Source organism: Quercus robur, chromosome 3 (genome assembly GCF_932294415.1).
Source record: "Quercus robur chromosome 3, dhQueRobu3.1, whole genome shotgun sequence".
Taxonomy (NCBI): domain Eukaryota; kingdom Viridiplantae; phylum Streptophyta; class Magnoliopsida; order Fagales; family Fagaceae; genus Quercus; species Quercus robur.
The window spans coordinates 38285007-38357095 of NC_065536.1; the positions used below are offsets into that span (position 1 = coordinate 38285007).

The 72089-nt window shown below is 35.4% G+C and overlaps 2 protein-coding genes across 8 annotated transcripts in view; both read right to left on the bottom strand.

Annotated features, from left to right (window-relative positions):
- The window catches only part of LOC126717965 (uncharacterized), a 5166-nt gene extending 1829 nt beyond the window's left edge, over positions 1-3337 (bottom strand). The window contains exons 1-3 of one of the 4 annotated variants that reach the window (XM_050419970.1): positions 3187-3333; positions 1174-1264; positions 105-723 (exon numbers count right to left, since the gene is read on the bottom strand). In XM_050419970.1, coding sequence (XP_050275927.1) covers positions 105-433 — 329 coding nt within the window. In that variant the 5' untranslated portion in view covers positions 434-723; positions 1174-1264; positions 3187-3333. Of the gene's footprint in view, positions 1-104; positions 1265-3186 lie in introns of all 4 variants that reach the window. The other 3 variants (XM_050419971.1, XM_050419968.1, XM_050419969.1) reach the window with 3 other exon arrangements.
- Positions 3338-14436: 11099 nt separating this feature from the next.
- Positions 14437-47887, bottom strand: LOC126717966 (myosin-1). 4 transcript variants are annotated; one of them, XM_050419975.1, is made up of 24 exons: positions 47541-47887; positions 46442-46838; positions 44613-44714; positions 44391-44534; positions 44132-44282; positions 43979-44006; positions 41365-41530; positions 41162-41225; positions 41026-41039; positions 40862-40946; positions 39730-39833; positions 39486-39624; positions 34903-35021; positions 33137-33289; positions 32957-33046; positions 25200-25277; positions 23274-23432; positions 22724-22930; positions 22188-22393; positions 21897-22032; positions 17797-17926; positions 17552-17698; positions 16313-16380; positions 14437-15471 (listed from the first exon to the last, which is right to left on the bottom strand). In XM_050419975.1, exons 2-24 carry the CDS (start codon positions 46805-46807, stop codon positions 14818-14820), a joined length of 3510 nt encoding a protein of 1169 aa, XP_050275932.1. In that variant the 5' UTR covers positions 46808-46838; positions 47541-47887; the 3' UTR covers positions 14437-14817. The 4 variants fall into 4 exon arrangements, with proteins under 4 accessions (XP_050275932.1, XP_050275931.1, XP_050275930.1 ...); XM_050419974.1 differs by having other exon boundaries at positions 46442-46844; XM_050419973.1 differs by having other exon boundaries at positions 46442-46872.
- Between the last annotated feature and the right edge of the window lie 24202 nt (positions 47888-72089).

The following is a 72089-nucleotide window of genomic DNA, read 5'->3' on the forward strand; positions in this document are numbered from 1 at the left end:
CTGTTTGCAAGATCAATCCAAACAAAAAAACAATTCTACTGAGAGCAGACAGAAAATAAGAAAAGAGCATAAGGGTGGGTGTATTCAAAAGAGAGTGAACTCACGTTAACCATCCAGTGTTGCTAAAGGTATGAAAAACCAGGTTCTTTCCATGCTCCTCTTCTAACCAATCAGCCAAATGGTTCACAAGCAAATCTATATGCTCTTCAGCTTTTCCACCAACCTGGTAACTGAGAATCTCAGCCATTGGGAAAGTAAAGGTAATGGCATGAAACCCCCTGGAAGTATACAACTCTGCATATGTATTAAGATGTTTTTGCTTTGCTCCCAACCATCCAAGCAAAACCACCACTGTCCTAGACTTTGCGGATGAACAATCAGAAGTACCCGAAACATCAATTGCATTCGGCTCTGGTAAATGCCATCTATACATAACCTCAGAAGAAGAAGGCGAGGAGGTAGTTATACAAGCAGTTGGCTTTGGAGGCTTAGCCAACTCTGCAGGATGAAACAAATTGAGAAGAGCCGGAGAAGAATACAACAAAGAGGGAACAAAATTGCGGCCCGAATCAGGAACCGGTGGGAAGTTAATGTTGGGAAGAGGTACTCGAATTCTGGCTACAAAAGAAAAGTTGGCAAGCTTAGAAACGGAGAAATGAGAAATCCATGATGGCTTGGGTTGTTGTTGCTGTAAGGAATTGGAAGTTGAGGAGCTGACGAAATCTGATGTAGAAGAAGAAGAAGAAGAAGAAGTATCAGAGGATCTGTGAAGGGGCAGTTTATCAGCAGAAACAAAAGCTACAGCAACTGTGGTAGCCGCAGCTAAAGGGCGTTGAAGGATTCCTGAGAAGGAACCCATATTGGAAATAAAGCTCAAAATCTCTCATAACAATAAATATATAAATATAAGCAAGCAAATTGAGGATTAAAATAAAAATGGGAATGAACAAACTAAAAGAGACGTTGAGTGCAAGAGAAAGAAGAACAAAAATATATAGGAAAGCAGATTGAGTGAGTATATTCGATAGAAAAGAAGAAGAATATAGGATAGAGGTGGGGAATATTCGTTAACCTGTGAGCGTGTTCAACAACAACAAAAAAATAAAAATAATAATCAGGCTGCCAACCGTTGTCGACAGCCCGATTCTCACTGTATATTAACTATGCACACACCTACCGACCAAAGAGAATAATCAAATTTGTACTACTTCCCATTTCAACAACAAGAACCTTCCTCTTCCCCTTCCTCTTCCTCTTCCTCTTCCTGCAACCAACAAAGTTATTTTTACCATCAAATTAAATAAAGATAAAAGATTAATTTTCTTCATAATAAAACATTGATGAATTAAAGGGGGAAAAAACATGTGCCAAAACTTCATCTTCTTAACGGTGGCTAGCCTAGGGCAATTCCATAAAATGTTTTTAAAAAATAGTTGTTAGTTGTTAAATGCATGCATTGGTTTTCCTTTTTGTATTATTTAAATGGGTTTTACTAAGTAAATATTAAAAATTTATTTTAAGAAATTTTTACAAAAAAACGAAAGAAAAATAACAATAACTAACTGATTTGCCAGCTTTTTCAATTTTTTATAAAAAAATTTCTAAAATGTATGCCTTAATTAAAGAGAAAAGAAAATGGGCAACAGTAGGAGGAGGTGAGATGAATAAGAAAGTAATAGGAATGGGTCTTTCTCTTTCTTTTCTCTTTTTAAGTTAAAAATTTTAATTTAAGGTGGGTTTGGATCCACGTTTGTGTTTTGCTTTTGCGTTTTGCATTTTTTTTTTTCTATTTTTTCTACACGCATTTCAGGGGACAAGTGCAACAGTAGAGTACTATTCAGTATTGTTTGGCCGTGTTTTTTTACATTTCTGTCAATAAGTAGACCCGTGCACTGTTTATAGACCCACAAATTTCATTTTTTATCAATTTTTTCATTAAAAATGGGTCTCACAGCATTATTCACATTTAAAAATTATTTTGTTACAGTATTTTCAGTTTTCAGTTTTCAGTTTTCAATTTCAGCAAAATAAATTCTATCCAAACACACCCTTAGACTAATATAAAGTATATACTGTGGGGATGAGTCATTTTCAAAGTGTCAGCGTAGAGATTGAGTGAATCGAGTTCTGCCTCCGATGATTTAGGAATAAGAGACCCACCCACGTACACTTACTACTCCAACTCCAACTCCAACTCCAACTCAAACTAAACAAAAGAAAATGTATAACTTTTTATTATTATTATTGTTCCATTTTTAAAAATAAACATCATTAATTTACTAATATTCTTAATTTCACTCTTATCTTATTTTTAAAATTATTTAAAAAAACTAATAAATATTTAAAAAATCAATTTAATTAGAATACCTTCTTAGTTGACAACTCTTATAAAAAATAAAAAGTTAGTAAATTTATTTAAAGATAATTTTGTAAACTTGTAGATAAAATAATAAACGATATTCCTTTAAAATATTTAACTTTTTAACAAATAATTCAGCAAAAAAAAAAAAAAAAACTTTTTAACAAATAAATTAAGACAGAAAAAGTATATTATGTTTCAGTAATACCAACTCAGTATCTATTTTGCTATTTCTTACGTTTCAAAAAATCACATCAAACTACTCCAATAAATGATTAATTTATCTTCCCAATAATATAGAAGATTGTAATTAATTTATTGTAATAGTTTGATATAATTTTTTGAAACAGATGTCTTTCATTTATTAGGAAGAAAACAAATAAACTGATGTTTAACAAAAACAAAAGTTTAGATATGGCCGGGAATATGGGATTCCCAATTCCGCTAACGTTACGTTATCAAGAAGAGTCAATGAACCAAACCCGCTAATTACAGTTGTGACCGAGGTGGTTGAATGGAAAATCGAGTCAAACCCAAAACTCACCAAAATTTGTAATGAAAAGCCAAAACCCAATTCACAATTTCCGCTATTCTCTATCTCTCAAACCATTTTGTTGTTATTTCAAAAATACCAACTAGATCCGCAGCAGAAAATTAGGGAAACCCTAAAATTTGTATCATTCAAAATTATGTAGAATAGAATGGAATTGGATAAACTCGGCCAGATAAAGAAAATTAAAATTTATAATAAGAATATATATGAAATCCTTTGATAATGGAGAATAACACAAAAAGAGAGAGAGAGAGGGAGGAAAAAAAAAACCAACCTGTGATAGAAAGAGGAAAGGGTCTTCTTCTTCTTCTCCTTCTTCTTATTGTTTGGTTTGATTTGGACAAAGAATGAATGAAGAATTAGAGGAGGAGCAATGTAAATGTATTATTATATATAAATATATCGGAGATGGAATTTTTTATTTTATTGTGTTTGCTTTCCTAAATGGTATATAAAAATAAATAAATAAATAAAAGTGGTGTGGTGTGGTGTGGTATGTTTTTTTCACGGTCTGCGGTTGCGGATGGCGTGTCCTGTGTACCACCGAAAATCAAATTTTAAAAATAACTCTTCACCTTCCTTCTTTTCCCACTGCCTTTACTCGTTTTCCTGCCTTTTCTTTTTTCTTTTTTTTTTTAACTTTAAAAAAAATATATTACCTCTATTTTTTCATTATTTACTTCTTCGAGGTAGGAGTAGGAATACTATTGAAACCAAATAAGAATATAAATACCAAACCATGATTTTATTTTTGGGAACCAATACAAGAATTAATGTATCAACAAGGCAAGCATGTGTGGTCACCATACAAGCCAAAAGAATTGAAGTTGTACTCTCTGTTCTTTATAGATCTGTTATAATATATTATTGTTTACTCTCTCTTTTATGAGAGAGAAGAATTAGGAATTAGGGTCTATTTAGATACAACTGAAAACTGAAAAATACTGTAGTAAAATAATTTTTAAATATGTGAATAGTAACCCATTTTTAATAATAAAAAAAAAATTACTGAAAAGTGAGGTTTGTGGATCCGTGACTGAAAAGTTGTTGAAAAGTCGATTAAAAGATGTTGGAAAAATTGCTAGATGTGTACTGTTTACACCTTTCTAGTCAACAATCACGGCACAAAAAAAACAAAAAAAAAACAGGTGAAACGCATTTTGCATCCAGACGTGGACACAAAACGCAGTACTCTTAGATGACACTCTTTATCTCAATTGGCAGTTCAAGGCTTCAAAATGATTAACACCATGTGGAATTGACAATTTGATATCCCAGATCCCCTTGCACGTGAGGAGCCTCTAATCATTAGTCTTGTGCTTAATTTTGTAAAATGTAACACATGTTTTAATTTATTAGAGTACGATTTGTTGGCTACCAGATAGTTTGACATTGCATATTGAACTCGTCCTCACTACTAATTCTCCCTTTTCTCTCAATTTCTGAAGGAGGTTGTGAATGTAATCACCTTTAACCATTCCAAACCCAAATTCCCAAGTCCTATAGCATATTGTAATGTGCTATGTAAGTATATAACCAAAATCCTTGCTAATAGACTCAAGAGGCTACTTGAATGAAGTAAATAGTTCAAATCAGACTGCCATGGTTAAGACTTAAGAGCAGAAACATATTTGTAAACATCCTACTTGCTCACGAGTTGGTGAAGGGCTATCGTGGAAATAGATGGAAGAGTAGGTCTATCAAAGTTGATTTGAAGAAGGCCTAGGATTCCATCGAATGATTCTTGGTCCGTAGAGTATTTCTAGGGAGGGAAAGGTATTAGACATGTGGATCCTCTTTCCCTATCTTTTTGTTCTAGCAATGGAGGCTTTCACAAAAATAATGAGGTTTAGAGTTGAAGAATCCCATAATTTTAATTTCCATTCCAATTGAGCAGATCAAAGAATCACCCATTTTGAGTTTAATTTGCAGACCACCTTTTATTATTTGAAGCTACTAGTGATGCCCTGAAGGAATTTAAGGGTCGTTCAACTAACTCTTGATCTCCAATTTCAAATTCTTTCTATTTTATAATTCAAAGCAAAAAAACCTCCCCATCATGTACTTGGGAGTTGGGATTACCTCCTAAACTTAGCTCAAAGGACTACACCCCTCCGACTGAGAAGATCATTACAAGACCAAGAAAATTGTGCTTCTCAAGCAAGCATCTCCTAATCCATAGCATCCAGATGTATTGGTCTAGTGTGCTTATCCTCTTTAAGAAAGCCGTCAAAACTATTGAACAAAGATTCAACCCTTTCTTTCTTCTTCTTTTTTGGTAAGGGTGTAACGACCCAAGGAAAAACGCTAGCCTAGTCACATCTGCGCTATACCTCAAAAGGACTAATCACAATTGAGGCTCCTTGTAGTTGTTAATAAAACTCAGATCTACCCAGTAAATACCCGATGTGGGACTCATCACACATCCACACACATGTAACATGAACATGACTTTAGATGCATGACAACTTGCTGATCTTACATAACTCAGTAAACAAGATTAATTTAAACATAATTCAAAACTCCAAATAAACAATGCTATTGATAAATCTCTTACAATAACTAAAATCCACAAATTTAGAATAATCTCCAAAATACTGTGAAATCTAAAGCGGAATAAAAAATTAAATAATAATTTTTTAAGACTTCAAGTATTATTGACTTTGCCTAAACTCCCACGCTCTACCTTGCACCTTATGAAGCAATCCAAAGGTTCTGTTCCCCAACTAAACTTTAATCTGAAAATTGTAATTGATGGGGTGAGCCACACATCCAGTAAGTAATTATACAGAATACACAACGGGATAGAGTCAAGCAAAGCACGAGTATTTTGCTTTTTCACAAACTCATTCAATGATATCAAAAATAATTATTCCACAAGCATATAATAAATCACTTAATACATATGTAATCACATCTTAAAATCATTTGAAATCACATACATAAAATTGATCAAAGCACAGTGTCACATATACACATCACATATTCTCACATACAATCCTATGAACAGATTTACACATATATCTGATGTATCTGATCAATTCCAAAAACACTTATTTTGAGTCACATATCACAAAGCAAAGTTTATACAAAATATAGTTATTTACTTGGTATTAACAATTCCTTTTCAAATACAGAGGCATATCAAATATCACAATATCGAATAGAGCATAAATCAAAGGATGCTTGACTCTCTTGGGGAACGAATAGAAACTGGAGAGTTTATATAAATATATTACAATTCTTGAGTAAATATAAAATTTCAATTTGCTAAAGGAAACGTCTTAAATACCATTTGAAAAATAAGAATATGACTTTGAAATCACTTGGTTTTACAAATTTATAGAACAAGAATCTTTTTAGAAAACTTACATTGAAACTCAATTATTTTTGAAAAATAGTTTAGTTTAGAAATCATCTTTTAAATGAGATTTGGACATTCAAAACGTTATTTAAAATTCAAAGTATCTCTTTAAAACATTGTCTAAAAGTCGAAGTTTCTCTTTCAATGATTTAAAAATAATATACTTTCGATAAACTTTACGTAAGGATACAGGGAGAGACACTACCCCACAAAATGGGCCCTAACGAGGACGTTAGGGATTTAGGTAACGACCCAAGGAAAAGCGCTAGTCACATCTATGCTATACCTCAAAAAGACTAGTCACAATTAAAGCTCTTTGTAGTTGTTAATAAAGCTCAGTTCAACCCAGTAAATACCCAATGTGGAATTCATCACACACCCACACACATCACACAATCAATCATATTGAGGCATTACAAAGGGTCTAATGATGGTGTAGGGGAAATTTAAAAGTTTCTTAGGATCAAGTGTGCATTCCAAAGAAGAAAGGGGGTGTTAAGACTTAAAATGGTGGAATATTGGAATAGGGCAGTGGTCACTCAAACTGGCTCCTTGTGGGTAGCATAAGGTGTTGTTGAAGGGTAGGTGCTTTTTAAATACTGAAACTTTTGAGGGAAGTGGCTAGGCAATTCTTAAAATCATGACGCTGGTGATGGAAAGAAAATCTTTTTTGTGTTTAGACAGATGGCGTCCAGTTGAATTTTAGTTGAACTTATGGATATAGAATAGTCTACATAGCAACAAGTTCTCTTGAAGCAAAGTTGGACAGTCACTATGTTGAAGAATAAGATGTGGTGTTACAAGCCAGCAAACTGAGTTTGGTGTAGATAAAATATAATAAATAAGGATAGTGTTGTCTAGTCAGAATCTTCTTCAGGTATATTCCACCGAGGAAAGAATTTAAAGCAAGAAAGAAGGGGGTGCCTTGGTGGAAACTGATCTGGTTTCCAATTGTAATCCCTAGCATAGATTTGTCATTTATTGGCTGGCTTTCTTTGAAGAATAGATTAGCAACAAGAGCAAGGATGTTGCAGTGGGGTTCACAGGGAATTGTGCATGCTCTTTTCTGTATAATAGTTACACAGAGCTGGAGTCATTTGCTCTTTGAGTTCTTTTGTACAAAAATAATTTGAAAGAATATTATGGGGCTTTGCTTGGAGAATGATATTCCCTCCAAATGGGATGATATTTCATGTTGGGACACCAGAAATTTTAAAGGGAAAAGCGACCCTCCCATTGCCAGGTGGCATGGTGGACAATAATTTTTTATTTATGGATCCAACGTAATTGTAGATTCAATGGATGAGAATTCAAGATAGAAGAGCAAATTGTTAAAGAGTATTAACAGAGATGTCAAATCCAAGATGGAAGCTAAGGGCATATATTTGGTACGCAATAATAGATCCTGTAATCAAATAATTGTTTGTATAATAACTAATTGATTTTTTTTTTTTTTTTTTTGTATTTTCATTGCAAGAAATAGTTCTAAAATTGTTATAATAATTATTTCTTAGTAAGTATAACAACTTTTAAAATTTAATATATTTCCAAAATACAAACCTTCCATATGCATTATCCTTTACAAATTTTCCACAAGTGACAACTAATTTCAGAACCACATATAAGGGTATTCACCAAACCGCTTAAACTACATGACCGCACCCAAACCAACTAAAACCGCCCACAAAATGAAGTAACCGCACCGCACAACAAGTGGTATGAACCACACCGCGCGACGAGTAATAATAATACTCTCTCCGTCTCAATTTGTTTGTCCTGTTTGAAAAGTCAAACTTTTTAAGGGAACATCATTTATTATCTTGTTTGTCTTATAAAAATGTATAAGTTTACAAAACTATCATTAAATAAATTTATTAGCCACTTTTTAAAAAAGAGTTATTCTTAATGAGGCAACTAAAAAGATGCTCCAATTAGATTGATTTTTTAAAATATTTGTTAGTTTTCTTTTCAAATAGTTTTGAAAATAAAGTATGGGTGTAATAGGAACATTAGTAAATTAATGACTTTTATTTTTAGAAACAGAACAATATTTTAAAACATCCCAAAATGGAATAAAGGACAAACAAACTGGGACAGAGGGAATAGTAAATAATAATAATTTACTATGATTATTATTATTATTATTATTTTGTATATACTTTAGTTTACTATCAATTTATCATGGTTTTTTTTTTTTGTCTTGTATATATTTTAGTTACTTTTTTTTATTACATGGGTTATATATATGTGGGGCCCCATAATATATGGCCCTGGCCCATTTATTCATTAGGGCCCAAAGGCCCAAGCCGAGAAAGGTTATAGCCTAGGCTCGGTAATACAAGTACAGAATAGTTTTGGGACACAGCCGAGGATGATTCAATCCTCGGCATGTCCGAGGTCTCACTGGAGGGAAGGGCAAAAACGGTATAGGAGCAGCTTGGGAAAAATCTAAAATATCTAGGTCAATAGAGAAGGATACGTTGAAAAAAAAAATAACGACCAGGGAAAGCTGCCTTTACTGCCATTCAATACTCTGCACCTGACAGACCCATACTCTCCAGCTTTTACACCCACCCCCAACCACTCTGGATATAGGCTGATGGGACAAGTATCAGCCTTGGAAAAGTCGACCCTACACGTGGACGAAAGATAAGGAACACATGCTAGTATAAAAGAAAAAGTAAGCAATCCAGAGAGTGGCTGGGGAAAAATGGCCAAAAACCAGAGCCACCCAGCCCTCCTCCAGGAGAAAAACTCCTAGGGCGAACACTATTTATCCATGTATGAACACCACGAAAAACCACCGTCTGGTGACCAAGGCCTAGCCTTTCAAACCCACGCTCTACAAATGATATTGTTTGGACATTTTTACGTACGAACCCAACGATGCTACGGGTCGTTACAAATCGTGTCCTTACAATTGGCGCCGTCTGTGGGGAAGGCTTGTGTGTTGGCATAGACGGTAGGTCGAGACAGTTCCCTTGTTGTTTCTAACAGCCATTTGTAGTGTTTTGGCATAAAGTTCCACTAGGGGCTATGTTTCTTGACTAGGGGCTGCGCTTCGTAACGCCAGCTGCACAGATGGTTCTAGGGGCTTGGTTGAAGAGCTAATTCCCATAAAAACCAAGGTCTCATGCCATAGCCGAGGGGTTAATTCCCCCAACTACTTAAATATCAAGTTTTGGACAGAACCAAGGTATTGCATGGTCCTCGGACTCAAACCTATGGGAAAACCAACTACTTATCAATATCTATCAAGTTTTGGACAGAACCAAGGTATTGCATAGTCCTCAGACTCAAACCTATGGGGAAACCAACTACTTATCAATATCTATCAAGTTTTGGACAGAACCAAGGTATTGCATGGTCCTCGGACTCAAACCTATGGGGAAACCAACTACTTATCAATATCTATCAAGTTTTGGACAGAACCAAGGTATTGCATGGTCCTCGGACTCAAACCTATAGGGAAACCAACTACTTAAATATCAAGTTTTGGACAAAACCAAGGTATTGCATGGTCCTCGGACTCAAACCTATGGGGAAACCAACTACTTACATATCAAGTTTTGGACAGAATCAAGGTATTACATAGTCCTCGAACTCAAGCCTATGGAAAGGTCAGCTGCTTAAAAAGAATTCTAAGTTGCTCAATCCTCGGGTCAAGTACCAGAAGAGGTTAAAGCTATGAAGGTTATTAGGAAGATGGTGAAACGCCTTATTACTCAGCAACCTGTAGGGGCTGTTCATTTTTGGGTTATATGTCCTCGAATGATTACCTCCTATACCTCACCAAGCATTCAACTGTCATCTCGGCTATTTTGGGGTAAGTATTGTTTTCTCAGGTCGGCATTATTGTGCCAAACAACTCTATTAAGTTCATAATAATATGTTTTCCTTAGCAAGGGTTTCGACCCTAAGTGTCATTTGTTCAAGTTGGCATTATTGTGCCGAACGGCTCTCATAAGTTCATAATAGTATCTTTTATCTTGGTAAGGGATTTTGGCCCTAAGTATCGCTTTCTCAGGTCGGCATTATTGTGTCAAACAATGTTATTAAGTTCATTATAAACATTATTGTCTCAGTAAAGGTTTCTGCCCTAAGTGTCATTTATTTAAGTCGGCCTTATTATGCCAGATAGTTCCAATAAGCACAGAGCAAAATCTTTTTATTAAATGGGATTTCGGCCCCAAGCATTGTTCATAGTATAAAAATAAAAAATAAGAGAAATTACAGGATAGTACGTCTATTCACGGCATAACTATTTCGAAAGAAGAGATAGAATGTACGAAATCAAGAAATGACGACCTTTATTAATGTAAAGAGGTGTTACAGCGTACAATGAAGGGCTTAAACAAAGCCTATATAGAAAATGAGTTACAAGAACAATAAAATAAAATAAAAAAACAAATAGAAATCTTGTTAAGCTCGGCTCCCAAGTCTTTCCAAACTCTGCCCCAGTGGCACCCATATTGAGAGGAGGACCTTCCTTGGTGGGAGAGGAGAAGAAGAGGAAGAAGGAAAAGCACCAGGATGGATCTGGTGGTGGAAAGAAGAAGAAAGAGAGTCAAAAGGAGGCACCAGTGAAGGAAGAAAGGAAGAAGCAGGGATACTTTGTCCCTACGTCAATCCTGACTCCTAACACGTTGGTGCCATGTTAGCTATGCTCATAAGAGAGCGGCTGGTACTGATAATGGGTGATCCCAGCTCAGCCGCACCAAAATTTTGACGCGACGAGCCCCTGCTTCGGATTTTGACTGAAAGGAGGATGAGAGATATCTTGAGTTTCTCTCATCCCTGCCCTGATAGAACCATTTTGAGTTTCGCAAAAACGTAGCATTTCTGGGAAGGGTATGGTCTCTTCATTCCCACTCCTATCTTGGACTTATCACGATTCAAGGTGTGAGCGAGCGGATAAAGGAAACTCTGGAGGAGGCTAAGGATTTTTAGATTTCAGAAGGATTAAAAGGGTCTCTGAACAAGAGAAATAACCTCTCGTTTTTCTTCTTATATGAAGGGCAAAATGGAAGGTATTTAATCTACCCAGATTTCCAAGAAAATCAATAAACGAGAAAATACTCATTCCACTTCCCCACACCGTCAAAAACCGTCGAATTTAAATGGTCTCGTAAGGGGAAATCATTAAAGGCGCGTTTTGGATAATCAAACGGCAGGAGCGCATTGTGGATGAATTCAGAGGAATGTCTCGTAGCCCAGTATGTTTCTTGGGTAGATGAAGAGACACCAACATTAATGAAGGACAGAGTTAAGCGAGCCGTAATAAAGGCTTGGCATTACCAAAACCCTTCTCTCCAACCAAGAGGTCGGACAGCAGGATTTTGAGGGGCTATTGTGGGGCCCCATAATATATGGCCCTGGCCCATTTATTCATTAGGGCCCAAATGCCCAAGCCGAGGAAGGTTATAGCCTAGGCTCGGTAATACAAGTACAGAATAGTTTTGGGACACAGCCGAGGATGATTCAGTCCTCGGCATGTTCGAGGTCTCACTGGAGGGAAGGGCAAAAATGGTATAGGAGCAGCTTGGGAAAAATCTAAAATATCTAGGTCAATAGAGAAGGATACGCTGAAAAAAAAAATAACGACCAGGGAAAGCTACCTTTACTGCAATTCAATACTCTACACCTGACAGAGCCATACTCTCTAGCTTTTACACCCACCCCCAACCACTCTGGATATGAGCTGATGGGACAAGTATCAGCCTTGGAAAAGTCGACCCTACACGTGAACGAAAGATAAGGAACACATGCTAGTATAAAAGAAAAAGTAAGCAATCCAGAGAGTGGCTGGGGAAAAATGGCCAAAAACCAGAGCCACCCAACCCGCCTCCAGGAGAAAAACTCCTAGGGCGAACACTATTTATCCATGTATGAACACCACGAAAAACCACCGTCTGGTGACCAAGGCCTAGCCTTTCAAACCCACGCTTTACAAATGATATTGTTTGGGCCTTTTTACGTACGAACCCAACGCTGCTACGGGTCATTACAAATCGTGTCCTTATAATATATATTAAAAAAAAAAAAAAAAACTTTTTGTCATTTTGTCATAATTATTAATAGTAAATTAGAAATTGGTCATAACATCTTGAAAAATATACCATCTCAAAACCGACCAAATCACATCTTGTACACCGCACTGAACTGTACTACACTACACATGTGACTGCAAAATTGAGGAGCGATGCAGCTATGGTTTTGGCAAACTACACCGCAAAGTACGGTGTTTAAAATGGACTAAAATCACACTGAACTACACTGCAAACACCCCCTCCACATGTATCACTATGTATGAATAAGACTAGGACTAGTTATTCCATTACAACATCTCTTAACCCCAATAAATAAGATTATTATTCCAAGGAATGATTGCACTAAGAGTAATTTAGACAAATCCAAGGATTAATTGCTAGAGAAAATTGTAGGATTGAAACATTCAATATCCAATTCAAATTTATGTATAATGTCTATTATGAATATGGATTCCATTGTAATTTACTATCAAAAAAAATTGTACGAAACTATAGCCCTTTGGGCTCTTGTTATGTGGATATAGGCCACAAAGCCAAATCACATAAACTCTTATCTTTTTCATCACAAATTTTTGTAGGGTTAACAGGCTCAAATCCAATTTTGTCAAGTCTATTAACCCCACTCCCAAGTTGGGAAGGAAACTACTAGAATTACATGATGGCTCCAAGCCAAGTCGAAGGGACAAAGAAAAACATTAAATGCCCTAAAGATATTCTTCTAAATTACTCATGATCTTTGAGTTCTCTTATTTTCTAAAATAGCTTGAAGCCTTCATTCTACATACATCTTTAGCTTACTCTTACAATGTTCTTAATTATCTATCTGTCATATCATTATATATAAGGGAGAATATTTGTTGCATACCCATATGCAGCAATTGTTGCATACAGGATGAGGTGGCAGTAGAATGAAGCAATGAATATCTAAAGGTCATGTGGCCATCACTTCACTTATATATCAGTTTTATATCTCTAAGAGTAAAAACAATGGTTTTGTGTCCATGTCAAAAGAGAAGGATAATTGCGGGGTCTTATTTGTAACTAATGCTTTAGGTAGTTGATTTGGTGTTTAATTTTTGCTATCATTAACTCCACAGCAGTACCGTGAAATGGAAAAAGAAGTGTAGACTACTACATTCACAATTTCGAATTCTCATTGTTGCAGCTCTTGTGGTTTTGGCACACTGAAGATATAGAAGGTTAAAGGGAATGAAAACAATTTTTGAACTACGATATTGAGGTTTCATTGGCTCTAGTTTATAGGTTTCACCTTCAAATGTCAAATTAATATTATATTCTCTCTCAAAATTGAAATTGTCAGAATGATTTTTTGAGGTAAAATTGTTAAAACGATTGATAATGCAGGGAAATTTGAGGTATTCCCCAAAAAATATAGTGCCGGCCAAAGATCCTCCAATAATTAAGGTATTCCCCAAAAACTCCATAAAAGTGAGAGTTTAGGAAATTTCACTCATACTCTAAATGGAAGAAGCCTTGTATTTATAAAGTGGTTTAGGGTTAAGTAGGAGGATCTTAGCGTGCAAGTCCAGGGGTCTCGTGTTTATTCAGAGGAGCCAAGTATCCTTGGTTGTCTGCCAGACCTGGTCATCTGTCAGCCCTGGTCGCCTGCCACCATTGGGTGTTGGACGACTGGTGCTGGACAGGTTGTTTCACTGCCACCGGGCTGGTGTCGATCAATTGGACTGACCAACTGCTATAGCGATCCACAGGTGCCAGACGAATGAAAGCATGTCAGACGCAATCTAAAAATTAGCTTATATTGATTTATAACCGGGCAATGAATTTGTGATTTTAATCTGTTTGTTATCACAGAATTGAAAGTATATATTTAGGTACAACTACGGTCTATGGAGTAACAAAAATTGTGTTCGACGATTTTATAAGCAAGACCCCACTTATTGTTCGGGTTTAAACAAACATTTTATTTGGGGGTCTTTCAGTTTTTGATACGTAAAAAAATAAATAAATAATAAGCTATAATAACTTTTAAAAAGCACATGAAGCATCTCAGCAATACAAACTTCCTGGAACGCTCACTGTAGATTTGCCCAAATTGCAAAAGGGTGAGAACAAGTTAGGAGCCCCAAAGTGAATGCTATACGCAAAACAAATGGAATCAATCATTCACAAACCATATTGTCAGATATAAGTAGGTGAAAGCATCATTCAAGACCAGTAGTTCCTATGCCTACGGTAGACAACTCGCATTTCATACTGAAGTAACTCTAACTATATTTAAATTGATTTACATATTTGAATCACTAGGCTCTGTAGTGTACCAAATCGTGTGTAACACCAAAAACTCTTCACAATTGCTCTATGCAACAAACTCGCAACCATAAATATAAAAGCGCTAACAACAAATGATGATGAGACAATTAACCTGCTACAGTGGGTTGTTCCTCCTTAAGAATTTCCAGAGACAGAAATAGAAAGGGGCTCAAAAAAATATTCAGACAATTATAACCTTCTAATTTATCCTTGAGCTGTTCCTCCTTCCCCACCATTTCCTTTTCACAGTGGAACCATCTTCATTTCCAAGCTTATGCAAAACCACCTTTGTCTCCCGCAGTCTTGCCCCATAATCCTTCTTCCATGCTTCGAACATCTGCTTCAACCTTCTAAGTTCCCGGTCTGGATTTAAACTTGCGTCGACTTGACCAGTTTTTACCTCCACCAAGAACTTAGCATCATCACCAAATACTTGACTCCTCTGCTCAAATTCTTCAGCCAATCGGCTAATTACACTCAAACCTGCACTCATTGGTCTCAACCCATTGCTCTCAACTGATCTAGGATTACTTCCTATATCTGAGCTATAGTCTCTGTCATCACTTGCATTTACAGATGCATCAGAGTTTCTTTCAGAATCATCAATGGCTAGGCTCTTCTTTGCAATGGAGAGGCTAGATTGTAGGGATCTCATTTGTTTCTGCCACACTTCTTCCATGGATTTCATTTTCAGCTCATATTCAGACCAACGACTCTCATACTGTTGGAGACGTTGGTGGAGAATGTCATTCTCCTCTTCTTTTTCTCTCAGAGCAGCCTCAGCCTTCAGAACTCGACGTTGTAATTCAGCAAGGAAAGAAGATTTTACCAGCACCTCATCTGACTCGTTAGCCTGTTTGGAATTCATAATTGTGAACTATGTCAAACCAAATGAAACAGTTGATAATTCGTGCAATACACAGGAAAATACTAGAAAGTTTAACAAAATATGATTTTTTTCCCCTCTTTTATTTTTTTGTCTAAATGTGAAATTTGATAATTATGATAATTAATAATAGGTATTTATTATGATTGTCTTTGTATATGGAATTTTCTACTCTATCATTTAAAGAAAATATGATATGGTAAGATTCTAAAGGAGTCATATAGGATAGAATTTAATCAATAAAAAAATATATATATATATATATATATATTATAATACTGATGTGTAAAATTGTGAGGCCTCAAAAACTTATATGGAACAATATGAAGAGGTCAACCAAAAGTCAAACGCTTCAGTTTTATATATATTATAGATTATAGATAATAGATAAGAGGGACCATTGCATGCAAAATATGTTATATTAAACTACAACACCATCAAAAGACAAGCTGTCCATACAAGATTAGCAAAGATACTTCTATGGACATTAGTATCTCCATTTGATTTTTTATTTTTTTATTTTGGGTCAAAAATTGATCCACATGATTGGATCTTGATATGTAATATTTTTAGGAGATTTAACACAGTAGCATAGAGGAGAAAATGGCTCATAAATTTTCCAGCAATTATTTTTTGTAGGGCAAAAAAAATGTAAATAATTTGGGAATGAGACAGCATGCATAAACATTAATTACATACATGGAGATAATGTATTATTTGATTTGATAACATCAAAATGAAGAGAAGCAAGCTGGTTCAGAAAAGTTGAGAAGTTAGAAAAGGAGCATTGTCAAGGAATATGGAGTACCTTTATGTCCCCAGATTTTAATAGTCCTATATCTCCTGAGCATCTTCTGACCAGCCAACCACGAATTACTGCCAAAGAGCACCAAAAAAATATAATGTATGGTAACATTTGCCAAATGACTTTAATGTCGGCAATCTAGTTATAATTTCAAACTCAAGTAACCCATGTTAAACAGTTCCTACTTGGGTTGATAGAATCAGTTATTCCAGCCCCATTCCAGTTATCAACTAAAAGGTAAAATTATAGATAACACCCTTGTGGTCGAACCAAGTGCACAAGTTCCCACTTTTGCGGGGTCTATGAGAGGATATTGATAGATAGCCTTACCCCCAATTTTTGTTTGGGAGAGGCTAATTCCCAGACTCAAACAGCAACCTATTGCATTTGGTGAACTTGGTGGAAGGCACTTGTCATAGCACCACCCTTGTGGTATACACTTAAAACACAGAATTACTTTATGCTTTATTTTGTGACACTGCCCCTGTGGTTAGCTCTGTGAGGCATCTCATCTATAGTCTTTGTGTTTTGTCAGTTTATACTTAGAAAGAATTGGATGAAAGACCACTTTGTCATAACACTTATGTTGTAGAAGTGATTGTCAGACTGGGATAAGTTCATGTCACCTTAGAAGTTTAATGATCTCTACTAGCCTTAGGTAGAATGGTCTTTTTCTTCATTTCTTTCTCAATAAGTGATGTTGGCACTTGCCACATCATCAAATTCTGTAAAAGCTAAAACAGAAATCCCTTATGGTTACCATGAGGGAGATTAGTGTCACAAAATAAAGCACAAGATAGATCCATGTTTTAAGGGTACCACAGGGGTTGTATATGTAATTTTCCTAATTTCAAATATAATTATGTACTTTCAACATTTCCATTTCAAATTATATTTGATTACGCATACCTTAAGGAATAAACCACAAGGGAGATAAGTGTCAGAAAATAAAGCACAGGATAGCTACATGTTTTAAGAATAGGGGTTGTATCTGTAATTTGCCCTAATTTCAAATAAAATCAAGTACTTTCAACATTTCCATTTCTTAATTATATTTTATTACGCACTTGCTCTGAATTTTCTTTCTTATAAACAAATTGGTGCATTGAATTTGGGCTGAAACTACCCATATTGAATCTATTAAATAGTTCTGTGCAAATCATATCTGAAGTGAATATAATAATAACACTATTACCATGCATCAGAGGATTTGATCTACAACTTAAGAATTTAAATTTTTACCTGATTGTATCAGAATTGAGGCATCACAAAGATTCTTCAATTTCTTCCTAGAAATCCTGGCTTTCATCTGCTTTTGTATTACAATAGCAGCTCTATGTCTCTGCAGTAAGACTGCATATTCCTTTCTAGTTTTTTCTGACCGAACAACTGCATAAGTGGATGCAACAATATCAATTCTTGCAAGAAATTTCTTCTTAACAGAGTATGAAATATTTCAACAAAGTAGAGCTGTAAAAGGGAAATACATGACTGAAGAATGGAAATTCCTCTTCTAAGCTCCTTAAGGTAACAGCGTGCTTGGTGTCCTCTGAAGCAGCTTTGAACCCGTAGAATGCCGTGGAGCGTACGGTTTCTTGTATCCTCAAGTACTCCAATCTGCATCCATTGCCCTTGACACTTTCATATTGGTAATCAATGAAATTATATGGATTGCATTTTCACAACAGCATATCATCCATGCTGAACAAACTAAGACAATGTTGAAATAAGCCTTTCACTACCAAAAAAGTTGCAACTTAAATAAGTTTTAATACCATTTGATTGGGACTAGTTACATAAATCACTTTAAGCTACTTAGCCCTATCTAGAGCCACGTGCCCAGTTCTCATTCTAACAATCACGTTTTCTTTAAAGCCACATCATGATTAAGGAACAAAGTTCAAAAATACTCTCCACATAATTATACCCAACAGAAGATTGGCTAAAAAAGCTAACTCTGACCGAACCCATAAAAACTTGTTGACTAAAAACCACTTTGTTGGTTGATGGTTGAAGCCTTTTACATAAGGGTTTCTCTGGTTGATAACATGAGTTGCACCCTTTATGCTTCAAAAGATACCTGAACTTTTTTAGGAGAAAATAAAATAATAATAATAAATTCTTGCGCAGCATCAAATATTCTGAGTTGCGACTGCAAGACTGCAAATAAACCAAGCTGTTTGCAAAATTTTAAGCTTAGTTCATAAGGAGGCAAATGGCTTGGGTGTTATGCCATGGAAAAGGAGACATTGTGGAGAACAGTGGTACACACCAGGTATGATGCTGACTGGGGTGGTTGGGTGTCTGAGATGACCAATGAACATTATGGTGCAAGTCTTTGCAATCATGTCCGTAATGGGTGGGAGCATTTTTTACTTTCATCAAATTTGAAATTGGTGATGGCCAATATGATCGATTTTGCATGATTGGTGGTATAGAGTATAGAGAGGTGATTCTTCATGAGGCTTTTCCTGCACTATTTAATATTGCTCAAGATATAGAGGCTTTTGTAGGAGATTTTATGCGTGGGAATAATGGCACTATGCTTTGGTATATCACATTCATTAGGCCTATTAAGGACTGGGAATTGGAGACATTGAAATCATTTTTTTACCCTTCTTTACCCCTCCAAAGTTGGAAGGGATGAGAAGACCAGATAGGTTGGACTCCAGCTAAAAGAAATGTTTTCTAGTGAAGTCTTATTGTAAGGTTCTTTCTCATGGTAAACCCTGTGGAAAAGCATTTGGAGGGTGAAGGTTCATCCCAAAGTAGCCTTTTTCTAGTGGACAACAGGTCAACAACTAGAGGAAAGATGCTCCATTGTGAATATGCATCTCAGCTTTAGTTTTTGCATTTTGTCAGTTTGGACCTCTTTGGGCTATGCTCAAGAGGATTGTGAATTTGTTGGCCTGCTGGAAAGGGAATTTGGATGATGTGCTGCTTTTTGGGGTGCAATTCCTTCATGCATCATGTGGACCATTAGGAGAGAATGCACTTTGTTGGATTTAATATTGATTTTGTTACATACTATGCATGATTGGATGGCTGATCTTTTTCCAAGTTGAAAGAATTTCTAGATGTCTGAGATCAGTGATGGTTTCGTGTTACCCTAGTACACTGCCTGTGTACAAGGGGTGCACTGTACTTTCTTTATTTCCAATAAAATCTTTCTTACTTTTCAAAAAAAAAAAAAGTTTCACTTAATTTTGTTTTGTAAATGAACAGATTTAGCAACTTGTGTAACAGAAAAGCTGATTCCAAGCAAGGAAATGTCAGCTCCTTTAGCCTCATGAAAAATGACCTCATAAACAAACTCATATTGGCCAAGTAGTAAGCTGAATTAGGAATTTAGGATCAGGAACAGAGATATATAGATGTATTAAGAATCTAATTATCCTTCTAACCATTTTTCTTTTAGGGAAAAAGGATGAGGGTTGTTTCACTCCATTGCCGCCATCATCTCAAGAACCCCCCCCCCCCCCCCAACCACACCTTTTCATAGTGGGCTTTTTGGGATTAGGATTGATGTTTCTAAGCTATCTATGTGTTCCTAGAGTGTGTTTGGGAAGTGATGAAACTCACAGCTTATTAAGTCTTTAGCTTATTTTTGCTATTATTCATAGGTCTCATTGCACTTTTTGGTACTATTCATGGATCTCACTGTACTATTCAGTTAGCTTTTAGCATTTTTCTACAGTACTTTCAGCAAAAAGTTTTCAGTTTCAACTAAATAAGCTGTTCCCAAACGGACCCTAGTCTCATTTTTTATCCTCCACTTAACGTTGCTGTTAAAAATTGATCTAACAATAGGAGGTATAATGGACTTAATGCTGATATTTGCAAAGGCACTTCAAGCTCAAGTCCAATATCAACCCAAAAAACAAACAAACTTGAGCTTAGACTCAATTTTCCAATCAAGCTAACATGAGCTCAAGCAAGCAAGCTTTTCTAATATGTTTTCCAACTGATCAAAAAGAGGTGTTTGTCCACACCCTAGATAAAATAAAATCACAATAAAGAGAGTATGCAAATCATAAGCATAAAAAACAAGATTTTATTGGTTCAGCACACCTTCTCTATGTTCACGGATGAGGAGAAAATCCATCATCACCAATAAGGCTTACAAAATTCTCAACCCCTCAATTCAACTCAAGTCAACTAAGCCCATATTAAATTGTGTTACAATCTATGGAAAATTATCAACGAATCCGGTAGGCCATAGCATTCTTTTGCACCATTTTCAAAAATTGCAGTCCACACTGCACAAAACTTTTAAAATAAAAGAGAAAGTCATGCCTCCTTTTTCTCTACTTAACTATGCAGTATCTTCATGTGGACTCCTGCTAGACCAAGATTTTTTTTTCCTTAACACAGTCACAAAGCTACTCTCCAACAACATATTCCTAAGCTTGACCCAAACAGCCCAAAGTTTTGTTCAGCTTGACTCAATCACAGTCCTATGGGCTACAATCAGAGTCCTATGGGCTAAGACATTAAATCTTGGGAGCACTTCACAACATTCTCCAGAAATGTGATTGATCAATTACATGCACTCATAGTTATAAATAACTTGTCTTCCCAATTTATTTTATCATCCCAGTAGGAGGCAGGACTTGAATAACATTAAGAGCATTCACATTAGGCTACTCATATGGTTTTTAAACCAAATTCTAGCTAGCCCAGCCCAAAACACATGTTCCACCAAGCTAGCTAAGTTTTAAAAAATCTACATTCCCTTGGCATTCCTAGTAGTATCATAGCAAATTAATTTCTCTGGCTAGTTAAAATGTAAAAAAGCTACAGTAGCTCACCACGCCTAGCATGATCATAGAAAATTAATTTCTCCTCTTTTTATTTATTACTTAACCTCTCTTTCTCTCTCTCCTCCCCAAAGGTAAACATCTTGGACATGGATTGTTGCAACAACACGATTGTTGCATCTTTCTCATGTGAAACCCAAATCAATTGACAACTACAACCAAACCCCATCAAAACCAAAAATCACCACCAGCACCAATCACCAAAACACATAAATCCATCACTGGCCACCGCCCAAGGCCCATACACAACCAAAAGCAACCTGATCACTTTCAATCGACTTTACTTGGAGTAACGACGCAGTGGGATGGCTTGGTGGAAGTGGAGAGCTTGCAATAATTGGAACCACTGGGTGAGTGGACAGCAATAATGGGATCTGTTTGGTTCAACCACAACTGAAGGGTATCGAGTATATGTGTTTCAAGGGGACGATGGGTTCTGCAGGTGAATTGGCTCAATGTGGATTCAATTGGGTAAGGAGAGAGAGAGAGAGAGAGAGAAGATTTGTGAAGAGAAACAATTTTTTTTTAGATGTTAATGAAAATAGAAATTATTGATAAAGAGTTTGATGTAGGGTGTATGTAGCTACAATTTAGACAAAATTTTGGCTAAACCAATATGAATGCTCTAAGAACCTACACAATTTTATCTTCCATGAATAACCATATGCATAAATGCCCAGCACTACCATCCATTCCCTCTACCCTTCCAGAAAATTATCCTAAGAGAGGAAAAAAAACCTTTGTCAAAAACCAATCTCAAATATTACCTGTCCAGTTCGGAAAAACAATTTTGTATAGCCAACTTGATACATCTCTGGCAAGATATTGAACTGATGAAGAATCGCAACTGAAACACTAAGTGGATCCTGTGATGTGACATTCTCCAGCAGAAGAAAACCATATCTGATGCAAGATTCACCCCCCCACCCCCACCCCCCCAAAAAAAAAAACAAAAAACAAAAAACAAAAAAAGGGGAAAAAGTAGAAATCAATTAGATAATTGGAAATGCGATAAATAATTTTAGAGCTGTAACTGAAGATAAAATATCTTTCTTTACCTTCTGGCAAACTTTTGGTGCGACATTCGGGTGGGAAAGCCAGATCTTGATATTCGAACTACTTCTAGGACTCCACAACATCTTAACTGCTGCAGTACAAGTGTTTGCTCGTACAATCCAGGAGATTGAAGGTTATTGGGCTTGATACAACGTATGAAATGTGGTGTGGTGCTTTCTAGGCGTTGCATCAGTTGGAATAGTTGACCCTAAATTACCAACAAAAGTAAATAAAAGCAATTCAATGGGCAGATGAACTAACCCTACTAAAAAAATGAATTGGTAAGCTACACAATGGATCATGAACCCACAACCTCACCCTCTACTTAAAATTATAAGTGGGTTGATATTGAGCTAGCCTTCCACAACAATAAATGAGCTAGCTCATTTGTAAGTGGGTCAAGAGTCTTGTGTCAATATCAATATAAATGATCTAGTCTTCCACAACAATAAATTTCATAAAAAGTTAACACTAATTTGTTGCAAATGTCGAATGCAAGATCAAGTTGAGGAACACCCACAACTGGAAAGTAGTTTACCTTAAATTTTGTTGCGACACTTAGCTTTTGGGAATCTGCTCCACCTAATTTATATAAAGGACCTACTACAGGCTTCTCAGATTGTGTTAGCATACTGGAAGCAAATATCTGAGGAAGGTGGCAAGAGCATGAAGACAAAAGTTGAATGGAATCCAGATGCAACAAGTCCCTGTTCTTTTCCAGAAATCCAGTCGTGTCATACGTAACCTGAGTGGGCGAGCAATGTGAACTATCTAACAGTCAGGTAGCAAGAACAGAATAAACTAAAACAATTAAAGTTTTTCCTGTTAATTAGCATTTTTCTCAGTCAGAACAACGTTGTAGACAACATTTTGTAAACTTGACAATCTAACAAACAGCACTTATGGCATTGGTTCATTATAAGTTCCTAATACATATGGGATCAGACAAATGATTTATATCTCATACAATGAAACAGGATCAGATTGCTAGATCACCTCTAGATAAGAAGGTACCATGCACTTGAGACAAGACTGCCATGAACTATTAATGACAAGGTGAATACAACTATTAATGACAAGGTGAGTACCTCCCCTGCATAGTGACAGACAGAAAAGGCTTTTCCTCGTTCTCCTCTGAAATAAGAATTAGAATTGAGATGCTGCTTAAGCTTGTTTGCAAAGGTCAAATCCGTGCCATTCGGAAAAGTTGACTCCTCATCCAGCAGGGACAATAATCCCAATGGTTTCTGCATATAAAGGAAATGCAATTTATAAATCCAATTTGCAAATGATAGGCAGAATTAGCAGCTATGATAAGCATTAGAAATTTGGCTCTTATTTTCATTCTTTTACTTATGACCTTAACATCGTCATTAAACAAGAGATTAGAAACGAAAGGAAAAACTCAAGCTATATGTTTCATCAAGCCAAGAACAAACAAGAAGCTCCCCCATATCAGTTCAATTGCAGCCGCAGTAGCCCTTTCTTTTGAATATTTCCAGTGTACTACTAGGGCACTGACCTATTCCATTTTTAGTAAATTCTTTTACTTATCAGAAAAATAAAAAAGTACAAAAGCTCTTCTTTTTTTTCTTTTTCTTTTTTTGATAGGTAAGAAATAGTTTTATTAAAGGTCTACTTTATGCAAGAAAAACATAAAGCAGCCAAAAAATAGAAAAGAAACAAAAGCTATGCACAAGAAAGAAGAAAATCTACAAACATCAGGATGGATTCACTAGATGTGAGTCCCCAAACCCGAACTCAATCAAACAAAGTGCCAACAAAGGAGCTAGAAGCTGATCCTTTGATTTCTCCACATCTTCAAAAGTAAGAAAATTGTGTTCCTTCCAAATACACTACATCAAACATAACAGAGTCAAATTCCAAAATCTTTAATATTTTTGAAAAAAGCTTCAACCTACACTCTCAATAATGTTCTCAAGAGCTCCGAAAGCAAACTGAATCACAAAAATTCAATAGAATTGCTCTAGTTATGACAACTTGAGAATCTACATGATCAAGATTTCACCAGAGTTTGACCAAAGCATTGTACTTGATGAAGGTATGTTAATTAGAAACGTGATTAATAGAGCATATCAACTTAGGCATAGCTGATAAAGATATAGACAAATAATCTTTTTGCCCAGCCTGTCCAGCCCAGTATGCAGGCTTGGAGCTACATCATGCATATTGAACATGATCCTCCCTGTATTGATAAATAGCAACCTTTCTAAGAAAATTATTATTAAAACAGGAATAAGCTGCAGAAGCAGGTACAACCCTTTTAATGACAACTGGCTAACTTTTGATACATGAGCTGGAAGAAAGTAATGACACTCCAAACACAAGACTCACCCATTAGTAACATAAAAAACCTAGAAGATACCCTAGCAAATGCCAAAAAAGTCCAGAATTTTAACCAATGTGTCATAAGAGGACACCGCCATAGGAAACACAACATTTTTTCCCTAGCAACTGAACTTTTTTTTCTCGACTCTACATGATTTTTTTTTTTTTTTGATAGGTAAATGTTAATGAAAATGAAAAAGGAGATAATATATTTCTAAACTAGTCCTTTACTGCTATAAATTACCCAATCAAACAATATATTTCCCAAACATCCACTATCTACATTAGAGTGTCTATGTACACTTCATTATCATAGAACTAAAACCAAACTAACTGAATAACGACCAGTCCTCTACAATTGACATAAAACTGTCACAGCCAGTGACCATAATCTTTTTGTACAGAAGATAATAATGCAGATCTGTCTACTGCACAAGAAATATTTTGCAAACATCTACCGAAGATTTCATACATACATAATATGAAGATTTAATAGATATCCACCTTTCCAAGTTGCCATCATAAATTTTTTAAGTATGGAAGACCATGCCATTCATAACAAAGATAACATCTACCGCACTGTAGTATAAAATTTAATAATTACTTTCAATACTAAAGATTGGGAAATAAGGCACACCCAGAATCTAATGCATAAAGTTCTGTACCTTTTCAAAAAGACTAAGACAATCCTGGTTGTCTTCAAAATCAACTTTTGCCCAGTCAATGCCATCTTGGATATATTCCTGAAAATGAACATGGACAGTCAATAGAAGTAACCATGTTTTCTGCGCTCTCTCAAGATAAAATAATACAAAACATTATTATCACTATTTCTTCATACCTCAGAGATTACTTATATTTATATTCAAAATTACACCAACACCCTAATTGACAAACACAAATTAGCCTCATATATGATAATTGATAAATTACCAGTTGTCCTAAAAGTTTAAACTAATATGAAATTGTGAACTAATCACTAAATCGTTATTCTAACACCCCCCCCCCCCCCCCCTTTCATGACAATGCCTAAACTCACCCTCAATAAGTAGGGCCCAACACTGATTTTTTTAAGCAAAGACGAGCCCTGTAACACCTACTCTGATACTAGGATAAATTTTCATTTATTCTAGAAGCTTAAATTGATAAGAAAGAGTGAATTTAATCAATTAACCATTATCCTAATAATAAGCAAAGAATTTTATCGCTATTTGTAGATATCCAACATAAAATAATAGGGTCATTTGCAATGTCCACCCTAAGGTTGCGTTTGACATTGGCTTAAAAAACTAACTTTTTTTTACTATATAGCTTATTTTTGCTATTATTCAACTTATTTTTACTACTATTCATAGGTCCCATTGCATTTTTTTGTACTATTCACGAGTCCCACTGAACTATTTCAGCTACCTTTTAGCTTTATCTACAGTACTTTCAACAAAAAGTTTTCAGTTTCAACTAAATAAGCTGTTCCCAAATGGATTCTAAATCATTACTTTTTGAAATTAACACTCAACTTCGAAATTAATTTATAATATCCACCCCACTACTTAAACTAAATATTAACATTAATATATAAGTGGGCTTGTTAGGGGTAGATACTGTAACTTTTATAGGGTAAACTATACTTTTGTTCCCTAAAATTTTTAAGTTCGACAATTTTTGTCCTTCACATTAAAAAATTTCTAATTCAATCATTTACATTTCAAAAATGGAACAAGTTCATCCCTCCTACTTTCTGTCCATTTCTTGCTTGAATTTTTGGTCCTTCAAATATTGGGGGCCACGTAAACAAAAAAATTAGATGACGGAACTAAATTGTTCCCATTTTGAAATTTGAGGAACCAAAATTGAACTTTCTAAATTTGAAGGACCAGAATCATACTTACCATATTTTTAACTGACCAAAAGTATTATTTACCCAATTTTTCATAAGTAATATCATTGAAAAAGCATAATAAGGGCGCAATTAATGTACATGTAAAGCATGGGTGGATATTGTAAATTAAAAGGAGCTATTCATTTTTTTTTTCCCATTTGAAATGGGAACTAATCTATTAATTTGACATATAAGTACACCACGCTATCCAACTAGCCGCCTCATTTGTTATTTTTGACAATAAATTTGGATGGTAAACTGGACATTGCAAACTAATATCAATTAGGTTGTTGATTGCAAAAGTTTATAGTTTATGGTTAACACTGCAAGATATCTCATAGCTTATGCTGAATAGCTATAATTGCCCCAGAAATTTATTAAAGAGCAAAGAAACAATACAGAGGAGCATTCAAAAGGTCCTCCAAAAACTTTAAAATCTAAAATTTGAATGGTCCTCCGAGGTGGCTGCCCAGGCAGTAAACTTTTATAAAAATCTGTATCAGGAGACGGAGGAATGGAGACCTTTTGTGGAAGGTTTGGAGTTTGATCAGATAGATGGGTCGGAAAGGGGATGGCTTGAAAGGAGGTTTGAGAAGGAGGAAATTCTTCTAGCCGTTAACGAGCTGGCCGGAGATAAAGCTCCAGTTCCAGATGGCTTCTCTATGGCCTTTTTCCACCATTGCTGGAGAGTGGTGGAAAGGGATGTCCTAACAGTTTTTGAGGAGGTCTATCAACATAGTAAGTTTGAGAAATCTTTGAATGCTACCTTCTTAGTTCTCATTCCTAAGAAGAATGATGCTTCCAATATTCGAGATTTCAGGCCTATTAGCTTGGTGGGGAGCATGTACAAGATCCTGTCTAAGGTTTTGGCGAATCGTTTGAAACTGGTCTTAGATCATCTAATTTCTGAGTCTCAGAATAGTTTTGTGGGAGGAAGACAGATTCTTGACTCAGTTCTTATTGCTAATGAATGCGTTGATAGTCGAGTGAAGAGTAATGTCCCGGGGGTCATTTGTAAGCTAGACATTGAGAAAGCTTATGATCATGTGAATTGGGAGGCTCTTCTGGACCTTTTGAAGAGAATGGGTTTCGGGGAAAAGTGGTGTAGTTGGATCCGCACTTGTATCTCGACTGTCCAGTTTTCTATTCTGATCAATGGGGCTCCTGCTGACTTTTTTGGGAGCACGAGGGGTCTGAGGCAAGGGGATCCGCTATCTCCTTTGTTATTTCTTGTCATGATGGAGGTCTTAAGTAGGATGTTGAAAAGAGTTGAAGGTGCCGGCCTGATTAGGGGTTTCAAGGCTGTTGGAAGACGGGGTGAAGGGGAATGTGTCTCGCACCTTCTATTTGCGGATGATACTATTTTGTTTTGTGATGCGGACGTGGATCAGATCCTTCATGTACGGATGCTTCTCCTTTGTTGTCAGGCTGTGACTGGTTTGAAGGTTAATGTCCTGAAGAGCGAGATGGTTCCAGTAGGGGAGGTTAATAATATTCATGCCTAGGCAGAGATTTTGGGTTGCCGGATTGGGTCCTTGCCAATGACCTACCTTGGTATGCCTTTGGGGGCGTCTCATAAATCCTCCTCTATTTGGAATCCTATATTGGAGAAGATTAATCGGAGGTTAGCCGAGTGGAAGAAGTTGTATTTGTCAAAAGGCGGAAGATTGACGCTGCTCAAGAGTACGCTTTCTAGCCTTCCTACTTACTATTTATCTCTCTTCACCATTCCGTCGCATGTGACTAATAAAATTGAGAAGATTCAGAGGGACTTCCTGTGGGGGGAGTCGAAGGTTCATTTGGTGGGGTGGGATAAGGTGTGTGCTCCTAAGGTTAATGGTGGCTTGGGTATCAGGAAATTAACTACCTTTAATAAAGCTTTGCTTGGAAAGTGGTTATGGCGGTTTGGGGTTGAGGAGTCTCGTCTTTGGAGGAGGGTTGTAGCTTTGAAGTTTGGGGAAGAGTGGGGGGGTTGGTCTTCTAAGTTGGGTAGGGGTGTTCATGGGTGTGGTTTATGGAGAAGTATCCGAAAAAGTTGGGAGATTTTTAGCAAGTTTATCCGGTTTGAGATTGGGGTGGGGGATAGAGTGAAGTTTTGGACAGATCAATGGTGTGGGGACTCTCCACTCCATCTCTCCTTCCCGGTTGTGTATGGGATTGTTTCTAATAGAGAGGCTTCTGTGGCCTCATCTCTCGAAAGGTTGGGGACCGAGGCTCGTAGAAGTTGGAAGGTTCCTTTTCTTAGGGATCCTAATGATTGGGAGATGGGAGAGGTGGTTAATTTTCTCCATACCTTGGATTCTTGTTTACCTCACTCCGAGCAAGAAGACCGCATGGCTTGGAAATTGTCGAAGAAGGGGGACTTCAATATTCGCTCCTTTTACGACAAGCTTCGAAGCCCCTTTCCTTTTACTTTTCCTTGGAAAGGTATTTGGAAGGTTAAGGCCCCTACGTACGTCTCTTTCTTTGTTTGGACGGCGGCTTGGGAGAAGATTCTTACAGGGGACACTTTGCGGCGTAGAGGCTTCGAGCTGGTTGATTTGTGCATTATGTGTCGTTGCAATGGGGAGACGGTGAACCATTTGCTTCTCCATTGTGAAAAAGCTTATAAGTTGTGGAGCTTGATTTTCAGATCTTTTGGGATTTTTTGGGTCTTGCCTAGATCGGTTGCAGAAATGCTCTTCAGCTGGTGGAACTGGTTTGGAAAGCACTCTTCTAGCATTTGGAATTTAGCTCCGTTGTGCCTTTTGTGGTGTATTTGGAGGGAGCGGAATTGGCGAACTTTTGAGGACAGGGACAGATCCGATGACCAGTTGCTAGCTTATTTTTGTGGTTCTCTTTTTGATTGGTCTAGGGCTTGGGGACTCACCTCTAGTGATTCCCTCCCTTTGTTCCTTTGTTCTCTTCTCTGTACTTAGTTTTTGTTGCTTTCTGTTTGTTTTCTAGTTCTCTTTTTTCTGTTTGTTCTGTACTTTCTGTTCTGCCTCTGTTTTCATGAGGTAGATCTCTTAATATACTTCTTTTTTACTTATCAAAAAAAAAAAACAAAGAAACAATGGCACTACCTAAAACAGACATTACTTCTAGCAACAGGATACCACAAAAATTAGTGATACTTGGAAAGATATACTAAAAGATATCCCGAGTGAATAAAAACTATTGAAGGTCCAATTATCTATGTTGGGATTCTGGTTTATGAAAGTTGGAGAATCAATATCTTGGGGAGTTTTTTAGTGACTACTTGATATGGGACTCGACCACTTGACCAACCATACCATTCAGACAGGGAACAAGCAAAACAATACTCCCATATCTTGCAGCTATCATGACAAAAAAAAATCATCACTTCCAAAAGGCAAGCATCTGACAACTGTCTTAGGCATCAATTTACAAATCCTCAAAAGCGAGAGCACCAGACATCATCCTGCATAGCAACAGATGGTCTACCATGTAGCCTCATCTGTATATTTCTTATAGCAATTTTTTATACACCCGGGTACTGTGGCCATGATTAATTAAAAGCTAGGGTTTTGGAGCTCTTGTAATTCATCTTTTCTAATATTTTAAGACTAGTAAATTAGTTTTTTTTTTTTTTTAATCATTTGTCTTGTATTCGTTACATTACTCTAGTGGCATCATGGCTCTACCAAATCACAAATGAGTATTGGTGGTAAACAATGTAGAAACCATTTAATTTGTTGTTCATCATTATATTAAAAGAGTGGTTGCAAAGACATCAAAATGGGAATATAATCAGTTTCCATGGATGCATGTCTCAGCATGAATATGGGGTCATTATTTATTAAGGCTAAAGAGCAAACTACACCCCTAAAGTTTGGGAGTCTTTGAATTTTGTACCCTGAAGTTTCAGAATTTGAAGTTTAGCCTCTTAAAGTTATATTCTGTTTGCATCAGAGGACCCTCCATCCTTATTTTCCATCAAGTGCCACATAAACTTACTACATGTGTATAGTTCATCCAATAAAATGATGCCACATCATTTTCTTTTCTTTTTTGATAAGTAAAGGAAATTTTATTCAAAAACATAATAATGAGTCACCCAAGTATACAGCAGGGGAACACAATAATCAAATACATAAATTACAAGCATCCATCAAATCATAGACCAAAAAAATGATGCCACATCATTTTTTTTTTTAACCTTATGTGGCACTTGACAGAAAATAAGGACGGAGGGGCCGCTGATGCAAACAGAAAATAACTTTAAGGAAGTAAAATCCAAATTCTAAAACTTCAGGGTGAAAAATCCAAAGACCCCCAAACTTTAGGGGTGTATTTTCACTTTAGCCATTTATTAGTGAAGCCTTTCTCATATAAACTTCTCATTTTATTAATTAAGGAGGATGCCAACAATCTGATCCAGTTCACATTACAGTAGAAGTTGAGAATTTATTCTTCTTTTTTAAAAATTAAAAAATAATCATAATAAAAATCTAAAAGAATTGTGCTTGACCATTGCACTCTGTGCAAGGCTTGCATTTATTGGAGCTGAGGGTTAAGGTTCTTAGTGTTCTCCGGCATCCATCCATACAGCCAAGGCAGGCTAGTCCAGCAATCAATAATAAAAAAATAAACAAATTCACAGCCAGAGTTAAAATACAGGTTTATGCTGTATATAAGTGCATCTATATTGTGAAGCAACATTGACTGAGCACAAAAATGATGAAGAGCTCAAATTAAAACTTTACTAACACAATGGATGTAATTCGCAAGCAGATTCAGGTTAGAATACAAATGACTTCAGAATTTGAAAATTCAAACAAAACAGACAATGTGAAATTTGAATTCTAACAAGAAATTAGAAACTTTTCCTTATAAATGCAGGTCAATAAGCTTTAGTTATCATTCTAGCTGGTTCCAGCATGTGGTTTAATAAATTCAATATTGCCAAGAGCCTTGTGGCACACTGGCACTCTCCAGTATCCCATGTGGGGAGAGCTTGGGTTCGAATCCCTCTTCCCCCCACTTGTTGTAAGCCAAAAAGAAGAAGAAGAAGAAGAAAGAAAGAAAGAAAGAAAGAATGAAACATATTTTCTAATCAACATAGCAGTGGCCTTTTTGTAAACAAAAAAGTAAGAAAATTCAAAATTTCAGCACTGCACTTTCAGATTCCAAAGCTCATAAAGTTTTTATTCCGTTTCTCTCCTACCTTTTCTGAATAGTTGTCAAAAACAAGCAAGAAAAAAAACAAAACAAAAAGCTTTGTCCTCTTTTTTTTTTAATAAAGTACTATACAGAATCAGGATGATAGTTTGGTTCTAAAATAGGGTATGTTTGGTATACTAAATGAAAATCAAGCAGGATATAGGAATCAATAGGAACAGGAGCTGTTGTAATAGAATAACCATTTTCTTTCATTTCTTTGGTTGTAATATTGAAAGAGAATCTCAAATTTGTTTCCACAATTTATTTATTACTTTAGATCTGTCTCTGATATATATAAAAATAAATGCTTTTTATATATAAACAAAAAAAAAATTCCAACCAGCTTTTTTTTTTCAAAGATTTTATTATCAATATCCTCAATAATGCCAAGCATACACAATTTACCTCTACTGTAATCTAGGCGAGGAGAATTAGATGAGGCAGGCCTGAGTAAGAATATCAACAATGGTGGAGGCTGTCCCTCCTTGTTTGATGTGGTGCATTTGGTAGGAAGAGAAACAACTGGTGTTATGAGGATTTTGAAAGGATGGTAATTGATCTAAAACTTTTCATTTTTAGAACGATACCAGATTGGATGTCTATCATAGGAAGCCATTCTATTTCTTCGATTTATGATTTGATGGATGCTTATAATTTGTGTTCTTGATTGTATTGATCCACAGCTGTATACATTGGGTATAGGGTGACTGTTTTTTTTAATGTTTGAATAAAATTTCCATTACTTATCAAAAAGAAGAAGAATATCGACAATGGTGGAGTAGTGGTTGCAGTTGCAAAAGGGACTTGTGTTGGGTCCAGCAGAAGAGACTAAGGGCAAGGAGGAGGGTACTTGAGGAAAATTCGTCAAGATGGAAGCTTTTACAGTAGAGAGAGTGAAGGTGGCTCCAATGGGACTTAAAATGGTGCTAGTGAGGATCAAATGACAGTTGAGATTAATGTTTTGGATGATGATAGTGTTTGATCAGACAATGGAGAGTGAGAAGAGAAGGCAATTTAGGATTGGAATGGAAATTAAGTAGTAAAGAGAGAATGCCCAAGGAGCAAAGCAGCAATTGCTTAATTATTTCGTACATCAAGGAATAGTTATTCTATTTCATGCATCAAGGAATAGTTCCTCACTTTAGGGTAATTATTATTCCCCGAAATGAAAGTGCAACCAAATGACCAAATAGATATTCTAATAAAAGGTCTATTCCATGTACCTTATTATTCCCCAGACTTTAACAATATGGATTCCATTTTCTTTTTGCAAATAATTGAAAGAGTTCACTCTTTGAAAACCAAGGATTGCTCAAATCTGTTTGGTTTTATACTCACATATTTTCATATTTATACAAAGAAAATACAAGATAATACCTCTTGTTCTAACTTGAATAGATGGCGATTAAAGTGTTGCTGCAATCTCTCATTTGCATAATTTATGCAGAATTGTTCAAAGCTATTCCTCTGCAGAAACAAATTAAATCTGTATAAATAATTATTAAATAAAAGGGGAGAGAGAGAGAGAGAGAGAGAGAGAACATAAATGAAACATACATCAAATGATTCAAAGCCATAGATATCAAGAATGCTGATGGATCTGCCAGTACGCCGTTTGCCTACTGCAAGTGATTTGTTAATTTGTTCAACCAGCCACTCAAACAAACAAGCATATATTGACTTCGCTAATGCATCTCTTGTGTCAATGGCCTGAAAGAAAAAAGAAAAAAGAAAAAACTTAATTTTTTCAATCATCAAGGAGGCTAGAATTGGTCAGACTCAAAGACAGTCTACCATATTCATATATTTTGACATGTAAAGAAAACTTCTGAAATTCCGCAAACTTCAAAATTAGATCCAATACTAGAATGACGAGATTGTCACCCCATTTTCTAAGTACCTTGAAAACCTTGACTATAATTCTAGGGTAGCCAAAGACTAAATCTAAAAACATTTGAAAAAGATGAATAGATGAAGAAAGGCATTAAAATAATCAGTTGCTGAATCATAAGCCTTCACTTATGGAGCTTACATGCTCTTAAAATGAAAATATTAAAATTGAGAATAACCTTGTGTAAGAATGTAAAAAACTAAACTAAGACACAAAAAATGAAGTTATATAAGAGTATATTTCAAAGCATCTAATAAGCCATAAGACAACCATCTTTGTTTTACTTTTTTCTTTTTTCTTTTTTTAAATGTTTTTATAGGTAAATGTTAGAATAATGGTTTAAGTGATTAAATTCACCATTTCCTAACATGTTAAGCTTTGGGGGCAATCAATAATTCATCATGATATTAAAGCAGGTGGTCTTCAATTCAAATCTAGTCTCCACTCTACCCCCCATTTAAAAAGTTAAAAATCCAAGGTGTTGAGTCTACTTATTAAGAGGGAGTTTGGACTCACATGTGAGGGGGAGTATTAGAATAATGGTTGAGTGATTAAACTCACAATTTCCTAACAGTTTAAGCCGTTGGGACAAATGGTAATTTAACAATAAATATAACAAGCGTGCTTATGTAGGATTTAACCAATGAGATCACCTTCCACTCATTAAAGAGGGAGCAGGTGCCATTTGGTCAAAGACCATTGGCTATCGCTGTATAAATGGATCAATTTGATATAATCATTTAATACTTGAATTTCAAGTTCAAATTTATATGCCTTGACTAATACATGCTAACATCTAATGAGCCACCGCTAAGGGAAATGACCCAGTAATATATGCCAACACCCATGCCTCAAGTCATGCCAAATTAAGAAACAAGGAAATGCAGCAATCACAACTATATTATGTTCCCACTATAGGATATCCTTAAATAGAGAGAGAGACTAAAACCGCACAATTGCAACTCAACATCCTTTTTAGCATGAGCTTCAATACTAAAGAAAGGCTTAAAATATGTTACATGCACCTCATGTGAGCCACAAAGCAGTTGGGTCAGAAAGGAGGAACCAGATATCTGATAGAAGACTCAACTTAAGGGAAGCCAAATGCATAAGTCTCACACACATTTCATAACATGACACCACTCCAACATGATATTCAGATATGCAAATGGCTAATAAAACTCAACAGATAATCTTTCAAGTAAAAGTTTAGCCTGATCAAGTAGCTGACATCCATTTTGAGCAGTATTTACATGATAAGAGAGAGCTATAAAGTGATGTCAAAAGTCCAACAAAAAGAGAATTACAAAAGAATGAAAGTATTGATATTCATTAATGACAAATATTGGGGAGATGAGTCATCTCTGCCTATTATCTTAGTACCAAATTTACATTGTGCACGATTTAAGTTTTACCATGAAAGTCTCCTTACCTGTGATAGAGTTAGCTTTTGGACAATATTTTCATTCCCAACTCTCATCTTGCGAGTTGACAAAGCTAACTTAAGCTCCCCAGCATCACATCCAATTAAATTAGCAACATTAAGCAGACCTGAAAGTAAAACAAGTCACCTCACATTAAGAACATGTGAGCACTGATTAAACAAAAAAATAAAACCTAGGAAGATCAGATTCATAGAATATTTTTTAAAAATAAGTAAATGCATGAGATTTAATGTATAATTTGTATATAACTCATATGATAGAGCAAGAGGAAAGAGATGACTAAAAAATCACTAGATAACAAAGGATTGTTGACAGAAGAAGCCAGCCCAAATGCAACAGCTACTGAGAAATCAATTTAGAATCACCATGTTTTCTCAATAAGATTATTAACAGTTCAAATCAGCTTCAGACAACACATTGATAGCAGAGAAATTGTTTCGACTCCCAGATTTTAGAGGTGTCACCTCACTCTGAGCCTTGTACAGAAAACAAATTAGATGGTTAGACATTCTTGCACTGGATGAGATTTAGACCAACTACGCTATTTGCAAAGCCAGACAAGAGGAACAAAGAGAAAACATAGGAGTTTATATTATCTTCCAAAACCAATTCTTACTAAATTTTTCAGAAATTTAGGACCATGAGAAACAAAGATTTATTAACAAAATGGCCTCTTCAACTAAAGTATTTTGGTTAAATGCAACTACAGACCGGTATTTACCGTACTAGTACAAAACACTCCAATGTTCTGTATCACTACGAAACACTCCCCCTAATTAAGGTTTTTCCTCATTTTTTCCTTCTCATGCCAGCACTCCCCCTTAATTAGGGAAGTGTCTCTCAGCCTTCCACCCTTCCCAAAGTTTTTAACACTATTTCGTACTAGCCAGTATGGTCAGTATTTACCATACCAGTACAAAACACTCCCATGTTCTGTATCACTAATAGATCACGACGTGTTTGAAGCGCTTTGGCAAGTTTTGGTCATTTCAGTCAAAATATGTGTTTCAACCAGCTTGAAACAGTTGCTTTTGTCCTCAAAAACTACAGACAGTTTTGTAATCCCCCAACCCAATCAGACCCTAAATTTCCAATTACACATTTCTTCAGTTCTTCATCATGACTCTCTCGCCTCTCATCTCTCATCTCTCTTGCAGTCTTGCTCTTGCCTTTCATCTCAACAGTCAGCAGCACCCCACTCCTAGCTCACAGTGGCACCTAGCTACTAGCAACAAATATCCAAATTTAAAAATGGAATCTAAGCTTTATAGAGAGAGAGTCTGAATCTATGTTCTGGATATTTGTGCACGTGGTTGTTGTTATGACCATTGCATTCGGAGATATAGGTTGATCATGACCGTTGGATTCATAAATGGGGGATTATACAGATTGCAATTATTGGGCTCTCCGCATTCTCTAAGCTTGGTTCTGCAGGTTAGACCTAGTTTGGGAAAAATTGGCAAGCTGAGTTCGCAGTCGCTCACAGTGGTGTCTCCACTGGGGGTTTTAAGGGCTAGATTCTAGTTTAGGTTATGGTGGCCAACCCCTATCATTGTTTGTTTTATTGCTTTAATAAAATGTCATTTTTGCTTGTCATAACATTATTTGCATGATTGAAATTGTGATATGAATTGTGTATGCTGCCCGGAAACCTCGGTAGTAGTAGCCACGGATCGCAGTCCTCCTAGATTTGTGTACCCAATGGTGAACCTACCACCCCACTGCCTAAGACTCTTGGTCTTTCTTGCGTTTCGTAAAGGACAAACTCTACCGCTTGGACCAACGTGGTGCTCATGCTTTTTCCCCCACCTTGAGATTTTTTTTTTTTTTTCAGAATAACTTTTAATTGTTTCTAGCATTTATGTTAGGCAGTTTTTACATTTAACTTCACATCATTTCTTTTCACTTTACTATGACAATCAATGATAGTAAATCTAAGGAGTACTTTGTTCTGAAGCAAAGGGAAAATTTTCCTGTGAATGGGTTTTGATATATCCTATTAAGAAAATACAACTACAAGCTAGTGTTGTTTTATGAAAAAAAAAAAAGAACAAAAAAACAAACAAACAAGCATAACAATTACATGTAGTTATGTTATTATATTATTTTGTTTTGTCAAATGTTATTTAATTTGGTTTGAATTTGTTTTTATTTTTTGGATAGATAACGTAAAATTGTATTAATAAAAAAACAGCCAACCCGAGTACATTGGGGATGTACTATGGGGGCAAAAATCAAGAACCAAAATTACAATGATCAAGCAAAACAGGAAGGAAAAAATAAAATAAAAATGCAACAAAGCTATATTCCAATCAAGGAGAATATGTAAGAAAAAGGACTTAATCTTTAGCAATAACCGTTCACATCCCTCAAAGCATCTAGAATTCCTTTTGCTCCAAATACAACACATCAAACAATGCAGCACAAGTCTCCAAAAATCTATATTGTGATGTCGCCTAAATTTACCTTGCCAAGACTCAAACAACTCAATTACCTTAAGGGGCATAATCCACTAAAGTCCAAACAAACACAACACCAAGAACCACATCTCAAAAGCTATAGGGCAATGAAGAAGAAGATGATCCACCGACTCCCCACACCTCTTACACATGTAATTATTATGAAATTTTATTTCTATTTTTCTTTCTAATGCTACCTTTTATGGTATTATGTTAGTTAATGAGATGGTATAAACTACTATGAACTTCTTATAAGTTGTTGTTATTGATGTTATATACTAGAAATCCCAAAACGGTATTCTAGTACATATCGGAACCAAAATATTCCGTTCCAGTGACCAAATTGAAACAGTCACCGGAACAGAATTATTGTTATGAAGTGCAAACCAGACTAATGTGTTCCAATTTATGGTACTTACAAATTCCAATTTCCCAAAACTGTCAATCCTAACATGCGGTGTTTGTTCATCATTGTTGAATAAACCATTGCATTCTACAAAATCTGCTAAATCACAATTCATCCCTTATTGAAAAGATTCAATCCCTTAACTTTCAAATCAACTAAAATCAAGGAATCATATATCTAATATCAAAACCTTAACCCCTAAAATATTATTTTGTAGACTTTTAGGTTAAGTTCTATCTATTGGAATTGACAGAAAATTCATAGTGTAAAGGAAAAACAGATTTGAGGCTGTTGTAGTTCGAATAATTGGTGCTGATATGAATTTTGAGGGTGTTATAAGCAATTGATTTGAATATTGGTGACTCTTATGTTTGGCTGGAGAAATTGGATGAGTTAACTTTCTTCTGACATTTAGAATTTGGCCACATTGTGCTTGATGCGGACCATATGGTGGGAATGAAATAGAAGTTTCTTTGAGGATGTGGAGAGTACAAGGAATCAACTAATAGCCACATTCTGGCTCTCTATTTGATTGGTCTCTTGCTTGGGGTTTTACAGATAGGGATTTGATTCCATTGCTTCTCACGTCTTTGTCCTTTGTATGTAATTCTTTAGGCTACTTTGTGTCCATTTTGCATGAAGTAGTCTTTTTTTAATGAAATTATTCTTACCTATCAAAAAAAGGGATATTAATAGGCTAAGACTTTATAAACAATTAATTGGAAAGATAAAGGGGAAAACAAGACAAGGACTTGTCAATGATTAATTTCATATGTTTAATGCATACATACATATACTCATACATGAGTGTGCATTTATGTTTATATATGCATAACATCATATCAAAGCAACCCAGCTCAGCAATTTGATGAGAACCACAATCTCAAATAGCAAACCAACTAAGCCTAGACCCAGTAACCTGTACAGGATAAAGGAGTGTGTCACATTCCCATACCTGTACCATGAACCCAAATGTACCACATTCCAGATAACTTTTCCCAAGCCCTTATTATACCCCCCAGGATTTGGTTTTTTCCCATTTTTGACTCTGCATTCTCTGTCCTCTAACCTCCAAGGTTCTTTAAAACTTAGTTGGTTTTATTTTTGAGATTGGGTTCATATCCCCATAACTAGTGGAGTGTCTCACGTTCCCATACCTTTACCATGAACCCAAATAGCTCTATACAAACCTGCTTTGCCTCAATGAGCTTCTCATCTCTCCACTAGTTACAATCTCTCAGCATAATTGCCATCTACAACCTCTTATCCTTTTTGGACTCTTCTAAATTTAGAAGTTGATAATATACTAAGAACAACTTCTGTGAATTCACAGCTCAAGTCTTATGGCAAAGTGACACTTGAGGGGACCATGCCAGTTCTATAACTATCTTGCACTCTCTTTTTTTCAATGAGTAAAACTATCTTGCACTCTTGATGTTATTCTGTAAACTATTGATATGTTCGTTTATTATCTAGGAATCCAATTGGTTCCAAATGTGTTTTAACATAAAGTATGTCTGCTTATAGATGTATTGACTTTCCTAGTTATATTATATCCTAGGCTTCCTAGCTTTCCAAGAACTGTCATGGTGGCATATCCAATCAGTCTCCCGAGTCAAAAACCATGATTCACAGTACATCCACGTTGAGAATATATCACCATCCTGAAATTGTTTTTTGCTTTTAACTTTCAGAAAATTCTTACCTTCATCTGTCACAGCTTCAACATGGTTTTCATTATCAATCACAGAAAATGAGATGTCTCCTAGCCACAAGACAGCAGCAAGCATTGCAAATACACTATGTTGGTCTTCTTTGCTGATATGGACCACATCCAGAGCTTCCTAGAAAACATTAACAGCCATATAACAAAATTCATTTGCAAATGAAAAAAGTACAATAAATCTTGAACGTACGCAGGAGATATAATTCACGATAAGAGAAAGTACCACAACAATGCGAAATTGTTCAGCATCATTAACCCCAGAAATTGAATAACAATTGCTCTGCATCAGATAATTATACTCATCTGCACTCTTCAAATTTAGTTTCTCTGTGTTTCAAAGTCAAAAGGAACCAAAATATAAATAAGGCAAAAGAATAAAAACTGATTAAGCATAAAATATAGGTCTTCAAAACAAAATTAAGCAGAAGGCCAATCCAAGGCAACTAACACAGTAAATGGATCAAAAGACTGACATTTAGCTATAATGTTTACCGCTTGCTGACCTCAAAACAAATTTAAGCATAAGGCCAATCAGGAGAAATCAATTTAATGAGTACTAGGCCAAAACCGTAACAGCAGTGGTGCAAGCACGGCATTTACAAGGATAAGTCATTGTTTTCTTTTTTATAAGTAAGGATAAGTCATTGTCAATACTTGTCATCAGTCCATTAAAAAATATCAGTATACATTCAGGAAAAATCAATTTAATGTGTACTAGGCCAAAACCGTAACAGCACAGTGGTGCAAGCACGGCATTTACAAGGATAAGTCTTTTTTTTTTTTTATAAGGATAAGTCATTGTCAATACTTGTCATCAGTCCATTAAAAAATATAAGCATACATCTTACAACATTCACACTTCCTGAAGTCCTACACAACCAGTTTTTCATTAAAGACCATCAGAAATATAAATGTAAGATTGCCTTCACTCCATTATTCAGAATTTGGTCAGTAGTAGAGATAAACATCAGTTTCTTTGTAAAAGTCAAAAAGTTGTACTAAAATCTAAAACAGAGTACAACAGATCCCGAAAGCAATTATCTATGCTGGATACATACTCAATCATCCCCCAAGAAAGACTCAAAAGTACAATAAATCTATAAAATCTACAAGATTAGATGGCCTACACTCATCTAATAATAACCAACAGAACAAAGAGCTGACAAAGATTGATTTTATTCTCTCAATTGACAACTCCTATAACACAAAAGTTCTTCCATGTCTCTCCCTCCACAAGGTTGCCGTGAGATCTATATCAATTTATTGAATGCTTATATTAACATATTAAACCATTTGCCATATCATATGAGAAAATTTCTTGAAAATGACATAATGAAATAACTGACAATAATTACCTCTAAGAGCAGATGGAGCCCCAGCACAAAGCTGATAAAATATATGATATGACCTCTCTCCCTCTGTGCATTGGACCACTCGAGACTGTTGATTTAGTAGAATGAATAAGTGACTTGAATAAAAATCAAATGGGTCCATACAAAAGGCCAGAGAAAAGAATTACCTTTTCAAGCAAAACTATGAACAATAAACAGAAAGAAACAAACATTCAAAGTATGGTCAGTTCCAATTTTTTCAGAAAAAATAAATTAATGAGCTAAGACTTTATCCCATGACCTCAGTAATATGAGGGAACTCACAAGTTTGAATATTGGCACCAGATATTTTTCCAGTTTCACTAAAGTGAATTTCTATCAGCTTTCCCTGTGACATTTCAATAAGATTATCAACACTCATAGTATTAAAGGAAATAACCTCAACACTTTTACTTCCAGAGGTCATTACTATTGCCACCTCATTACATGTATGTTAAGGTAATTCATGGGAAGAACAGGGAACTTACAAAGCGACTTGAGTTGTCATTTCTCAATGTTTTTGCATTACCAAAAGCTTCTAAGATCGGATTAGTCTTCAATATTTCATATTCTATTCCACTTCCACCACCAAGAGCAGCCAAATATTGCATCGCGATCTTTGCTGTCTCAGTTTTCCCGGCTCCACTTTCACCACTGTACAAGTAAATGTAGTCAATTATAAGTATGGTAGTTGATTAAAACAGCACAAATTCATTGTATCCCTACAAGCATATTCCATTCCTCATATTTCATGATAGATAGAAGCAGTTCCTAAATTGTTAAGTTTTTTCATCAAGGACTAAGCACAAAAACAACAAAATACCCATTGATCAAAAATGTTTGATGGCTCAAGTTATGATTACACATTCAATTTCTTGAATGGTAAAAAAGTACAATTCAAAGGAAATTAGAGCTCAGTCCAATATCAAAAGATGTCCCAAGCTGAACTTCAATAGAGAAGATGTAGAAAATACATAAATAAGTTGGTTGTATGTATATAACTATTACATGCAGGATCTTTAGCAACCAAATGGACTGCAATTTTTAGAATTAAGAATTTAAATGTAGACATGCAATCAGAAAATCCAATCTTTTAGCATACATAAAAGAAAGTCCCAATTTACATGGTTATAAGATTTTTCAAAATAAAATTTGCATCAAATACTCCTGGGATGCCCATTTTAATCTACCATCAAAGCACCCAATTACAACAGGTTCTGAATCTAAAATCCATCCCCTTGGATAAATGCATTCTACATATTAGATAACAGCTTCCCCAACAAAGGTCTCCACCAACTGGTTCACAATACAATTGTTGTAGATCTGTACAATTTCCTCTAGTCACCCCTTGGTCAGATACGATCCCCCCCACCCCAACCAATAGATCACCAAAAAAATACTCCAATGAGGATTCACCCATTAGTGGAAGAATATAGTATTTTTGCGTCCTTCCCATAGCCAAATAGCCCTCAAATTTTTGTCACAAACAAATCGCCTCCATGAGCATAATTATTTCTAATTCAGCTTTAGTATCTTCTCTTTATTCTCCAAAGTGGATAAGGACCCCTCCTCATCCCTAGTATCCAACACCCAAATCTCCCCAATAAAAGATTGTTTACAAATCCTTATATCTCCAAATGCCTCCTTATTCCACCCCATTAAATCTGCTTATAGAGCTTTAAGTTCATTTACCAATGCGAAGCTTGGTGTGCCATAGAAGAAATTTTTTGATTAGTAAGTTACAAACCTAATGAGGTGTGAACCCACAACCTCACCCTCTACCCATTCTTATGGGATAAAATGTCATTAGAGAGCTCATTGGTGCAATTGAAGAATAAATTCAAATGCCAAGTTAGTACTGGCAGCATCAATGATGACAAATTTAAGCAGCCATCCAGTAAATAACTCCATGGATCTTATAACAAGGACATTGATATGGGTTTTGGCATCTAGCGCAAATAGGACGTGTCTGACAAATGATTTGCACTTAATACAAGAATGAAAGTGATTCTACATGGGCATCAACCTCTCATTTTGTCTTCTTCTTTTATCCTGCATTGAAGATTTCCTCTTGATTGCACAATTTATCAATGCAGCAAACATGTTGACACCCATATGCACAATATTCTAAATATCCAAATTGAAAAATACCATAAATTTGATAAAGACTCTCCCTGTAACATAGTCAAAGATCTTTGCATTGGGAAAAATGGAAATTTCAATTGCATAATATGTTTAGCCTTTAAAGCAGAAACCTCCCCTTGAGGTCTTTATTGTGACAATGGCAACCTTATGATTAGAGAGAAGGAATAAACACTTTCTAGTACTGAATTGAAAGCTTTTAGAAAATTACAATAATATCCTCACCAAACGTATCATATCATGAAATTTGACTCTCTCTCTCTCTCTCAATGGGATCTCCAATTTTTGGCTAGATCATTTCCAACAAGATCTCCAATTTTTGTAGCCAGTCAGATGTCACTACTGAAGCATAATGTACTCTTTGGTTCTAAAGTCATCTTCTCTTCTCCAAGAACTTTCAAACCCACTAATATGGTTTAATTAGCAAATATCTTCCAAGAGTGTAATGGAATTTACCAGAAGGTGTGCAACCACGCAAGTTTTACCAAAAAAAATTAAAAAATAAAAATAAAAGGCCCCTGTTTTAAGGGGCTACTGTAATCATACCCCCCACCCCAAACCAAGGAAAACAAATTCAACCAAAAGTGAAACTGAATGGAGCAGATGTTCAAAACTGTAATATTCGTTGATTTGTTCCTAAAGCAGATCCATGAAATCCTTTTCCCATGCAATTTTCTTCAAATTCTACAAAAATACATTGCCAACAACAGCTAAATGGGAGATAAACAGGAGTGGTGGATTGCATAAAGCAGCAACTTAGAACACATACACAACAGTTATAATAAAAATAAAAAATAATATAGAAGCCTATATCTATAAGAAAAACAACTTTGAGCAGACATACAAAATATAATCAATGTGACAATTCAACTGTTAAAAGCTGTAGACAAAGGATGCACTCATCCATACAATAATAATGACTGAAAGGAATTGCAAAAGGATAGTCAAAAATCTACTGACCTTATTATGATAGATTGATTTACTTCATCTGGAAGAAAAAGAACCAAAATAAGAATTCCAGACGCTAAAGACAATTTGTAGAGAGACAAGTTGTAGAGAATATCTTAACTTTTGAAAACTCAATCTTTCGATGTAATTAATAGGCGAAATTACCTCGTCTCATTTCTCGGATGGCCGTATCCGTAATGGCATATACATGTGGGCTCTCAACAGATTTACGCTTATATGCTTCAATGTAACCATTTCCATATAAGGGAACTTTCTTAAAGGGATTTATAGCTACCAAAATAGGCCCTGCTTTTGTCTGAAAGCACAGAATTCCACCCATAAACCCATTAGGTAAAAAGTAGAATACTATAAGCAGAAAAACAAAATATAAACACATTCAAAACCAAATTATATAAATACTTACATATATCATATCTTGATTGTATCTATACTGAAGATTGTATAACACTGATGGTTCATTTAAATAACTTAGCTGCATCAAATCATCTACGCCATCAAGTATATCAGGATTTGCTGGTATCAAGCTTTCTGTTTTAACATTTAAAACCTACAATAGAAATATGAATTAACCATCTGAATGCAATCCAGAACAATTACAATTCACAGTTCCCAAAAGTTCTCTTACTTTCCCATCAGGCAGTGAAATAATAGACTCAGATGATGAAGTTGATAAATTCTTCCCCAGCACCCAATCCCCGTTTGGAAGTTGAATCCAAGATTGAAGTTTCTGTAATAGTAAACTTCAACAAGTAGGTAATAAATACTAAATAGTATGTTAAAAATGTCAACTCAAACTGATCATAATTTGTAAAAAACTTACAGATTATGGTATCTACTATGCAGTTTTTTTTTTTTTTTTTTTAATTTCTACAATTGCAGTATTTTTAATCTATCACGCAAAATGTAAGAAAACAAACCAACAGAGCAAAAGCACAAATGCATTAAAGCAATACTGAGAAATGCACTAGTAGTAAGCAACTAAGCATTGGTGAGCCGGAATTACCTAGCATGACATATTGTTGCATATGAGATATACAAGCCATATCAACATGTAAAAATTTTATAAATAACTAAATCCATGATATCCTTCCAAGTTAAAGAGCATAATCATAACCCTTCAAACTGCCCCATGAGATAAATAAGAGAAACAAGGGCTAATGAAGCCAATACTGGAAAAACATTTGTAGACCAAGGAGCTCTAACATTGGATGTATCAAATTTTTGATATCTTGAGAAACTGTAAAAATATAAGTTGTATTTTTCTCCAATTCTTAACTTCCAAAATATGGCCTTGACCCAGTAATAACTCATGAGCAACAAATAATAGAAGATATATGGCAGCACCTCAACCAGTTGAGGGAGTTGAACAAAAACACATAATATAAAAAATAAAATGCAAACATAAACAAATAAACAAGAGAAAAATTAAGATTTTAAGCTGCAATAGCCATAGAGAACTGTTTTACTAACAAACCACTGGTCCGAAATGGAAGAATAGACACTACCACTGGTCTTATTACCATCTTTTTTGATAAATACAAACTAAGAGTCATTGGATTCGAAAGTTATTTACCTAAAACTTGACGTTAGTGCTCAATCTAATCATGTCTTTGCGTAAAAAAATTACTTAAAAAATGTCGTACCCAATACACAAAACTCCCACTTCTGCAGAATCTAGGAGAAGTAATTGGTTGGCAGCCTTACCCACATTTTTAATTTTTGAGAGGTTGATTCCAGGAACTCTAACCAACAACATATCACTTTTTAAATTGTACATATGTATATAATGAATTAAATGAGAAGCTAAATACAAAAAACAAATTTGTGGTACAACCTAATGGGCTTTTAGTACAACGTAATAAATTCAGTCAAACATTAGTCTAGATGTGCTAGCTACTATTTTACAGCACTTTATTCAGTACTCATGAGTGTATGTGTTAGATACATATATACAAATAGATTCTTGAAATTGTGCAACAACCCAGCAGTTGATTAGTTCCATTGGTATTAATGGGCAAGCAACCTTTGTTCAACAGGTGAGGAAATTCAATCTTTTCCTACCAAGGAAAAGTTCTAAAATCCTGCCTTCAATCACAGAAGAGTCACTATCCCTAAAAAAGATGGCCAAAATTATTAATTATCTCGAGCCAAGAATGCATCTCATTCTCTTATACATTTAATCTGTTCGCCCATTTTTGCATGTCAAATGCCAAGTATCGTAAACATGTACATAATTCAAAAATACATTAGTAATAAAAATGTACCGCACAACACTAAAAAAAAATTGCAACAAGGACAATCAATAATAACAAGGATTTCTATGACATCCTTATAGACAAATTAAATTAAGCAATTCAATTGATCAAGAAAATAAACCACAATAATACCATGTATCCTTAACAGATATCAGAGCTTGGCAGGAAAAGAAAATTTTAACCTGAAGCCACAAAATACCTTCTTGGCAGCATAAGGAGTGGTGTCACCCCACCTACGCTCACTACGAGATGTTGAGATTGAAGGCAATTGTGAAGCCACAGAATCCAACTCTTCATCACCAATTGAGGGCCTGTCTTCAACTAATAGTGCATTCCCACAATACGGCGAATCCTCAATAACCTGATGATCCATGTTGCCAACTGTATCCTCAACAACCGCATCCCCTAACTCACCATTTTCAGGAATACTAGATGACATCACATCAGTGTTTCCCGAATTCCCAACTTCTGATTTTTCGAGATGATCAGAAGTACCTGCGAAGCGAAAATCCCCAGGCAACGATCTGATGGACTGGAAAGAAGGCTGGACCCGAGAACGTGACATCTTCCCTGAAATGTCTTTACAACCCAAAAGCCTGAGACTTTGAGTGTATGGGCAGATGCAATGTGCTAAAAATAGAGAGAAAAAAGCCTACTTTAAAACCAAAAAGGCCAATCAAACTTTATCAAGGTCCCACTCAATGAGTTATCTGATGAACTTAATGGCGGGGACCATCGTTTAAGATACAGACTCTAGTGCTATTTACTGATCAGTCACCATTGACATGTTCCAAACCCAAAAGATTGCTAAAATTTGCAATTATCTCAGACCCATATTCCACTCAAATTTGGGAGTCCCAAACAACTTTCAAATGGCTAATACAACTTAAAATTATCATTGGAATTTAATTTTTCAATACAACATGTATGTATCAGACTTCAATTAATTGACAATGCCCCTTTCAAGAATAACAGATCTTTCACTTGGACGCATTGTTTGGTTGATAAGAAAAGGTAGGAAAATCAAAGAAAATTAAAATTTTTGAGTTGAGAACAAGCAGAATAAACTAGAAAATTTATAATTAAAAAGCTTTAAAAAAAAAAAAAAACTAAATAAATTTTAGTTTTCTCAGTAGTCAAACTAGGAGGTGAAAAATGAACTAGCAGTACTTAAAACGAAAACACCACTGAGAATCCAGATGAGCATTTTTGTTTTTTTTCTCAGCAACCAAACAGAAAGTTCAACTTAAAAAGAGAAGACAAAATTCAGAGAAAACTAAAACCGATCTCTTACTTACCTCAGAAAAGAACTCACTTCAGAAACTTTCACTCAAAGCAGATGACCACTATAACTCCGATCGATCAACAAAACAAGCTTATTTCTCAGAACTCAACTCAATGAGAAAAATGTAAGTGGAATTGAAGGCTTTAAAGTGAAATATTGAAAGAACAATCAAGATGGCCACGGTGTGAGTCTGACACACAGCTCTGTTTGGATTCCGAGAAAAAAAAAAAAAAAATTACTATATTCTGAGGCGTGTTGAGACGATTCAGCTTTTCTTTTCTTTTTTTTTTTGTTTTGGTTTTTTGGTTGGTTTTGCTTTTTTCTTTCTTTCTCTGCTAAATCTGCTTCACAGACAGTGATACACATATAATAAATTCACTAATATCACTTTTTTCATACGTTAAATCTTTATATTAATTTATTGCTGCTTTTCAAATTTTCTTTATTTTACTATATTACCCTTGCTGGTTTTGCATAATGACGGAAGTATCCATCTATTAGGTAGTACTGGTTATTCACCTAACCGAAATTGTGGCCCTGTGTTTTTTGGAATAATACCTAAAAAAGAGAATTAAATAATATATTAAAATAATTTTTTTGAGAAAAATATATTAAAATAGTTATTCGCCATTGTTTCCCTCCAACTAAAAAATATTATATTATATTATATATTTAAAAGTTTACGTGGCAAAGAAAAAAAGGAAAGGCCTTTTGGTCAAGAAAAGGACAAACTGAAATTAATTAATATAAAACCTTGACCATGAGTTGTTTGATCCATGATCCATTCATTGCAAAAAATTTTGTTCTGTTCTTTATCCATTTTGTTTTTGATGAAAATGAAGATAATCATAATCTATAGGCATCTTGATTTCATAATATAATTCCGATTTACTCAAAAAGTAATTTACTAAATATTTTATCAATATTTTAAACTATATTTGTTCAAGAGTAAGACTTAACTACAGTACTTAAATGCTGTTTCTCCTGTTAAGATTCTACCATATGGATTTTTTCTCATGAGATGGAAGTGTATTTTTTAATTAAGTAGTTACATGATTGAATTTTAAGAAAAAAACTTAAAAAATAACACCTAAAATACTGTACCTAAATTTTATCTTTTGTTCAATTATTTAGCACCGATAATCTATAAAGCATTGTCATAATATTACTAGTTATGTAATTCAATAAAATATGAAATTTAGCCATTAAAAAATCTTTATCAACAAAAACAAAATACAATTAGAAAATGCTAATTATTGTTACACATTGTTATGTACACTTCATAACTAAAATTATGTTTCAATAACACAATTTTACACTAAGGTGCGATTTGGATAGCTAAAACGCGTTCAACGTTTTCAGTTTTTTTTTTTTTTTTTTTAAACCAGCGCCTGTTGCACTGTTCATAGGACATGAACAATGCAATTAGGCAATTAGGCAAATAAACAGCATTTGGCCAATGAACAGTAACTTTTTTGTTGTTTTCAGTTTTCAACAAAATAAACTGTATTCAAACAGACCCTAAGTGTTTCATACACAGCATGTATAAATATACTACTTAATATTGAAAATTACAAATAATAGCTTATTCTAAACATTGAAGTGATTGTAGAAGATTTATTTTAAAGACCAATATCATCATTTTGATAAAGTGTATAAAATTATGATGCATACTTGTTTTTATCGTTAAAAAAAGTATGGACATAATATAAAACAAATTGAAGGCATCCAAAAAAAAAATACTATCATTTATGCCTTTCTCTTTCATGGCAATCTCATGGGGGGGGGGGGGTGGGGGGGGGAAGGGGATTTGGAGTTTGAAAAGTGAAAAGAAGGGCAAATTAGACATTCTAAAAAGCAATTATAATGATTACGTAAACAAAATGAGAGAGAGAGAGACTGCAAAAGGTGTGGAGGGAGGGAGTCAAAACTCAAAACTCAAAAGTAGTTTTAAAAAATAGAGATCGGACAGCCACAGATGGCATACAAAAGTGAGACTGGGAGCATGTGATTTTGGCACCATCACTAATATCATATTCTAACTTCCAATTTAATAATGATAAGTTCTAACTTATTTAAAAAATAAAGAGGGTCGGCAAGGCAAATGTTTGTTTCCGTAAGTTGTAATGCAGAGATATTGGGACCATTTGATACATGTATTTAAACACATGTTTTCAATTTTTAAATAACATTATACGTACTTTTACACACTTTTTCACTTACATATATTTTCAAAAAATACAAACAACATTATCAAACGGGCCCATTGTCTCTCTCTAATAGTCGTATTGAGCATAATGCGTTCGGATAGGATGTTTTCCATCCTACTATTACCAACCTTTGACTTGCCATGTGTCTTTGTGTCAATCAATAACAAGTATTTCACCCTTTGCCCTCCAAAATATGAGATGATACTCATATGCCCAGCATATGAGTTTTATATATCACTGACATGTGAGTCCATACATTGGATGCATACAAAACTTTCATCCAAAATACACCCCTTTCTCTCTTCCTTTAGTATTGATACACTCAAATCAAGTTTTGAGACAAGATGTTAGTTAAAATTATGAAATTATTTTTTTAAATCATGATTTTATTATTTTAAATTATTTTCTCAAAACTATAGTGTACATAGTCATGTATAAATCAATGTTTTTTTTTTTTTTTTTTAAATGTTGAAAAACACACCCTTTTTTACAATACAAAGACACAACTTTTTCCCACCATATGAAATCAACAACAGTTTGGCTTCTTCTAAAAATAATATTTAAAAAAAAAAGTTTGGCCTACTTAGAAATTTCAACTATTTAAGAAAATATCATTAAATGTTTTATCTCTTTAAAAAAATTCAGAAGTTTCCTAAATTTCCCTAAAACAAATTTATCAAAAATTTAAACAGTTGTGCATATATAAAAAAAAAATAAAAAATAAAAAAAAAACTTTTGACAAAGTTTACCTACAAAACTAGTTATAGTCTAAAACTATAACCTTACTCAATATCATTAATATTACTAAATATTTCAAAAATCTAACTGCTAGATTGCATGTTCCTTACACTCTTAATACATATGTTAAATTTTGTGTCAATCAGATATTGTTTACTATATGATCTATAAGATTATATTTTATGTATAATTTTAAATTACAGAAACTTGCCATTTAAACAATTTATTGATGACATAGTTATTGATTTTTAATTTTCTATCAATTTTGTAAGCATAAGAAGAAAATGTAATCCAATAGTTGATTTATCAAAATTTACTTCCAATAAAAAAAAAAATTGAGTAAGGTTATAGCTTTAGACTACAATCAATTTTCTTTTTACTTTTTATGTTACCTTATTGCTTTTCTTTTTATTTAAGAAACATTCCAGTCATGCTATTTATTCAAGTTACTGGTAAATCAGCTCGAAGGACATAAGCAATGTCTAGTGGAACATACTCTAGAATTTTCGATTGTTATATTTGATTTTTTATTGGTTGTTTTACGGTTGTTCCTTTATTTGGGTGGATGAGTTCTACGGTATCTTGTTGGAAACAATCGAATGTTAAGAAAGACAATAAAACCAGAAGATATTATGGAGAAGTAAATATGATACTTAGTTGGCTTCCAAGTATCAATGTTGCCTCCGTTTTAGGTAAGGAATTTAGCACATTATTTACTTCAAAACAATCTCTGCATTGCTGGCGATAAGATTGACATTAAATATTTTAATTTATCTATAAAAATAACAATGAATTAAAAATTTTATATTATTTTATGACTTGTTATATAAATATAATAAATTGTCACAACATTTTTACAATAATTGAGGTATCAATCCCTCATAAGTCAAAATAAAATAAAATCAAATATTACACCAGGACCTACAAGAATTGAAAATAAAAGTATTATGAAAATGTTGTGATATTTTATTGTGTCTTTAGACTTTCTCTTATTTTATAGAATCACACAATTGCGACTTCATTAAAAAATTAAAAATTCAATATTTGGAGTAGCAGAATTTGAATCTTAAATACCTCCATTAGAAATACCAAGAAGTACCAACAATTATTACAAAACTATTGCCTCCTTCATAATAAAAAATTATTAATACTAAACATCTATTTTATAATTGATAATAATTAATCCACTTAAGCAACAAACTCATAACAATTTCTTTTGGTGAAACAATTTAGGGGTTTTAACTTTCAATTGGGTTGTATTTCTATTGACACAATATTTTTGGGGGGCTTTCTTAGAGGTGTGAGAAAGAATGCAAAACTTACATATATTTTTTCTTAAGAAAAAAAACTTAACTATCATTTTATGATTAACTTACTTTTTGTACAATTTTGGGGGCTTTTTTTTTTTCAACAAGGTGGCCTTGGGACCCTTTTATAACTTTTTGGGGGCCAAGGGGGCCTTAGGCCTAGGCCTTAAGCCAGCACTGCGTACAACCCACCCACACCTCGCTAATCTTGGGACCAAACCCTCCTTCTTCTTTTTTGAGAATGAGGACCAAACCCTCCTTGGTGGCAAAGTTAAGCTTTAATTTAAATGATGAGATTAAAACAAAAATAATTAAATATATATATATATATATATATTAATCAATGTCATTAACAAAATAAATAAGCAATAAAATATAAAAATATAAAAATATAATTAGCATTCAAAACAGAATATAAATGCAAACTGTAATTTTTTTTTTTCAAACATATATATATAGAAGTATATGTTTCATATAATGAAAATTAATTTACAAAAATAGTCTATATATAATTAATAAAAAAATTAGCACAAGATATATATGGATGTATATATTAAAAAGGTTTTTCTTTTTTTTTTTTGGATGAGATTAAAACAAAATTAATTAAAAATATATATTAATAAGTGTCAATAACAAAATAAATAAGTAAAAAAATATAAAAAATATAATTAGCATCCAAAGCATAATATAAATGCAAACTGTAATTTATTTTTCCAAACATATATATAGAAGTATATGTATATATGAAAATAAATTTACAAAAATAGTCAATATATAATTAACAACAAATTAGCACAAGATATAATGGATGTATATATTAAAAATTTTTTTTTTTTTTTTTTTTTAAAAACTGTTAAACACACACACTTTTTTTTTTATATCTCAACACACAAACACTTAATTACACTCTCTCACCAAGCTCAAATACATTACTTAACTCAATGCACCACTACAAAAGGGCCTAACTCTTGTAGTAGTAGGGTGGTTTTAAATATATAATTTGATCTCTCTTTTTTTTTTTAGAGAATTTCAACCTATAGTATCCACTCCCAATAATAGCTTTTATATTATCTGACCAAGACACCAATTGGTTTTTGGTGTAGGCAGAGATTGAACCTCAAATCTCTTATTCAATCATCAAAAACTTTACCAGCCAGTTTTTGTTTACTTAACCTACTTTAGCATCAGGTCTTTGCATGGAAGGACCTAAGATTTTAAACTAGCGGGGGCAGGAGTACAAAAGAAAAAAAAAAAAAAAACACTCCAAATAGGCATCATATAGTATTAAAAAATTATAAATACTCAAAATCGTTGTTTCTAAATACATTAAGATGCAATAATTTACCAACAAAGACAAAAACAAAAACAAAATAATGTTTTTTTTTTAATACTAGGCAGGCTAGGATTTTTTTTTTTTTTTTTTTTTGTTGAAGTTAGAACATTCATAGTGGTGGTGCTAAATATTTTAGCTTTTAACACTTCAAAAGCTACTTTATCTATTTTACTACCTCACTTTACAATACACCTAATATCAAATGTTCTATTTTTATCACTTCATTTAAAATAATATAAACAACTCATTAAAATAATAAAGGAAGAGAAAGAATTTGAGTTTTTTAATTGAATGAAGAGATATAATCTTAATAAAATATTGTATTTTATTTTATTTTTAACAACTTGCTACAATAAACTAATATTTATATTAGTTTATTGTAGTTGCAAAAAACTTAGTTTTAGCTTCTCCAATAACACAATTATTTTTTGGTTTTTTAGTAGTAAAATAGTTTTTTATTATTATTATTATTATTTTTTTTTTGCTAAAATACAATCACAATTGTGAATGGTTTTATTATTTTTGTTAAGTTTTTAGGTTGGATAGTTGCTATTTAAGTGAGGCTAGTTAGGCTTATTAAGAAGAACGCAAACCTAAGGTTTTGAAAGTGGGGCCAACTATAAAAAGTAACATAAAAAATAAAAAAATTGGACCCAAGGGGGTCTGGGCCCTCACCTAAGTCCATCCTTGGGATTTTGGTTTAGAAGGTTCTTGCAACTCATTATGAGAGTTGCACGATAAAAAACTACTTTAGCATCTACTTCAATTTAGACAGTTGCCAAGTTTAGCTCTAAGCATAACCGTAAGCCATCTTTTAGAGCCCACAACTCCGCCACAGTAGGAGTCGGTACATTATGAAATAGGTGAAACCTCTAATCCAAACCATTATGGTCTTGAAAAATTCTCCACCTTCAGCTAGTCTGTATTCCCCCATAGAAGAGCCATTCGAATTGAGTTTAACCAACTATTTACATTGACTTTTATGAATAGAAGTAAAAGAATAGAAAATTTTTATGGCAATATACAGAAGTATTTTCTATAAGAGAGATGTTACGTCCACAATATTTTACAACATTTTCACAACAAATCACAGGTGGTTAGTTGTTATTGGTTCAAATTTGAACCTAATACTAAGATTACTTTTTTACCTCAACAATAACAACCAGTAATAACCTACCACTTAGGATTTGTTGTAAAAATATTGTGAAAATGTTGTGGACATATGATTTCTCTTTCTATAAAGATCTATCCTATGGAGCCAAAGTCTCCAAATATCAAAAGTGAAGAAAATCTTCCAAGGGATTACGCATACGGGCCTCCTGGTAAATGGCAAGGGAGGTTGCATTTTTTATTTATTTTCATGCAATTACATAAATCCATTCAGTAAAACCTTAGAAGCAACCCGGAAACTTGAGAGTTAACCAAATATGACTGTGTTCAATTAAAGTTTTGGAGTTTAACTCTTTGATAGGATTGTTAAATTATATTTTACTAGTTGTAGATACTGTATTTTGTCCGCCCTTGATATACGTGTCAAATCCCGAAAATCCCAAAAATATTAACTTTTCTCTAAGGGGCCGCAGAAACGTCTAAATTGACGTGGTGCAACCCGTTCGGGTATCGGAGTACTCAAAGTGTCATTTCAGGTCAAATTGGCCAAAATGCCCCTAATCAACCCTTGTTTGATTGAAAGTCAAAGTTGGTCAAAATCATTTCAAAACAACATTTTTCATGTTTCTACATCAAGCCCATGCTATTTGGTGATTTTCGTCAATTTTGACCAAATTTGACTCGGAGTTGACTCTCGAGGGCCCCAAAAACCCTAATTTTGATTTGACCATCAGAACATGTTCAAACTAGCATCATCGCAAAGATTATTGAATTCCTTTTCCAACAACTATTCATAGGTCGAAATCGGAGTCAAATTGGTTGAGATATCTTCAAAATCGTGCAAGGCGCATTAGCTCACTTCCCGAGGCCATAACTTTTGATCTAGCCATTGGATTTCAATGTTCTTTATCTTTCAAAAAAACTACACATCTAGACCTTTCCAGGGACACTAAGATCAACCCAATCCAAGCCAGGGAAGGCCTCCATCAAGCCATTACAAGGCGGTGGCCACTTAGCTGAAAAGTCACAAAATCGTTATAAATTCCCCTAACCTCTCAAATAAAAAATAAAAAAAAATGGTGTTTTGGAGCTGAGTTCTGCGCAAATTCTCTCTCTTTTCTCTATATTTGTCTCCTAAAAACTCATAAAAAATCCTTTGATTTCTCTCTTTTCTCAACAATCAAGAGGTAGTGTTCTTGTACTCTTTATCCTCTCCCTGGTCTCAGGACCTTGAATTTGAGGTCTAAAGGGTGTAGATGTAGCTTTTTAGTTACAATCTACACCTTTTGCTTTATCTTTGTTCATAATATGCTTTATTAATTTTCCTAGCTTGTTTCTTGCTTTATCTTGCTTACTAGCATGTTCTATAGCTTTTCTAGCATGTCTACTTGCTTTTTATCATGTTTTAATGCTTTAATGATGTTGGCCTTGTCTTCTTGGGCTAGGATATGCTTAAATATTGTGTTTGTGCTTAGATCCATGTGCCTAGGTGCCTTTTTAGCATGCTTATGCTTAGATCCATGTGTTTATGTGCTTTTTGCCATGTTTATGCCTAGATCTACTTGTTTAAGTGTTCATTTTCATGCTTGTGGTCAGATATATATCTTTGAGTGCTTTATGCCTTGTTCATGTGTCTAGATTTACATGTTGGTTGCTATGCCATGTGCTTCTAAAACCTTTCTATCTCTTGTTATCTCATTTTTCTTGTGTTTTGGCCCTTTTGGTAGGGTGTAGATCTAGATTTTGTGGAGTAGGCCTACATCCATACACCTAGGCCTATATCAAAGGGTTTGGATCATTTCCTTTACGCGTCTATACTTGCTTGCTTGCTTTTATGCTATATATCCATGTTTGTTTGTCTAGATCTAGGCTTTGCCATGCTTTTATGTCCTCCGTGGGCTTGGGCTTGTGCTTGTCAGTCTTTGAAGCCATTTGCTTATGTGGTTGCATTCGTCCCTCCTAGAGTTTGTTTAGATGTAACCACTTGTGAGATACACCTCCGTGGTGTTATTGTACTTGATTCACACCTTTCTTCGGTTTATGCAATGCTCATATGCCTGCCTTGCTTGCTGTGTGTCACCCATTTGGCTTTCTCTGCTTCTTTGCATCTTTGCACGCTTGCCTACATGTTCATGCATAAATTTGTGTATCGTCCCTACTCCAATCCAATAGAACTATGGACACTCGATCCAAACCTACACTTGTTCTCCTAGGACACCTTCTTTTGTTTGATAACATGTTGGTTTACCCCTTCATGTGCTCAACATGTTTGATCACCCTCATTTGGCATATTTTGTTAGCTTATCTTTTAGCATGCTTTCCTTCTATTTGTTTCTTTGCTTGTCTGCTGGCTTGTTTCTTTTGTCATTGCATGTACACACATGGAGCATGGACACTTAGAGCAAGGGTGCGACCTCCTAGGCGCAAGCAAAAATGGCAAAGATGTAAGCAAGAAGATACAAGCCCATAAATGGCAATGCTCAGTAGATTAAGGGGCCTAGCCCCTCTGAGTGGTTTTCTCTTTCTCTCTCTCTCTAAACCTCTTCTTTAGAGCATGTATTAAGGTTCCCCCTCTTCTTGTACCCTTTATTTTTCCTACTCCTTGCTTGGGTTGCGTTCCCTAAGTATGACAATGTTTGTTTTACATTTTCAGTACCTTGCTGAGCCATACCCTTGGAACGTTAGCAATGTCTGTTTTATTTTTCTACTTTGTGTGATAGCATTGTGCATGATGTGTGTGTGTGTGTGTGTGTTTGCGTGTGTGTGGGTGATTGTGCACTTTGTATGATGGATTCTCATGGCTACGTGAGTAACCCTTTCTAGCCATGAGTGCTCTTGACCTTGTGACATGAGTATGTGCTCAAGACATTTGCTATGGGTGCATATTCATGTCATATTGTGTGCAAAGTCACCGTAGTGTGACCGTCCCGATCCATGTCACCAAGTGACGTCGGTTTTCCCATGTGTGCGTCACATATCAACGTGTTTAATGCTTTAAGGTCTCCGACTTGTCCTAGCATGAGCATGTTGGCACGTGCCGTATACACAGGCATGAAACCCTACCGGTGCGCCATAGCGCAACAAACGCAAAACTCTACTGGATTTTTGCCATGAAAATGGGGCATCCTAATTGTCGTATTCTCACGTCGTAAGCTTGATGAGAATAGCGTTTTGTGTGCTATGACGTATCTGAGGCAAAGCTCTACTGGATTTCTGCCACAAAAATAAGGCAAAATGCTGTCGGCTTTTCACGGCAGAAATTTGGCAATGATTCCAAACACACTTGGGAAGCATTGATCGAGACTGCACCCTTTCCAAATCCAAACCTTAAAGCCTAATTCGCTTAAATCCCCGAAAACTAATGCCAATAGCTCATTTTCAACTGCCAATGTCCGAAAATTATAATTTTACCAAAACAAAGGACTCTATACAGATAAGCTTTGTGGGGTGCCTAACATCTTTCCCTCACGTAACTAAACTTCCGAACTCAAGAATCAAGATTTTTTACCCAACACCATTTTTCTTAACCTAGGATCGATAATAAAATCAAATAGAGTCAAATGACCAATCACACCTTAGAAAAACCTAATGATTAGTGGTGACTTCACTTACCCTTGGTAATTTCCTTAAAATTGACTCATATTCCAGTCACACACCCAAGATACAATATTCCTCCACAACACTCGAGCTTCGAGCTTCGTATGCATGTGCATACCCTTCCTCTCTCTTCCTGAAAGGAGGCAAAGTGCGAGTGTCGTCGCAATGAGTGGTCGAGCAGGCACGAGGCGTCGATAGACTGGCAACTCTGGGGACATTTAGAGAGTTTAGCCTTTAGAGCTTTTGATAAGATCCTAATCTTTGGACATTGGGTTTCAAAGACATTGAAATTGGCATTAGCCTCCAAGGCTTTCCTTTTGAAAAATGCTTTTACTATATCCTAGTAAACTATTTTCAAAAAATAAAACAAAATATTTTCCAAATTTTTTTTTCAAATGGTTTTCCAAAAACCGGCTTTGAGGTAGTTTCGTATATGTGAAGCTTTACTACTTTCCTAAAGCATGCTTTATAGCTTTCCTTCACATGTACGAATCTAGGGTAGTAAGATTTAATTTCTACTACACCTTTATCTGTGCATATATCTGTTGTTCTTGGAAAGTCTTTCCCCTTTAATTTCCTTTCACCCTTCATATTGGGTCGAACCCGGACTCGGCGTTGAAGGCAAATGCTGGATGCCCTTAGATAGTTACTGGACACCGAATTGTAGGCTTTCCTGGGCCTATGGGTGGACAGGGTTATGCTGAAAAGGCCCCCTTGATTTGATCTATCCCACAACTTCTATAAAGGGAAGGATTAGATGATCGAGGTCCCCCCTAAGAATAGGACCAACTTACCAGTTAAGCCGTGTCTCATATAGTTGGCCTAGACTAACTCAAAACCCATGAGAACTAGGAAGAGCCAAAAATAAGTGAACATCCTAGACTAGGGTAGGATATCCTTCAATTGATTGTTTTCAAAATGAGTCAAGGGGAAAGTGTCCAATTTCAGTTTGTAGGTTTGCCCTTTTACTTGTGTCGAAGAGTTATGCTTTACTCCAGGTTCTATGGATCCTGTCTACACAGCTTCTATGATTAACCCCTAAGGTAAAGCAACCTCGTTGCTTACACATTAGATCTTACCCAATCCCTAAGGGTTTCCAACCCTACAAGGGCATGCATGTATACACTAATGGCTCCATTATGTAAATGTGTACAGATAAAATTTATGGCAAGTAGCCGGAACTCTGCACCAAGGAGGACATTGCCAAGAGCTCAAGATCTTCTCCAAGAAGGCAAGACCATACAAAATGAAGCCTCTTCATTGTAAATCTGAATTTCCTTGTATTGAAAAAGGCCCACTATTGGAGCCATTGTCTATAGCCCATGATTTTGGGGCATTGTAAAAAACCAAAATTTTGTAAAAGAATTGCTTTCCATGTAATAAAAAAAGAATGGTCCATCCCGCAAATTCAAGCATGATATGAAAGTTTCGGTTACTTGCCAAGCTTGTGCATTAATTCTACATCACTATAGAAATTCACCATGATAAAAAAAAAACCCGCTCAAGGGTTGAAGCCAATATTTTCAAAAATGATAGGTGCATTTTAAATGAGCAAGAGCCTAAACTAACCGCCTATTTATTTTGTTTTTTCACTCTGTCAAATTTTCAAATGTACCCCATTCCTTTCCCATCCCATTCTTTTCTTCTCCAGGATTATAAAGAGGAAAGATTGCTTAAAGGAAACAGTCCAAGTTACCATCACGTCATGATCCCGTCATCACTAGGTCTCGTGCTAGAGAGATGTCTACTAGTGATCCTTCAGCTTTTAAAGTAAGTGTTGCCGAATTCATACAGATGAAAGAATAGATGGCAGAGATGATGCGCATGATGCTACAATTGGTTGAAGGAGGGAACCGGGATTCATCTGGTCCCACTCCAGAGGGCTCTGCACCCCTGTCTAAAAATGAGACTCGGCCGCCACCAGATCCAAATCAAGGCCAAACCACTCCGCCATTCGTCCCACAAGTGGGTGACCAAAAATTGAATCCTCCTAAGGATAAGACCTCAGAGTTTGGTTACAGTTAGGTCAAAAGTCAAGTGGAGACCCTGATTGAGAAAATCTATATCATAGAGGGCTTCGATGCCTGAGGAAATGTCAACTTGGACAGCCTCCCAAGTTCAAGGCACCCGAGTTTGTCATTATGCCTCCCAAGTTCAAGGCACCCGAGTTTGTCATTATGCCTCCTAAGTTCAAGGCACCCGAGTTTGTCAAGTACAATGGCATTAGAGATCCTTACGCCCATCTGTGCATGTTTTGTAGGAAGATGGCACCCTATGGAGACAATCATCCTTTGCTCTACCAGGTTTTCCCCAATAGCTTGAATGTGAGATTGGAAAAGACCTCCAACTGGAGAGAGATGGCCAATGCCTTCTTGGAGTATTATCGGTTCAATATTGAGATAGCTGCTGACAGCACAGTTCTTCAAAGGACAGAAAAGAAGAGTGGGGAATCTTTCCGCAAGTATGCCTAAAGGTGGTGCAAGCTAGCCGCCCAAGTGCTTCCTCCCATGATGGAAGACAAAATGATCAAGTGGTTCATTGATAACCTTAAGCCTCCTTACTATAAGAAGATGATTAGTGCCCAAGTCACTCACTTCGCAAGCTTGATTCTTATTGGGAAGCGCATTGATGTGGGTATTAGGAGTAAGAAAATAGTCGATCTTGAGGCTCTGAATTCTATGATAGAACAATAGGTGGAAAAGGCAACCGACCGTAAAGGGAAGGAAACCGATGTTCATATGATTGACAAAGCACCTGAAGGACTAAGGGGTGTTGTTTCTGCTTATATAGCCCCAAATGCTCGGCCTTATCAACAACAGGTATAGCTAGTCTAGGCACCTTTCCAAGCATTCAATCAAAGGAGAAGTCCTGGTCCACCTCAACATCCCAAGGTGGAGCCACGGAAATTCCCTCCATTACCTATGCCTATGGCAGAGCTTTATGCTTATCTATTGGAGAAAAAGCTAGTGACTCCAAAATTCACGAAACCCAAAGATGGTCCTCCTCTGCCCGATTTTGACCCATTTAAGAAATGTAAGCACCATTTTGGGGCCGAAGGGCACACTTTGGAAGAATGCATAAATTGGAGACATCGAATCCAAGATCTCCATCGACAACAAGTTAGTACAGTTTGACAACACAACCAGGCTGAATGTCATTATTAATCCTTTGCCTCCTCATTCGGAAGGGAACATGAATGCTATCTCTACAGTGGAGGAGAGGATCCTAGATTTCTTATCCCTTCATTCCCTTGGAAAGCTATGTTGCAGGCTTTAGCTCGAGAAAGTCGCATTGTTTTGAAGAACATAGAAGCCCCAGGTTTCTATTGGGAAGTCTGCTCATTCTGTGATAGTGGGGATAAGAATACCCTATTCGATTATAGAGTGCTAAGGGCACAAGTTCAAAGTTTAGCTGACCATGGCATTATTTGGATCGAAAGAGAGGTCGTGTGGAAGAGTGACTACATGGCAGCCAACCTATGCCTTCCAAGTACCTAAGCGAGAACTAGCCACAATGTTATGTTAATAAGGTCAAGGAAAGATGGGATGAGTACTTATAAAAGCGCCTTTGTAAGATTCCTCTAGGGATGAGGATGCTAGCTTCTTTGACTTCAGTCGTTATCGAAGAGATTATAGAAGTACCTGTGGATTCAAGAGTGCCAGCTCTGAAAAAGGAATAAACCCTGCCAGCCATTGAGGATTTTGCTCCTTTGATCTTATCTTTGCTTGGGATCGCCGAGCTAGCTCTAGGATTTGTCCAGAAGGAAACCCTTATCATCCTCGCCATTTGAGGTTTCGATCCTTTAGTTCTGTCAAAGCCTATCCAAGGAATCTTTAGGGCTTTTGGCCCAAAAGCTTTATAAGCTGCTCTGCCCAGCCCAATCATCATCAGTCCAAAGAAGTTCTCCTTGGCGCCAAATTTGCAAACTCAAGAAGGTGTTGTCATCCATATGCCGAAGCCCTTCCCTTACAAAGATAGCCATCGTGTCCCATGGAAGTACAATGTGACTTTGATCTCCTCCCGAATTGGAAAGGAAGAGGTTTGCTTAAATATCTCTTCAGGCCTCGCTAGACTTACCAAGAGTGGTCGATGTTATACTCTTAAGGAACTAGAAAAAATGAGGAAAGAAATTGGCAAAGGCATTGCCAAGCTAGTCTGGAATAGGGTCACCACTGAAGAAGCCGAGGAATATCTGAAAACCATCCAAAAGGTCGATTACAGTGTGATTTAGCAGTTGAAGAAATCTCCAGTTCAGACTTTTATTTTAGCCCTATTGTTATCTTCCGAGGTTCATCATGAAGCTCTATTGAAGGTATTGAAGGAAACACATGTTCCTACCAGTATTACAGACTCCTCCTTCAAGGGTATGGTATCATTGGTGTTGGCTACCAACTAAGTCTCATTTTCAGATGATAAGTTACCTCTAGAAGGAAGAGATCATACCTTGGCCATGCATATCGTGGTCAAGTGTGAAGACATAATTGTCGCAAAGGTATTAATCGACAATGGATTAGCCCTGAATGTCTGCCCGATGGCCATTCTTGAGCGCCTGAAAGTGGATATGTCTCTCATTAAGTCTAGCATTATGATCATCAGAGCCTTTGACAGCACGCGTTGTGAAGTGCAAGGCGGAATCGAGCTAATAATTGAGATCGGCCAAAGATCCTTCATGGTCAACCTCCAAGTGATTAAAGTGATAAGAGATTTGAGAGTAGCCTGTAAGGGCCATTCAAAGGGCACTCGACGAGTCGATGAGCGTTCTGAGGGGTTCATATGAACAAATCTCGAGTGAGGTTTTTTCATCCTGACGAGTCAAAGAAGCTTCTTTATAGGACAAAAATACCGTTATCATAAATAGATCTCAATTTCGTTCAACATAAATTTGAGATTCAAATATAGAGTAAGTTAAAGAATTTTAATTATTATATTGATAAATTTTTCATTGAAATTCTTAAAATTTTAAACCTTTTATCCAAAAAAAAAGAGGGAGAAATACTCTAATTTCATTATATTTTCCTTATATTGTGTATTTTTAAATTTGGGTGGAAACTTTATTAGATTGAAATAAAAACTTATAGATTGTATAATTAATGTGCTTACAAAATGTTAGTACTTGCTATTATTATGAGATAGGGTTTATGCAAAATTTATTTGTTTTTAATTATTATAATTTATGTGCTTACAAAATATAATTTTGTAAACTATGTAAAATCATTTTGGGGTATAATCTTTAAATGTGTTTAAATGGGTCATATTTGTGTCAACTCAAAACAACATATTTATTAGATGCGTAAGAATGAGTCGTGTATATGTCAACCCAACATATACTATATATCAAGCATGTTATAAAGTGAGTTGTGTTGTATCAATTTGCTTATGTTGATGCCCACTTTGGCAGAGAGGCCCAATAGCAGGAAGAAGCCCAAAAATGTGGGAGGAAAAGAGTTAGTAAATTGAGAAGAAAACCATTAAGTCCGAATGGTAGGAATAATGGATTATGGGCCTAGAAAATAATAAATAGGCCTCAAAGAAAGTAAGCGAGCCTAAAGGAGCCTAAAGATAAGAAGTAGTAAACCTATGGGTATTATATGAAATAGAAAGCAAGCAAGAATGGGCCAAAGAGGCCCGAAGAAATGAACTAAGTAAGTAAGATGGAAAGCCCATGAACCCCAAAAGTAAGGGATATGATAATATGGGTCGGGGAAGCCCAAAAGACTTAGCAAAGGCCCATGGGAGTAAAATGGGCCGATGATGCCCAAGGAAAGGAAACAGGTCAGGGATGCCCAAAAGGATGAGATGGGCCAAGGAAGTCCAAAAGCAATGGAATGGGTCAAGGAAGCCCAAAATAATATGAATACTAGCCCAATGGTGATACTGGGCCACGAGAATTAAGCAAAGGGAAAGTATACAATAGGCCCAAAAGGAGCCCAGCAAGCTGGGTTATACAATAACACAGCAGGAGTGACAGAATGGCATGGCAGAAGTGCTAGTAGACCTACGAAAGGGGCAAAAGATGGATTAGAGAAAGAAAAAGCCATAATCAAGCAAGGCCCAGCCCAGTAAAGAAGTAAGACATGAAGAACGAAGGCTCAGGGAAACATTCATGCCATAAGAAGTCAAGAATAAGCAACAGAATGTACAGACAAGCCTTCAAGTCATGGAAAATGCATGAGCAACAGACAAGCCATGGACACACATGGAAGTGGAGCACGTACAAGGCTTAGGCACCACCAACTTGTACCCAGCCAATACAGGGGTGGTGGGCCATGGGTTAGAGGTAAGAGAGGATATGGTCTGGCGGTGGGGAGAAGGGGAGAGCCTATTCTGAGGTTCTCGCTCAAACTCTTTTGGGGGAAATGTCCTGTTGGAATGACATACCACCCAAAAAACGGAAAGATGAGTTGAAATCACTAGGTGCATGCCATGAGGGATAGTGAGAGAGAATGCCCACCCTTATCTAGATGGGAATGCCATGGTGAGCAAGCAAACAAAATAAGACCCTTTGTCTGGTAATGGGGTGTGGCATGGCCAACACAGGTAAGTGGTGGTGGTTAAGCAGCTGACAGACCGGTGGGTGGTCTGGAAGGACACTTACACTCAAAAAAACGCAGTTAAGGGGTAAAACAGTAAAAACCTTTCAGGGTAGGTAGTATAAAAGAGCCTTCCATCATGTATAGGAAGAAGGACAGAACAACATGAAGAAGAACGAAACAACAAGAGAGAAAAGCAAGAGTGAACATAATAACCCTACAAGGGAATAAGAAAAAAGAGAGAAAAATGGAGTAGAAAACTTAGTAAGAAAAAAGGAGTTAGAAAGAAACAACAAAGAGTAGGCAAGAGTGTGATGGCAGACATGCACTAATAGGCTGTTAGAATTAGTGCCCTAAAATCCTATTGTATGATGTTATGTATGACATTATGTATAACTTAATATTGTGATTAATAAAGTTGTTTTTATTATTATCTAAAATAATGGTAACATGAATATTCAGACATTATCATATAGTCCATGAGATGCATAGTATATGATTTAGTCACAAAAAATATAAGTCACAGGTTCTTTGTAAATTCAGAATTTTAGTTCGTAGTCAGTGATGAAATTGGGCATTTCATCTGCGAAGACTATAACATATCAACTAAGATGATTTGTCTTGATCATGGAAGTGGAGACTTTTAGTTGATGTGTTGATATGTTTTAAGAGCTAAAACATATTGAATTGGACCTCTGTGAGATTTATTATTCTTCTAACGACTGTCAAATGAATAATAAATCTCACGGCTTCTATTTACATGAACTCTTAATCCTGAGAGAATAATGGACTTGATCATAATGTGTAAGTTGCTTTGATATATCAGAAGTGAGATCTAATGTAACAGTCAAAACCTCAGTATGTTGGGCAGCCACATTTAGTGTTAATGGAACATATATTCTCAAGATGGAATTCATAGTCTTTTAACGGAGATATAAAATATTCCCTTGAGATAAGTTTAATGGGTTTGGTTATTCAGAGAGTTAGGCCTAACCACTTTGGTAAGAAATTACTAAAGTATATATTTATGAAATTTGATTTCATAAATATATGATGAATAACATAAAAAGATTAAACTAGATACTCAAGGATTAAGATGTAGTAATTTACAAAGTAGTAGTCTACATTCATGACTTTGTATTACTACAAATATTTTATGAAGGGGTTGCATGTATAATAAAGTTTTGGGATATAATTTATTAATAAGGCCTAGAGTGCAATTATATTTACATAATTGTATTAAATATAATTAATGGTAACTTTGGACTTGTCAAGAGTTGACAGAAAAGCCCAAGGCCCATTGGAGCTAGAGTCTTATTTATTCCCTTTTGGTCCCACTCCAAGTCACACACTAAAGCCCAATTGGAAAGGTCTAAAAGGCTAGCCCAATTAAATAATCAGTTATGTGGAGAGAAACATACAAAATTTTTAAGAACATGAAATGGTGTGTATGTTAGTGTAAGACTCTCTTTCATTCTACCTATAACAAATTGATTGAGAGACCACACTTCTCGAGCAATAAGTGGAATTGGAGTGAAGATTAAAAGTGTTCTCAAGAACTTCTGATCTTCAGTTTTGAAATTCACCACACCAAGGTACACTCTCTTATTCCTAAACTCTGAAACTTACATAGTACATGTTAACAATTGTGAATGAAGTAGATCCATTAATTTTCTGCTGCGTACATTCATATTTCCAACAATTGGTATCAGAGCGGTCTTCAATTTCCAATCTGTATGACATGTTTTGTGAGTTTTGGAATTAGAGATAATAGTTTCATGATGTTAGAAGATTATGTATTTAATTTTCTGCATGGTTGTTGAAACTATGATTTGATGAAAACTGATATTGATGTTATGATGTTGTTTAAATTTGAATTTAAGTATGTTAAATTGAACCTTAAGGCTATAGCATCAATGGAATTAAGTTTTGATATCAAATTCTATTTATCATGTTCATATGGTGTTTGTTTATTCATGAAAACTGTAGAAAACTATTCAAGATTTTCCCTCCAAAAACTGAAAATACGGGTTTTTCGTGGGTTAGCTTCTCACGAAGTTACTCGCGAAAAATGCCTCTGAAGCACAAAACCTTTCGCGGGTAAGCTTTACTATCGAAACAGTCGCAAGATAGTAGCGAAAGTTTCTGTCTGAATTTTGTGTTTTCACAAAACTTTTCGTGGGTAAGCTTTACTAGCGAAACAATCGCAAGACAGTTGCAAAAGTTTCTGTGTGAATTTTGTGTTTTTACTATTTTGCCTTAACTTATTTTCGCAGGAAGAGCTTAGTTGCGAGATTCTCGCGAAAATGCCACTAAAGGGAATTTTGAATTTTTTCTAAGTGTTTTCAAATGTATAAAGTGCAAGGCTGTGTGTGATTAGTTTACAGATGTTTACAAAATAAAAACCTTTATTTTAAAACATCTGGTGGGAGAGAGATACAAGGGTTAGATCTCACGGCCTCCATTATCGGTTCAAGTAGTGTGGGTAAGCACCTCGTCTTGGCGTATATGCCTCGCGATCCCAAAGGAGGGTGTTTACTTTATAGTACTACAAGATTGAACTTACTTGTTTAAAGTAGTGTGGACAAGCACCTCGTCTTGGCGTATATGCCTCGCGATCCCAAAGGAAGGTGTTTTGTTCCATGGTACTACAAGTTTAAATGTTATAAGGGAGATGAAATGTGACTACACATGATTCTAGATAATGGTGTATATTAGACTAAGTGTAATGTTAATCTCCCAAAGGAGCTATGTCATTATTACTTAGAGGCTAAAGATAATACGGCATATTATTAGTGTATGATAAGAGTTATCATGATAGCACTAATACTGAGAATATTTCTCAATCAATTAATGTGTTTATAATAAACTTGCTACCAAGGAATCATAGACATGGATTGGGTTGTCATTGCATATATTATTTTATGATTTTATTAAGGTTCCATATTATATGCTTATATGCTAACTTGATAATGTTCATTTTACTTATTATATTTATGTTTATTGTTTTCAGATTTGATTATGACATCATTTAGCCCACTTGTTACTATTCTTAATCAAAACAAACTGACTGGATCCAACTATGTTAACTGGAAAAGAAATTTGGACATTGTTCTTACAGCTGAAGAGCACAAATATGTGCTTACTCAACCGTGTCCTAGCTTTCCTTTATTAGATGCTCCTCTGGAGGAAAAACGAAGATATGATCGTTGGCAGAAATCTAATGAAATGACCAAGTGCTATATCCTAGCATCTATCTCAAATGTTCTACTGCATCAAATGCAGGATGTAGAACTAGCTTCGGACATTATGCTAAGTCTAAAGGAGATGTTTGGTGAGCAAGGCCGTTTTGCAAGGTAAGAAACCATGAGGCAAATTTATAATACCAAAATGACTAAAGGCAGTTTAGTTAGGGAGCATTGTCTTACAATGATCTCTAATATGAATACATTGGAAGTTTTAGGTGCTGATATTGATGGAGAATCTCAAGTGGATATGATACTCCAGTCATTACCAGAAATCATTCAAGGAATTCAAACTCAATTATAATATGAACAAAAAGATTTATTCTTTGTCTGAATTAATGAATGAATTGGTAGTGGCAGAAGGCATTCTTGGTACTTCTAGTGTTGATGCAAATATGGCTAAAACTTCTACTTCTCAACCTAAGTCGAAAGGCAAGGGTAAGAAGAGGAAGAAGAAGGACTTCACCAACCAAGATGGTAAACAAATTATCTTAGGGGTTGCTAACAAAGGAAAGAAGATCAAAGGAAAATGTTTCCATTGTGGTAAGAAAGGACATTGGAAGATGAATTGTCCAAAATTAAAGGCTGCCAAGAATAAAGGTATGAAAAGTTCATTCCTCCTTGAAATATGTTTAGTACAAAATCCCACGGATTCTTGGTGTGTGGATTCAGGTTGTACTAATCATATCTGCAATTCTTTGCAGGGGTTCCAAGAGATCAGAAAGCTTAAAGAAGGGGAATTGTTTCTTACTTTGGCTGATGGGAGCAGGATTTCAGTTGTAGCTGTTGGAGTATTTAATTTATGCTTTGAGTTTTAATATTGAAGACTATCTATATGTACCTAATGTTCGTAGGAATTTAATTTCTGCAACTTATTTAGGTAAACATGGATATTGTGTTATCCTTAAAGACAATGTTGTAATAAAGAAGGGTAAAGTGTTTATCTGTTTTGGCAATATTGTGGATGGTATTTATATTTTAACTCCTGATAAGCATGAATTATATAATTTTGAATTAGATAATGACTCTCATGTAAAATCATTAAAGAGAAAGTTTCCTTCTACTAGTGATGCATATCTTTGGCACTTGCATTTGGGTCATATTAATTCAAACAGAATTCAAAGACTGATCAAAGATGGACTCTTAGAGCCCATGGACTTTATTGAATTTCCAGTTTGTGAATCTTGTTTGAAGGGCAAAATGACCAAATGACCTTTTAATGCAAAAGTTAGAAGAGCCCAAGAGTTGCTTGAATTAGTTCATACAGATGTATGTGGTCCTATGTCAACCTAAACTAAAGGAGGTTATGAGTATTTCATCACTTTCACCGATGATTACTCAAGATATGGTTATGTGTACCTAATGAGACGAAAGTCTGAAGCCTTTGATATGTTCAAAGAGTTTAGGGTTGAAGTTGAAAATCAATTAGGAAAACGCATAAAAGCCATTTGATCTGATCGAGGTGGCGAATACCTTCTTGGGGATTTCAAGGATTACTTAACTCAAAATGGGATTGTATCCCAATTGATTGCACCTGGAACTCCCTAACAGAATGGTGTAGCAGAAAGAAGGAATAGGACTCTTTTGGAAATGGTTAGGTCCATGATGAGTTACTTAACTTTACCAGTTTCCTTTTGGGGATATGCACTAAAAACTGCAATGTATATTTTGAATTTAGTTCCATCAAAATCTGTTCCCAACACACCTAAGGAATTGTTGAGTGGGCGCAAACCTAGTATGAAATATCTCCACATTTGGGGATGTCCAGCACATGTGTTGAAAAGAAAGTCTGATAAGTTGGAAGCTAAAATTGAAGTATGCATGTTTTTAGGGTATTTAAAGGAAATAAATGGTTATTTATTCTATAATGATAAAGATAACAAAGTGTTTGTTAGTACACATGCCAAATTTTTGGAGGATGATTATGTGAATAATTTTAATCCTAGAAATAAAGTTGTTTTGGCTGAAATGAATGAACCTGTAATTGAACAACCAATGGATGAAACAAGGGATGATGTGGCTGTATTGGATACACCACAAGATATTACTCATGAGATGACTAGTACATAGGTGCCTCGTCGTAGTGGGAGAATTGTTCGGCCTCCTATAAGATTTATAGGTTTGGGAGAAACTTATGAAGCTATCTTAAAAGAGGCTGAATCGGATCCCTACACTTATGAAGAGACAATGAATGATATAGATGCACATCATTGGGTCAAAGCTATGAAATCTGAATTAGATTCTATGTATTCCAATAAAGTTTGGGATCTTGTAAAGGCGCCTAATGGCATTAAACCTGTTGGTTGCAAATGGATTTACAAGAGGAAGAAAGGGATAGATGGAAAGGTTGAAACCTTTAAAACAAGGCTAGTGGCGAAAGGGTATACACAAAAAAAAGGTATTGATTATGAAGAAACCTTTTCACTAGTAGCAATGCTTAAATCTATCAGAATTCTCTTATCCATTGCCACTCATTATGATTATGAGATCTGGCAAATGGATGTCAAGACAATATTTCTTAATGGCAATCTTGAAGAAGAAATCTATATGATGCAACTGGAAGGTTTCATAGCAAAGAACCAAGAGCATTTGGTATGCAAGTTAAAAAGGTCCATTTATGGACTTAAGCAAGCATCTAGGTTATGGAACATCAGATTTGATCAAGCATCATGACTCTTTTGTCCATTCATGGCAATCTTGAAAAAGAAATCTATATGATACAGCTGGAAGGTTTTATAGCGAAGAACCAAGAGCACATGGTATGCAAGTTGAAAAGGTCCATTTATGGACTTAAGCAAGCATCTAGGTTATGGAACATCAGATTTGATCAAGCAATCAAGTCATTTGGTTTTGAACAAAATCTTGATGAACCATGTGTGTACAAAAGACATCGAGATAAAGTAGTAATTTTCCTAGTGCTTTATGTTGATGATATTCTCCTCATTGGAAATGATATAGGAGTAATGTCATTAGTAAAGGTTTGGTTGTCAAGCCAATTTGATATGAAGGACTTGGGTGAGGCTAACTTTATTCTAGAGATCAAGCTTTGGCGAGATCGCAAGAATAAAATGTTAGGCTTATCACAAGCTAGATATATAGATAAGGTTCTAGAACGGTTTAGCATGCAAAACTCCAAGAAAGGATTACTTCCTTTTAGACATGGAGTTCATTTGTCTAATGACCAAAGGCCTAAGACTCAAGAGAAAGAAAATATAATGAGACAAGTTTCTTATACTTCTACAGTAGGAAATCTCATATATGCCATGCTTTGTACTAGACCTGATATCTGTTATTCAGTTGGCATGGTCAGCCGTTATCAATCAAATCAAGGACCAAAACATTGGCATGCTGTAAAGCATATTCTCAAGTATCTACAGAGAACGAGAGATTATATGCTTGTTTACCGGTGTGAGGATTTGATTCCCATTGGCTATACAGATTCAGAGTTTCAATCGGATCTAGATTTCAGAAAGTTCACTTTAGGATGTGTATTCACCTTAGGAGGTGGAGCCATAAGTTGGAGGAGTGTTAAGCAATCTTGTATTGCAGACTCCACCATGGAAGCTGAGTATGTTGCTGCTTATGAGGCAGCAAAGGAAGCTGTTTAGCTCAAGAAATTCCTTTCTGACCTTGGTATAGTGAGAATGGAGCAGGTTCCCATCACATTGTTTTGCGACAATAGTGGAGCGGTTGCACAATCCAAAGATCCAAGGAATCATAAGAAAGGAAAGCACATTGAGAGAAAATACCACATCATTCGAGACATTGTTGCTCGTGGAGATGTAGTAGTCGCAAAAATTGAAAGTGCAAATATCTAATAGATCCCTTTACCAAAGCCTTGCCTCAAAAGACTTTCGAGTCACATTTGGAGGGAATGGGAGTTAGATTAGTGCACAATAGTCTTTAGGGCAAGTGGGAGATTGTTAGGATTAGTGCCCTTAAATCCTATTGTATGATGTTATGTATGACTTAATGTATGATTAATAAAGTTGCTTTATTATTATCTGAAATAATGATAACATGAATATTCGGACATTATCATATAGTCCATGAAATGCATAGTATGTGATTTATGTGATTTAGTCATAGAAGATATAAGTCACAAATTTTTTGTAAATTCAGAATTTTAGTTCGTAGTTAGTGATGAAATTGGGCATTTCATCTACGAAGACTATAACATATCAACTAAGGTGATTTGTCTTGATCATGGAAGTGGAGACTTCTAGTTGATGTGTTGATATGTTTTAAGAGTTAAAACATATTGAACTAGACCACTATGAGATTTATTATTCTCCTAACGACTGTTAATTGAATAATAAATCTCACGACTTCTATTTACATGAACTCTTAATCCTGAGAGAATAATAGACCTGATCATGAAGTGTAGGTTACTTTTATATATCAAGAGTGAGATCTAATGTAACGGTCAAAACGTCAGTATGTTGGGCAGCCACATTTAGTGTTGATGGAACATATATTCTCAAGATGGAAT

Coding starts and splice junctions, on each gene's coding strand:
- LOC126717966 (XM_050419975.1), bottom strand. CDS start 46,807: ATGTCACGTTCTCGGGTCCAGCCTTCTTTCCAGTCCATCAGATCGTTG. Junction 44,283..44,390: donor ACAATCAAGATATGATATAT/GTAAGTATTTAT, acceptor CTGTGCTTTCAG/ACAAAAGCAGGGCCTATTTT. Junction 22,033..22,187: donor CACCAAAAGTTTGCCAGAAG/GTAAAGAAAGAT, acceptor ATCTTGCATCAG/ATATGGTTTTCTTCTGCTGG.